At 39.6% G+C, this 71804-nt stretch overlaps 5 protein-coding genes across 5 annotated transcripts in view; 1 reads left to right on the top strand and 4 right to left on the bottom strand.

Annotated features, from left to right (window-relative positions):
• LOC306969896 (hepatic and glial cell adhesion molecule-like) overlaps positions 1 to 8572 on the top strand; it is a 10644-nt gene extending 2072 nt beyond the window's left edge. The window contains exons 2-7 of the mRNA XM_079565679.1: positions 748 to 1089; positions 2002 to 2283; positions 3408 to 3504; positions 3583 to 3659; positions 4561 to 4634; positions 8342 to 8572. Coding sequence (XP_079421805.1) covers positions 748 to 1089; positions 2002 to 2283; positions 3408 to 3504; positions 3583 to 3659; positions 4561 to 4634; positions 8342 to 8473 — 1004 coding nt within the window. The 3' untranslated portion in view covers positions 8474 to 8572. The remainder of the gene's footprint in view (positions 1 to 747; positions 1090 to 2001; positions 2284 to 3407; positions 3505 to 3582; positions 3660 to 4560; positions 4635 to 8341) is intronic.
• A 6388-nt stretch (positions 8573 to 14960) lies between these two features.
• On the bottom strand, positions 14961 to 34895 carry ap2b1 (adaptor related protein complex 2 subunit beta 1). The gene is made up of 21 exons (XM_079565708.1): positions 34793 to 34895; positions 34396 to 34501; positions 34186 to 34321; positions 32439 to 32684; positions 30888 to 31078; positions 28868 to 29089; positions 28661 to 28781; positions 27401 to 27496; positions 27202 to 27317; positions 25907 to 26072; positions 25728 to 25826; positions 25399 to 25658; positions 24235 to 24427; positions 23873 to 23914; positions 22398 to 22550; positions 22162 to 22307; positions 21152 to 21281; positions 20995 to 21079; positions 18955 to 19041; positions 16625 to 16779; positions 14961 to 15095 (listed from the first exon to the last, which is right to left on the bottom strand). Exons 1-21 carry the CDS (start codon positions 34827 to 34829, stop codon positions 15021 to 15023), a joined length of 2862 nt encoding a protein of 953 aa, XP_079421834.1. The 5' UTR covers positions 34830 to 34895; the 3' UTR covers positions 14961 to 15020.
• A 4971-nt stretch (positions 34896 to 39866) lies between these two features.
• On the bottom strand, positions 39867 to 51962 carry mks1 (MKS transition zone complex subunit 1). The gene is made up of 18 exons (XM_079565711.1): positions 51884 to 51962; positions 49364 to 49503; positions 48634 to 48686; positions 48367 to 48552; positions 48188 to 48288; positions 44107 to 44235; positions 43913 to 44017; positions 43654 to 43762; positions 42811 to 42867; positions 42633 to 42675; positions 42487 to 42549; positions 42336 to 42406; positions 42198 to 42267; positions 40737 to 40844; positions 40526 to 40659; positions 40357 to 40439; positions 40106 to 40203; positions 39867 to 40028 (listed from the first exon to the last, which is right to left on the bottom strand). The coding sequence occupies exons 1-18, from the start codon at positions 51958 to 51960 to the stop codon at positions 39925 to 39927; spliced, it is 1731 nt and encodes a 576-aa protein (XP_079421837.1). The 5' UTR covers positions 51961 to 51962; the 3' UTR covers positions 39867 to 39924.
• A 7944-nt stretch (positions 51963 to 59906) lies between these two features.
• On the bottom strand, positions 59907 to 62192 carry orai2 (ORAI calcium release-activated calcium modulator 2). Its single transcript, XM_079566201.1, has 2 exons — positions 61954 to 62192; positions 59907 to 60503 (listed from the first exon to the last, which is right to left on the bottom strand). Exons 1-2 carry the CDS (start codon positions 62188 to 62190, stop codon positions 59964 to 59966), a joined length of 777 nt encoding a protein of 258 aa, XP_079422327.1. The 5' UTR covers positions 62191 to 62192; the 3' UTR covers positions 59907 to 59963.
• A 9192-nt stretch (positions 62193 to 71384) lies between these two features.
• usp28 (ubiquitin specific peptidase 28) overlaps positions 71385 to 71804 on the bottom strand; it is a gene marked incomplete at its 5' end in the record, with an annotated part of 17555 nt that continues 17135 nt past the window's right edge. Inside the window, one exon of the mRNA XM_079566683.1 lies at positions 71385 to 71612. Coding sequence (XP_079422809.1) covers positions 71437 to 71612 — 176 coding nt within the window. The 3' untranslated portion in view covers positions 71385 to 71436. The remainder of the gene's footprint in view (positions 71613 to 71804) is intronic.

The following is a 71804-nucleotide window of genomic DNA, read 5'->3' as shown; positions in this document are numbered from 1 at the left end:
CGTTTCATTGCAGTTTTCAGCCTTCAGAATGTGATCTACACCAGCCCGTATAAAAGCCACAGATCCTCTAACTGTGTCATGTGTAACTCGTCGACCCTCGCGCCGTCGGTCGGCCGCTGTTACCATGGTTATGTCATTCTTACAGTCAGCGCTCAGAGCAGGAGGAATGCGAGTCCCACGCGCCGCCAACTTCAGCCTGGCAGACGATTATTCATATCTCAAGTGTTTGTCTTTGCTGTGGTTTGTAGGAGGAGGTTCAATTCTAGATTCTAGCTTTAACCAGTCGCCAGCTTTGGCAAGACACTTCACACACTTTGCCTTTGTTTAACTGTGGCATGTGAGAGAGAAAGTTTGATTTATATTATTGACATAATAGTTAGTAAGATTTGTTCAAAGGGAATTTAAGAGCTCCTGTTTAGTTTTTTGTAAATGATAAATAATCAGAATCCCCCGGTGCCATCACTTTGACCAATAGGACGAGCGTTCCTGTGAGCCGTCAGGTCCAATCAGGAGAGAAGGGGGTTCGGAGTTTGATCTTTTACTTTTGAAAGCTTGTTCTCAATCTCCACATTTTGCTGGGAGTGGCCTTCTGGTCCAATCAGGAGAGAACGGACTTGAATGTTTACTTTCATATTTCTCTCTCCTCACTTTGCATTCTTACAGACTGTCACTTTAAGAATAAAACATTTGAACTTCAACACATTCACCTAGATTAAGCGAGAGTTGTAAATACTGTGTGTCCCTCAGGCGGCGTCTGGTCCGTCAACATGACCATCCCGTCGGCTCTGATCAAGTCCACGGTGGGCAGCGAGGCGCTGCTGTCCGTGCGCTACGTGAGCTTCAGCCTGGACCTGCCCGTCATCAAGTGGACCCTGAAGAAGGAGAAGTCCATCACGGTGGTGCAGTCCATCGGCACGGACATCATCGGCACGCCCCGGCCGGAGTACAGGGACCGCATCCTGGTGTTCGAGAACGGGACGCTGCTGCTCCACAACCTGCGGCTGTCGGACGAGGGGACGTACGACGTGGAGATCTCCATCACAGACGACACCTTCACGGGCGAGGGCAGCATCGCGCTCACGGTGGACGGTGAGTGGAGACAACACATTTATCTAATCGTTAAGTTTGTTGGGATGAAAAAAAATGTGCTCCACATACTTTTCACATACCCAAGTGAAGTAAAATATGGGAAGAAGAGTTTTCTTGAAACTCTTATCCTAAAGTTATGTCATTGTGGAAGGTTTGTTAAAGTCCTAAGAAATTAAACATCATTGGGCCTCATTCAGGAATGTCTTCATTCAAACCTTTATTAAAGGGCCGATCTCACCGGCCTGGAGACTAGTTGGAGACTTGAGTTGCTGCTGGTCACAGAGATGTCTCCGAGATGTCCCCTGGAGAGAGGGCCAGTCTCCAGGTCGTCTCTGTGAAAAAGAACAGGTTTGATTTCAGAGGAGATCAGATGGAGACTTGAAAAAGTCTCCATGTGGGACCTCTTGGATACCAAGGAGATCTCAGAGAGATTCTCTGAGATCTCCATGGTATCCGACCGGTCTCAGAGCCATTGCTGCGACGTCACAGAAGCGCTTTACAGGTTGAGGACAACAAATACTGTTCGCAACATTGCCTCAACTGCTTGAGGCAATGTTGTAGAGATTCATGAAGCTCAATCCCTTCTTTAAGAGAGATGGCCCAAATTCACAAACTAAGAAACACTCTCCCTCATTTCTAAGGCATTTACGTCATATACGAGTGATCGCAATGGCGTCACATCCGGGGCTGTGGTCGGCAATTTAATGCATGAAGTAAATGATACCCTGGACTGAATTATGGTCTCTCGCTCTTTTGGTTGAGGTTGACATATAAATGCTGATTCAGTGTTTTATTACAGTAAACCTGTTTCCTGCTATTTTAGTGGCAGGTAACAGGTTAGAATTATCTCTTTGATTGTAATAGTTTTTCTCTGTGGCAAATAAAGCCTCTCATTCCTCTTGTCTTCCACAGAGGTCATATCGAAGCCGTTCGTCTACACCGAGTCGTCTTCGGTGCTGGAGCTCACCGAGAACGTGCTGCTGAACTGTTCCCACAACAACGGCACCAAAACCAACTACACCTGGCTCAAGGGCGGGAAGCGTCTGACCAACGAGACCAGGTTCATCCTGTCGCCGGACCAGAAGTACCTGACCATCAAGCGCGTGCTGATGAGCGACGACGACCTGTACAGCTGCGTGGTGGAGAACCCCGTGGGCCGCGAGACCAGCCTGCCCTTCAGACTCTCCGTGTACCGTAAGACGCTGCGTTTTCACTGTCAGTATTACAACATGTGGATCAACATCAGAGGGGGAAGAGAAGCCAAGTTATTTACTCATGTAGAAGCCATGAAATGAATTGCGTTAATATGGCCCATTTAGACTGAGTGTGATGTTGATGTCACACTCTTTATGCCGTTATAGGGCTGGGCGATATGTCGATATTTAAGATATATTGATATATTTTTAAATGAGACATGGAATTTGACCACATCGCATATATCGGGATATTTCAAATTCAGATAAGCTATATAAAAAGAAACAGGTCATCTCAAACTGATATTTAAAAAAGTTAATCTTAAACTGAGCACTTTATTTTGTTATCTCTTAATAAATAAATGCTGCACATTTCCCAACCAGGGGTACGGGGACCCCGGGGGTACTTGAGCACGTAGCAGGGGGTACTTGGAATTATTTCAGATAAAAAAAAGGTGAAACTGAGTAGAATTTCAATATGAATTTCAAAGGAAATTTTGTTTTAATTATGTTTTTCAGTTTGATTTTGAGAGTATTTTTGCTTAGTTTTGAACACAACACACTGTTAAATACTGTATAATATTAATTTAGTTGGTCACTTTGTAATAATATTGGCAAAATCCTCAAGGTAGGGGGTACTCCGAGGAAACCACTGACTTACGGTAACAGCTGAAGTGTGGTGCGCCTTTGCTGACTTTTTAAATTTTTTCTTTCTCATATGATTCCGCTATAAATACAGCCGACAAGTCCAGCATTATGACCCACAATGCAATGCTTTAACACCTATGATAATTCCTCTCAATAGGTGTGCACAGTATGTCACTGCAGACAAAGCCTCAGCATTGTCCTGTTATTGTGGAAAAACTACAGGACCCGTCAGAATGCAGATGTTATTGGTCTTGGTTTATGGGTAAAGTCTTACTTGGACTATCTACTTGAAACAAAATGTGACAATGTATGCACAGCGAGCGTGTTCAGGCGTGCGAGCACTAACTTTCTCCTTTCCCATCGCTTCCTGTAGCTTCTTTGTTACCATTTTTGTACTTACTACTCACTGTGCTTTCTGTTTTCATATTTACTTGTTATTGTCTCCATTGCATTCCACAGTCTTTGTCTGTTTTCCAGGAAGGAGCTCTCTTTACATCATTCTCTCCACTGGAGGGCTGTTCCTCCTCATTACTCTGGTCACGGTGTGCGCCTGCTGGACGCCGCCGCAGAAAAAGTACGACCATAAACTGCACAAAGAACAAGAAACATTTGGATATTTTTAAGATGTTGCCTCTACCTCCTCCCTGTGCAGGTCGAAGAAGCCGTCCAGAAAGCCTTTGGAGAAGTCATACGACTACTCCGACTGTCCAATAAACCACACAGCTGCAAGTAAGGAATGCACATTATGTCACCAAACTATGATTACTGCAATATGAGAATGATTTAATTCTTTAGCCCCTTTCCCTGTAATGACTTTATAAGCTTTTTCATAAATACTACTTTCTGCTGCTCCAAATTTGACATGTCTCTGGAGTGACTCTTCTGTGTTTCTGTCTTACTAATTGATTCTGTGCATAACTTAAAATCATAACAACTCCGCCCAAGAAGTGACTTCCTGTTTCGATCCAGTGCACCAAAATAAAAGCACTATCTTCTTCATTAGTTAACTTTCTTTCTCCCTAACTATTAACTAACAAAACACTTGAAATGTGTGTATTTAATTATATTCTTGTAATGTTGCAAGTACCTGCTGAACCTATCAATGAGACGAGCTGTGTGCTTTTATTTTGGCGCACTGGATCGAAACAGGAAGTCACTTCTCGGGCGGTGTTGTTATGATTTGAAGTTATGCACAGAGTCCAGTGTGATGTTTACTGTCACCTTTTAGCATGTCCTCGCTGGGTGACGCTCCAGTGCCCGTTTAATGCATTGACATTCCATCGCAAGAAAACATTTTGTTGATGTTACATCAGGCCGTTTATGGTTTTCAATAATCCAGCTTCCCCCGGTGACCTTTGACCCTGCACGGTCAGGCCGTGTGCGTTCGATTCTCCGGGCTGGAGCTGGTGTGGCTTTTGCTGAGACCTCAACTGTAAAGATGCTTTAAAATAATAAGTAAAAGTAAGAAATAAGTACATGCACTTGAAATCTGATAAACAAAACATAAAACATCGCCTTAAGCTCGTTTTGATTACCAAATAATCAGAAGATTCAACTGTTGAATTTCTAATTTTTCCCTCTAATCTTGTACTGCCTTTTCTTGTTTTCATTTCCTCTCTGTTGTGCTCAGGTGAACTGTCTCCTAAACGGTCTGAGGCCGGTCGGAAACCCGCAGTGACGTCGCTCTACGTGCTGCAACAGAAGGTATTAATATTAGAGCCGTTTGTCACTCGAACATTCACTTTGTTTACTGTTTGTTTGTCGGCGTCTGGTTTAAAGCTGAGAACTCAAACTTATATAAAGTTCACTGGTGGCCGAGGGCTTCATTACTGGATTTTCTACAGAAGTGAAATTACCTACTCTTACCTCCTGGCCTGAACCGAGAGAATTTTCTCCAGGTCAGTTTTACCCAAATCTGAAAGCTTCTCGACTGGAGAGCAACACTGTAATGCTTCATTTGAAAGCTAAGCTCTACAAAAGTGATCGTAATTTTTTTTGTCAGAACGTCACCGCGTTTTTGTCCCATTTTAGTGGCCATACCGCCTTTGCGATGCCCAATCCCGTCAGACCTTGGAAGCTAAGCAGGGAAGGGCCTGGTCAGTACTTGGATGGGAGACCGTTTGGTAACACCAGGAAACCTAACGAATGTAGTGAGTGAGTGAGTGGTTGGTGGTGGTCGGAGGGGCCGATGGCGCAGACTGGTTGCCTCGCTTCCGTCAGTCTACCCCAGGGCAGCTGTGGCTACAATAGTAGCTTATCACCACCGGGTATGGAGTGAATGAATAATGCAATGTAAAGCGTCTTTGAGTGTCCAAAAAAGCGCTATATAAAACCGATGCATTATTATTATTATTATTATTATTATTATTATTATTATTATTATTATTGATTGACTGCGGAATTCTTCCGCAGTCAATTATTGGTTTTCATGTTCTTTATTATTATTCCTCTTCCATCTTTTTCCTGATTTTCTAGAGCTTTCAGCACCTTCATGCTTTGTGCAATTTATGCAAGTTATGCATCAAAATGTTCCGCATGTTGAGGAGAAGGTGCTATTACTTTTGGGACTTCTGCAACTTACGGTTTTTCTGCAATCGGCCAAAATGTCGGAGATTTTTCCCATTGACTTATAATGGGGCTGCCGCAAATCCATGCTTTTCTGCACTTTTTTCTGCATTTTATGCAATTTCTGCACTTTGTGCATGTTCAGCTTCTGCAACTTGTGGGTTTTGAGATAAAATTGTCCTGCAGTTTTCCAGTTTTTTTATACGGGAGTTTGACATTTTTGCATTGGTGTGTATGGGGGAATCCAGCCAATGGGGAGACTCCAGGACTTTCAGCCATTTGTGCAGCTTCTGCCAATCAAGCACTTTCAACAGTTTGACCAGTTTATGGAATATAAAAGTTTATGCAATATTAACAATTTATGCAAAGTAACCACTTTATGGGATTTAACCAGTTTATGCATTTTAAAGCGTTTATGCAACTGACGAGTTTATGCCATTTAGGATTTATGAATTTTAAAGAGTTTATGCAATTTACATAATTTATGCAAATTAACCCATTCATGCATTTTACCACTTTATGCAGTTTATACAGTTTATGCAACATGACATTTGATGCATTTTACCAGTTTATGCAAATTAGATTATGCAAATTAAGAAATTAATGCAATTTTAAAAGTTTATGCAATTTCTGCATTCGCTTCCCGCAATTCCGCAGTCAATCGCAATGGCGCAGCCATTGCATTTCTAGTTTTTGTTGCGTTTCCATCCTTGTTTTCTTTATATTGAAATATACTATTTTGATGCTTTTTTGGGAGGTAAAGCTGAACTGGAGAAAATGTGCTCGGTTCAGGTGGGGGTTAAGAGGTTAAAATAAGTGGTACTTGGTGCAGCAGGTCCCACAGCACCAACCCTGTATAAGAAGGGCCAAAGTGGCCTCCACCTTCTGAGGAGACTCTGCTCAGGACTCTTTATGACTCTGTGGTGGCCTCTGCTCTCCGTGTGCTGGGCCCGGGGCACAGAGCGGGACAAGACCAGACTGAACAAGCTGGTCAGGAGGGCCAGCTCTGGACTCTGTGGAGGAGGTGAGGGACAGGAGGGTGTTAGCCAAGCTCACCTCCATCATGGACAACACCTCCCACCCACTGCACGGGACTGTAGAGGAGCTGAGCAGCTCTTTCAGTGGCAGACTGAGACACCCTCAGGTCCTTCATCCCCACTGCTGTCAGACTGAACAACAAGACTGTAAAGCAACATGTGCAATAACCCTAGCCTGGCATCCAGACTAATCTCCGATGTTTATTAATTAATAAACAGGAGACTAGTCTGGCGACCCTGTCGTAGAAAAGCTACGGCTTGAGGCGGGACTAATGTGGGACAACCGAAGCGCATAGCAGCCAATGAGAACATAGCGGATGTGACGACAGAAACAGCGACAAGAAAGTTGTATCATTCGGACATTAACAATGGCGCTCCTGCCACACGGAGTTCAGTAAATGACTTCCGTCGTTTATGTCAGAAAAACGTAAGAATACAAACATACCGGAGCATTACGTGAAGTGGTTGCTTGTGTTGAAAAACTACAAAACAAAGGCGCAACAACGTGACGCCCGTTCAGGGAGCTGCTCTGATTGGTCGGTAGGCTCCATATCGCTGCGTCACTTCCTTTGAAAGCGCGCAATGGAGTGTTGCCAGACCCTCTTCTGTAAAGAAGCGGAGTCTGGTAGGCGAGACTACAATAACCCCCCTTTGCAAAACTACGTACAATAATCTCTGTATCAGCGTCACTTATTAACAGCCTGCACTAGGACTGTGACTTTGCACTGCCAATGCTGACCTTAAAATTAGAACAGAATAGACTATGAAAAGCAGATCCAAACTTATTGTTATATTGTTTATCTGTTTTGCACACTCTGAGATCTTAAGAGCCGAATGTAACAAGTGAAGTTCTCCATTGTGAGATCAATAAAGGATTATCTTAAAACTAAATTTACTTCCTAAATTCCCAAATTCACCTTGTTCCTTGTAGTGAGTCAAAGGCACTGACAGTAGATCTGCACATCGCCCCCTACTGTTCTGGTGTGTGAACTGCAGCTTTTAAAACGAACAAATGGCCAAATGTACTTTTTACTCTGGATTCTTAGGATATAAATGTTATGATGTAAGGGAGGGCCAAGGCCGTGGGAACCCAGGGTGCTGAGGGGGCTTTACCCCAATCCAAAAGCTTCTGTAAAAAAGGTGTGAAAATAGCAACAAAACTGAGACGAAAACAATGATGGAAATGTGACAAAAAAGTGAGAAAACACTGACAAAATAATGACGAAAAATTGATGAAAAATGACAAAAAATTGATAAAAAAATTGACGAAAAAATGAAAGAAAGTGACAAAAAAGTGACGAAAAATGGATGAAAAAATGACAAAAAATGTGACCAAAAATTGAAAAATGTGACAAAATGTGACAAAAAAATTACTACAAAAATGTGATACAAATGTGACAAAAAAATGACAAAAATGTGATACAAATTTAACAAAAAATGACAAATATTTGATAAAAAATGTACGAAAAAATGACAAAAATGTGACAAAATGTGACAAAAAAATGACAAAAAATGTGACAAAAATGGACGAAAAAATGTGACAAAAAATGACAAAAAAGTTACAAAAATGAGTTGAATACCCAACAAAAAAATGATGGAAAAACAATCAGATGACGTGAGGAAAAAGATCTCTCGGTTCAAGCGGGAGTTAAGAGGTTAATAAATAGGAAACACGCGCAGAAAAAGCGTTTTGGGGGTACATTTTGTCCCTCAGCACCCCCCAACTAAAATATCTTCCCACGGCTCTGGGGAGGGCAGTCTGTACTTGTATGTTTACTTCCAGATAATACATTTTTCTTACTTGTGCAGGTTCCCTCGGACGACTCTCGCTCTGAAAACGGCGACCCTCCTCACTACAGCCCGTACCCGCTCCGACAAACCACGGTCCACCTGGGTCCGGTCACGCCGCCGCCGCTGCGCTCCATCCTCAAGTGCAGCTAACTCCGCACACGCCTCCTGTTCGCCTCCAGTCAACACAACTACGGGAAATACGCTGCACGGAAAGGGCCGGACCGGGGTATAGGCAAACCAGGCGGCCACCTCGGGGCAACGCCGACTTTCGCACGTAACTTTGGATCAGGAAAGCGATGGACACGTAACATTGCCGTAAATATTCACATCAAGTGGGCCCCCTCTCTAATATGATTGCACATACGTTTGGATTTAAAAATAATAACAAAAAAAACAACAACACTTTGTCCAAATAAAGAGTGGTAGCCAAAAAATAGTAATACCATTTGGGTCGAAAGTTTTCCGAAAAATCTTTACTACATGCATTTTCTCAATGATTACCGTATTTTCTGGACTATAAGTTGCACTTTTTTCATAGTTTGTCTGGGGGTGTGACTTATACTCAGGTGCGACTTATATATCAAAATATATAATCCCACAGTGTTTGTATTTGTACACTGGTAGCCGCTAGAGGGCGCTCCAGGCCTGTGTACCAGTATCTGCTAAGACCATATTTTGCAGATTACAAGCTGCAAGTAGTGAACTATGCGGCCGAAAAGCAGTGGTTACTAGTGATGGGCGAGTGAAGCCTTGTAACAGTTTGAGGCTTTCCCGGCAAAAAAAAAGTGTTGTACGCGTCGAAGTCTCTGAGCTGTTTCATTCTGTCTGAACACTGACCTCTTGTGGACAAACTTTGTTATTGTGACCTCTCATAAACACGACTGAACCAACACGATCATGTGGAAGAGAAGTTTCAAACGGACGTGTGGCGGTTTTATTATAACAGCCTGATATTGATGTTTGATCAAATCAATCATAGGTCGATGAATAAGAGTCATTTTCTTTGTAACGTGGGTCTGAGGGCGGAGCTCCAGTGGGCGGGGCCTCAGTCAACTGTGGCTCTGCTGCTCAAAGGCAGGACATCAATGTGCGATCTTTACTTCATTCAGTCAGTGCTCATTTTGGCACTATTGGCTGTAGATGGAGCTCCTTACGTTTCCCTCGCCTGATCAGCTCCACGCCTGCTTTATCTGTTCAAAAGCAGGACTTTGTAAAGGATAAGAAAATGCAAAATGTATACGAGCGATCGCGATGTCGTCACATCCGTTGGCCGTGGTAGGCATTTTACATTTTCATATTTGATAAACATTTTATTAAAATCCTATAATCAGCAAAAACAATGTCCATAAACAGGGCATTGCTTCTCTTGCGCTGTAACAGATCTATCATTTTATAAAACCGAGATAGAGGCCTGGATGCATCAGCTGCCTACCAAACATCCGGCGAAAATTGCGGAAGTAAACAATAACAGCGATCGCTCGTATTCTGGCCCACAGCCACTTTCGCCAATGGGAAATGGGGGAAATACAGCACATTTATCTATGACTAATGAATAACATCATTACATGGACGTAGTTTAGCGCCTCGCCGCTAAAGGCAGCTCAGTGAGACGCTCTGAGCCGATGACCCGATTTAAGACACGATACACAACTCACAGATTGAAGCAGTTTTCGAGACAGTCACGTGACCAGGTGTTACTGAAAGAGGCTCCGACGCAGTGATTCGAAGCATCTGCTTAAGGGAAAAGCAAGACAAGCTCCGGAGCACCGAGTTTTTTGGCCATCACTAGTGGTTACTGTTAATGCAATGAGGAAAACACAAAGCTAATCGCGTGCTAAAAGCTAGATTGCCACAGCTAGAGGACCGAGAGCAACGTGCTGCCGGGAGAGGCTTGTCAACGGTGCGACTTATACTCAGGAGCGATTTATAGTCCGGAAAATACGGTACCTTGTTTTCTATTTCTATTTATTTATCCTTTAGAGCAGACAAATCCTTATCTTGCTTTGGTCGCCAAGATGGCTGGCGCCGGCCCTGTGCACCCAGATACATTAACTTTACTCTGGATGAAAGTGTGCTTTTGATGAGAAGTTTTGCACTTTTATTACAATAGCAAATTATATATCTACGTCTGTAAGTCAAAGGAACAGCCCACCGTTTTTACATACTGAGATATGTTGTTACCCTCAGTCACGCACGACGACCAAAGATGTTGTTAGCATTTGGCCTCTCCCAGTATATTCCTATAGCTCCAAACGGGGGTGAAGTTGGAAGCGACCAAAGCTCTTCCAGGGGGAAACACACAAAGACCAGACAGGTACATATCAACTCGTCTCAGCTCAGGTAAGAACATATCTCAGTGTGGAAAAACGGTGGCCTGTTCCTTTAAGAGTTACAACAGTAAGACACATTTTCCCCCATTGATTTTAGGACAATCACCATCTGTGTTTTGTCCCTTTCCGCAAAAGTCGACCACATACACAAATGTGATGTATTCAGCAACATTTTACTGTGAACATGTTAACGATTATGCGACTAACTTGATTTCATTATTTACCGTGAAAGATAAAACATGTACAGTATGTAAATGCAGTTAAAGGATAATGGAAACTTCAGCTTACTCCTTTTGAGCCTTTCCGTGTCATTTATTTAATTAAATGACTGCTTTTTTCTGCCATTCCCCCCTAGAATTGGTCAAAGAAACAAAATGAGAAATCCCTGTATATATTGTACATACAGTATTAAAGTTTCTGTGAATTGTAGAGAAAAGTATGGCGTGTATCAGAGGTGGGAGAGTCGCACTTTTCGGGACTTGAACTTACTTGACCAAAAGCTCCAAAAAGACTTGACTTGGGACTTGCTGTTTGTGACTTGAGACTTAACTTGGACTTGAGTTGAAAAAAACATGATTCATTGAGTAAAAGTCGGATTTCCAACTGAGAGCGTCTAATCAACACAGCGCAAAAAGGCTGGAGGAAATACTAAGCGTTTCTTTGGATACATTAAAAGTTTTTTTTACAGTGAGTGAAGAGGTGAAGATTCATTTATTAAGGACAGGAAACATTTGAAACAATGACTGAAGCTATAGCGCAGACAGGAGCCTCCAGAACCACGATGCGAAAGAGCTGGATTAATAACAGAAATGTTTGGGCTTTTCGGCGTTTTAAGGCGTTCTCACGAAGTTATAGCATTTAGAGGCTATTTTCCACAGCCACACAGAGCCCAGTGACAGCGGGACTGAAGGCAGCTTTGAGCAGGGGCGAATCCGAGTATACAGGGGCTGGGGCGTTACAGGGGAACCACTGACAGAAAAACTGCCAGAAAAGAACTAAAATAAAAATATTATTTTAAATCTATATTACAGGAATAAGCAGCTCATGTTAGAAAAAATGGAAACAGAGTCTTTTAAAGTAGGCCCCCGGGGCCCCTTCCTTAAAATGCAGTCCCAGTAATTTTGTATACAGCAATTTGAATATTAATTACACCTTAAATCCATAAGAGTTCTGTGTGATTTTAGCCTAGAGAAAGCACTTTATATTTTACATTTTAAAGTAGATTAAACACATTTTGAAAAGAATTAGGCTTAACACTGACATTTGCGACTTGACTTGTCGGCTAAAGAAAGACTTGACCCGACCCCATGACCATGACTTCACGACTTGGACTTGACTGGAGACTTGCTCCCACCTCTGGCCTGTAGTGAACTAACTTTTTAGAATGGGATTATGGAATGTACACGAATATTGTCACACTTTAGGTTTATTTAATAAAGAAAAACACGTAAAATATTGTCATTTCTAACCTTTTACTAAACCGTTTTACCCGCTCGATGTACAATTTTTGGTTGACAATTTTCAGGATTTGTTTTGGGGGAAGAAAAAAGAGAAAACGTGGCGATGCATTTCGACAAATTGGGGTTTTATTAATAATGCACAATGTGACATAGTGACGTGAAGTACTATTTACCACAGGAGTGATGCACACTGATATTTTTTGAGGTGACTTCCATCCATACTTTTGGCAATAAAACACTATGCTGTGTAGGACATGGCTGTTTAACAAAAATATAGCATTTATTATAGGGATCATTTACGGAGGCGGAGAAGAACTTAGTGTGAGCGTTAGTGCAGATGACAACACGGATATAGATATTTGATTATAGTACACGGTCACTACTGGGGCTATATATTCCTAAGGTGGTCTACGCAACAGCACCAAAAACGACAATCATTTGACAGGTTTCTATTCTTTTAAAGTGGCATTGTTTGAGTGGTTACATGGAATAGTTGAGTGAAACAAGAAAAACACAGTATGGCAGCATAAAAAGGGAAAAACAAAAGAGGTAGATGCACAAATAAATAGGAATGATTTTTTTGTTTTTTTTTGTTTTTAAAGCTAGTGGGAGTGAATAGGCATAAACGGTTTGCCTTGATTTGCTAAACATGAGCTCGTCAAAACAATCGCGAGTAGTAGCTAGGAATGTCTACGGATTTAAGGAAGCACATGAAGGAAAATGTTCGGAAATGAAGCTCCTCTGCACAATGACGCCGAGTTTCCAGTGGCGTTGTTCGTCCAAGGTTGAAGATTAAATAAATCAATATTTAAACGAGGTGGACAGCGACGTACCGAGGGCTGGGTGCCGTTAAAGGATATAAAGTGTTTAGGTACCGACAAAATATATCTTTAGAGACCAAGTTTTGATGCCTGTTGGTTTCAGCATTCAAGAAAGTGACTTGTTTCAGCTCAAATATATGATAGAAACTTAAAAGAAATAGTCTTTAACGCATTGACTGTCAGCCATTTTCAAATCAGAGAGCTCTTTCAGGATTTTGACTGCTTTTTCAAGACCCACAGAAAATGTATGTCTAGGTCTATGTCAACACAAAACCCACCAAAAGAACAGATTAGACTCTCTTTTTTGATCTAATCTATTGATCCATTCAGAAAATAGGTAAAATCACCCAAAATGCCGGTTTCTGACCAAAAAAGCTGAGAAAACTAGCTTCTTGTAATCAAGCAAAACAGTGACTGATCGCAACCAAAGAGCAATGCTGCCACCTAGTGACTCAATAAAAGAACTACAACAAAGATTTTAACACCAGACATGCTCAAGGCTTCGCTGCAGCTGTTCCCATTGAAAAAACAAATTGACGTCTATAGATGTCATTGGCAGTCAATGAGTTAATGGAACAAATTAACATTGTTCCCTGTTTTCTGGTTCTGGATGACAAATATTTAAGCATAGGTATCGAAAAAAAAGTATCGTACCGGTATCAGGGATGAAATGTAACGGTACCCAGTCCTAGACGTACCAACGGATAGTCAAAGGCAACATGTTAAACCTTACGCCTTTATGGAAGTAAATATCACAACAACAGCCTGCAATAAAAATAAAAAGCCTAAACTATTTGCATACCCTTTACAGCAGAGGGGCCAAAACCTTTCAGGTCAAGACTTCCCAAACATCACTGCAGACCCTCACAGTGGAATATAGATACAGACGGCATCGCATCAAAGAAAGGGGCGTGGCTTCGCCGAGGGGGAAAATAGAATCTTTTGGGAAACACAATTCACTCTTTTTTAGCCATTTTCTGGTGGAATATGAACTTATTTATCCCATACAAATAAAGTCAAGTGTAAATCGGGTCCGTATGGATATTTTCTCACAGCAGATTGTTCAGTAGAAGTGAAAAAACATTAGCATTAGCATTAGCATTAGCACGTTCTCCGATTTTTCTCAAAATTGCTTTTCCTCTTAACTGTTTTCAAACATGACCATATATGGGCGAGCCCAGAGATGCCGTCTGTATCTATATTTGACTCTGTGCATAACTTCAAATCACAACAACGCCGTCCAAGAAGTGACTTCCTGTTTCGATCCAGCACGCCAAAATAAAAGCACACAGCTCGTCTCATTGATTAGTTCAGCAGGAACTTACGACATTACAATAATATAATTATATACACACATTTTAAGTGTTTTATATGTTAATAGAACTGCTGAACTAATGAATAAGATGGTGCTTTTATTTTGGCGTGCTGGATCGAAACAGGAAGTCACTTCTTGGGCGGCGTTGTTCTGATTTGAAGTTATGCACAGACTCAATTAGGACTTTTAAAATGTGATTTGCTTATTTTTTGCTTTGATATGTTTTCGATATGTATCACACTTTATATTCTTATATCTTATATCTTAGAAATAATGTCACCTCTCCCGTCTCAGAGCTCGGCGACCTCCCTGTGGGCCCCGATCCCCGCTTTGGGAATACCTGGAATAGAGGACACTTCCAGAGGCTGACTGCCAACATGAATTAAAAACTTTAACAAGAACCAACCAAGAATAAGCAAGTCGATATCGTTATCCAGATTAACACTAGCCAATAGTTTGAAGACAAAAACTGAGAATTATCCTCTGGTCAAGTTTTTCCATTTACCACAAAGTTTTTAACATGTTGTCAGTGATTATCTTTAAATAACGATTTATTCGAGTGAAATCTGGCCAATTCTGTGCGGTAAAAACGACAGGACTATGGTGGCGTTGTCGGGCATGGAGCTGATTACATATGAAGAGGACACTAAACCAGCACTCGTTACATCCACAACATTAAGACTTATTGATCCATGGAACAGGGGAGTGTTTATATACGAATCAATGCCATTATTGACTTTAAGATCGTGACAGAATACTGCGCTCGCCGCCTTAGGTCTTGAGGATCGAGTCGTACGTCTGGTAGATGTACTGCGACACCTCCGGGGCGCGGCACTTCAGGGACAACTGTGGAGGAAACAAGACACACAATCTGGTTTAGGAAATGTGGATTCTGATTGTTAAATACACAAACTATTTATTGCAGCTTTTTCCAAACCTGTGCAAAAGCTACAATTTAGGTTAAAACTTGAGTTCAGTAAAGAGTTGAATCCAATTGACTCTGCAGTAGGGATGTCACCATTCTGAAATTTTTAATCACGATTATTGTGAGGAAAAATATAGCTTTATTCACGATTATTATACTGCCAGAATCTTCACAAAATGAAAAAGGATAATTATATGTAAATACAAATATTTATTTTAATTGCAAACCTACTGAACTGAAGTTATATTTTAACTTTACGCTTAGGCTATACCCTAAAAAATAAAAAAAATAAAAGTATTACCAAGATAAATAACATTACAATTTTAAATGAATTAACAGGTAAAGTATTTTGATATTTGCTCCCTCTAAACAAAGCAAGTTGTTGTGAATGTTTTCAAAAGATATTCCTCAGAAGTTTTTATTAATGTTCTGAATGTGAGGCCACAGTTTCAGACCCTGCACTTTGTCCAACAGTCGCCTTCGAGGGTCACAAATGTTTTTCTCACATAGATTTTCCAACTATGTGAACAAGGACTGGACGTCACTTTTGAAGCATCTCTACATAAGAACGGTCGTTCAGTTCTTTCAGTTTCTGTCTCCGTTCGCAGCCCTGATTGTAAAAATAGACTTTATGCTAATATCGTAACGAGCTCCACGGTGACGACAAAAACGCTTTAAATCATCAACTTTCCAGCGGTTAAAACGGTCCAAATCAGAGCTTTCTTCGTTGCTTTAGGCTAATTATCAATACTGTTTGGTAGCCAAAAGAAATTCCATTACCCATAATGCAACGGGCGACCCGAGATGGGCATTCGGCTTATATTACACTAAGGCCATGACTGCAGGGAAATATCTTGCAAACCTATTTAGAGAAAAGATTTTTATCTGTTAATTTTTTTTATTTTGGGCCGATATTAAACAGCATTAAACATTAACAGTGTTAATTTTCGTTGATATTTTGATATTTTTTAATCAAACCGTCATATTTTTACTGACTAAAATTAGACTAAAACTAAATGAAATGAATCTGAGACTAAATCATGAAAAAAACTAAACTAAATAAAACTAAATAAAAATGAAAAGAAAGGATTAAAAACTTCTGAACTTCAGTGAATGATATGAAAGAGCATCATATACATATAATTCAAATTTACTTCCAAAGGCACCGGTCTGGACTTTTATATGTGGGAAAAGCTCCATGAAGCAGAGAATAGAATTAAATATGTTTGAATGCAATAATATGAATGTAAAGTCGACCAAGATTTAGTCAAAATTAACACTGACAATGAGTATTTTGAACCCAATGTACTCTATTTCTGCAGTAAAAGTAAATGATCTTCCTCATGGCCAACACTGAACCCTCTTCAGAGTACAATACTTTGAAAGAGCGAACGACATCCTCATAAAAGTTGATTTAGCCTGATCATTTGAGCCCGGCTGGATAAGGTACCGTGTAGTTGGGGTTGCCAGGTTGGATGCGCAGCTCGGCCAGGATCCAGATGCCGTTGGTGAGCTTCAGCGACTGGTAGAGCATGTCCTGGCCCTCCACGTTCCTCTTGGCGATGGTGTAGATGTTGTTGTTCTGGAGTTTGCCCGAAACCGTGTCTGCCAAAGCAAAGGTAAGTCAGACAGAGAGAACAGAGAGAACAGAGAGAAGGGAGTCTCTAAAGTCACTGCTGCTACAGAGAAAAGCCGTCCACGGGTTTCATGAACTTCTGACGCAAAAGATCAAGCAATGGTTAAACTATTCTAATGATTATTGAATGAATATGATAACTAAGATTTCATGCCTACTGGAAATCTTGCCATACTTATTAATAAATAACAGGAGAAGTCATGTTTCTGAAACCCATGAATAGCTATACATTAAAAATAGTAGGGCTGGGACAAAATATCGTTTTGCAATACACTGAAGTTAGTCAAATGTTTGGGGTCACCCAGGCCAGTTCTATAGCGTCTCTAATCAGCAGTTTTCAGCAGTAAAGCATAATTGCGCGAGGGTTTTCTCATCGATTAATTACCTTTAAAGAGGGGGTATTATGCTTTTTTCAATCACATAGAATAACTGTCTTGTATAAAATTGCTCTCTCAAAATGGCTGTAGTGAATGTCTTGAAATAGGCCTCTGTCTCTTTAAGAACCTCTGACTCTTTCCGACACGCCCCCTCCACACGCTGTCTGTGGCATCAGTGGGGAGGGGGTTCTGCTGAGGAGCAGTGGTTGGTTACTCGGCTGGTGACGAAAGCTCGGAGGCGTCTCCAGGAGGTGGGGGCGTTCCTAGGAGGACTCAGGCAAACCTATCCCTAAAATGGCCGCCATCAGAGTTTTTACAGATTACTCAAAAATACGTGAATGTGCCAAGGCAACACTTCAGGCATGTTTTTAATGAGGGAATGACTTAAAAACATGATGTAAAGCTTGAAAAAGTCAATTTTGCATAATACCCCCCCTTTGACACGATTAGTGAACACAATGTACCATTGGAGCGATGCACCTCTGCACCTACAGGTACTTCCATTAAAAATCACCTGTTTCCAGCTAAAATAGTCCTTCACAACATTAACAATGTCGAGACCAGTGGTTCCCAAGGGGCGCCTGGGATTGCACGGGGGCCCAGAGCTTTGCCTGGTCAGAGGGTCAGGTCATAAATTATATTATTTGCGCAAAATAAATGGTCTAAAATCATCAAATATGACAAATGAGTAAGGACTACAGTTGCATTAAACACTCCAATTTCAGTTTATTTGTTTGAAAGAAATACTTATTAGCAAATATTTTCATGTTTTGATACATTCGAGTGGGCCAATAGTATCACATGTATCACAATAGTTGAGATACTCTACTCAGTTATGGAAAAATAAATATACAAATGTTTTTGACTTAAAGATAGTTTTGTTCAGACCAGATTTGGGGCTGATTGGTTTGGGAAAAAAAAAAAAAAAAGGAGCCAAACTTTTCAAAATGCTTCTGCCATTTGCGCTTTTCAAAATGTTTTAATGAATGTCAGACTGATTTATATTTAATTTATAACAAACTGAACTTGTGCTTTCTCTTTGTCTCTTTCTCTTTTAATGAATTCAGGGTAAAAATCATTAATACGTATCGTATCGGGCCCTCGGTATCGTGATACGTATCGGATCGAAACAAACGTGTATCGTCTCAGCCCTAATAGACAGCGGTTCAGTGGGGAACATTATTCTAAATCCAAAGCTATTTCAAAAGGAATCAACACAAGCTGACACATTTCTGAATCCAGAATTAGTTCTTAAAGTATTTTAAATGAACTAAAGCAGCAGGGGATTTCTCTCTACTGTAGGAATACTTCACTTCTGGAAGGCTCTACAAAGGCGGTGAGAAAAGCAGCCACAGCACAAGGGAAAACCAACAGCTACGAGCTTTAGAAATAAATCCAAACACGGACTCATCCTTCACACACAAATGGAAAGCAGCGTTCAAAGAGAAACATGAAGAGGTTAAAGCAAAGTGTTAGAATCCAATTTCACAAGAGAGACGGGTCAGAGGAACTTGTTTTTACACTGATATTTTGACCCGTTTTGTGGTTCTCTGTAATAATTGGGTCAATCCACATGAAATAAAGCCCCAAACAGCGGTAGGTTTTATGGACCTACTCACAAACTAGGTAGGATTTTCTGTTAATCGATTACAAAAGAGCAAACACAGCATCACAGCTTCTCCCCGTCATTTACATTTTTGACTAATTCTCCCACATAAATTGAATGTGTAAGTGTTCTGTACAGACAGCTGAGTCTGTGTAACGTACCTGCGTTTAGGTGACATTCCTTTATCTGATACTGAAGCTCGTTCTCATTGGGGATGTCTTTCCAAGTGGCCAGGAACACCTGTCGCTCTGAAAAATGTACAGGGAAGAATGTCAATATCACTATTAAAGGAGAGGAAAGGGGGAGCTCGGAGTATAAATTAATGCCTCAAGGGGTGCGCAGGACATAAGAGGTTGGGAAACCACCGCTGCAAGGAACATTTTGAAAGGACTTTTCAAGAAGAATATATTTATTGAGCTTTAAACCACAAAAACGAGGAGATTTATGCTGTAATAACCAGTATCTTCAAAGTCCTGTCGGGAAATATCTTTGCATCTCCCAAGTCAACAAAATAAACCCCAGGATAAAAAGGTATCTCTACACATTAATGGTGATTTTGTCCCTTGAAATATTGGGGCAGATTTTTACATAAAATACCCGACTGAAAATACCTGGATTTTAAATAGTAGAATAAGATAAGATAAGCCTTTACTGATCTTACAATGGAGAAATTTACTTGTTACATTCAGCTCTCAGAAACACTCTTGGTGAGCAAATAGGGAGGAAACAATTAATAATAAATAGTGGTATCTTAATGTATTGCAAATACATTACTTATATTAATCATGGTTTATGCAGCAAGTCAAACCTAATGCGTTTTAATGTATATACTTATACTTATACTTAAAATTGAGACGCACTGATCCAGCTTCGTTGCTTAAGATACCGATGCTGGGGGTTTGAGTATCTGCCAATATTTGATATTAACCAAGAGACTTTCTTAAAAGTGAATGGTCCTCTTTCCTCCATTTTAACATCAATCAAGTCTTATCTTTTCTTACAAAACGCGTTGTTACCAATAATCCATGATACGCTATCTAGTAATAAACGGTAATGGAAAACAATAAACAAGAACTCACATTAAGTCAGGGGTGTCCAAAGTGCGGCCCGGGGGCCAAATGCGGCCCTCAAACCAATTTATGGTGGCCCTCGGCCTCTTGCTGTATCGGTACACATCACCAGAGATGGACCTTTTTATTTGAAATGTAATAATTCTATACAATTCTAACCTAACAACTAACATTTTACTGTGTGACTGAGCTGACATGAAGGTTTTAAGCTTAAATACAGGTATGGGGCACAATTTAAACCTCTGCTAGTCGAAGGTTTTGCGGCACTAACTACTGATCTACGGCCCTTCACCCCGTGTACACTTCAATATGCGGCCCCCCATGAAAAAAGTTTGGACACCCCTGCATTAAGTGATCAGATCATTACAACTTCTGCATTACAAATGTTATATCAGTTATTCTTTAACAGCATTTCATAATCTAAAATACAAACACATTATTTTATTAGGCTACTTTAGGCCCAATCAGTTTCTGACCCAGCCTTGATAAGTTTCCATTAGCGTTAGCATGCTGTTGCGAGTGTTAGCATGCTGTTGCTAGCCATGGCATTTTGCATGGCGATCAAAAACAACATTTTTAAAACTGCGGAGTTAAAACTAACTCGGCAATTGACTTCTCCAGGTTCGGCCCTTTAAAATAAAGGTACAGCAGACCCTTCTTCACTTAAATATAGTAGAGAAATTTGTGTTTTTAAAGCAGTGAGAGCCAAAACAGGTACTGGTTCAGTATTGAATATTTGGAGCCGATACCTGATATGTTTTTTTTTCAGTATCGGATGTATCCCTACTTTAAATGTCACAAATCCTAAAAAATCTGTGCTTGTTTAATCTCTCAAGATTCAAAAGTAATCCATCAAACAATGTAACATGTAACAAGTGAATTTCTCCTTTGTGAGATCAATAAAGGATTATCTTATCTTATCTTATCTTAAAGGAATAAACCAAATGGGACAATGGGAAACTTTTCAGGAAAATAGTGTGAACTATTCCTGCCAAAACTAAAGCTGTCTGAAACCGTCTCAGACCTAATTTTTTGTACTTTCGGCAAAGTTGTGCAGTAAAAAATGGCTGCGATGTCAGTATTCTCCATAGAAATACAGATTTTGTGCTAGTTTGATTTTGCAGAACTTGCCCATTTTTCCGTCTTCCACAAAGAATATGTTGAGCGGGATGAGGACGCTGAAGTAGAAGACGTCGATGTTGTTTTTCACGGCCACCTGGAGAGAAAAGGATGAATCATTTTAGACACGACTGGACTGGCTTTACTTTCCGCTTTGAGCCGTATGAACCTGTAAGTTGTTGAGCGGGTCCATCTTCATGACGGGGCCGATGGTGTTGAGCGGCAGCGAGAGCTCGATGTTCTGATTCGGCATCAGCGGAGTGTGGACTGGCAGAGGACTGGTGGGAATCATCCCGAAACTACAGGAAGAAAAGTCAGTCTATAAACATGACATCAAACACCAGAGTGAAGGAAAGATTGGATATATATAATATTTAAAATTTAACCTCTTAACTCCCGCCTGAACCGAGAGGATCTTTTTCCTCATCAGATTTTTTTCCATCATTTTTTTTGTTGGGTATTCAACTCATTTTTGTAACTTTTTTGTCATTTTTCTGGTCATTTTTTTTTGTAAATTTTTTTTTGTCAAATTTTAATCAAATTTGTTTAATTTTTTTTTGTAATTTGTCACATTTTTCGTAATTCTTTTTTTTTTTTTTTAGCAAATTTGGGTCAATTTTTGGTCAGATTTTTGTCATTCTTTTGTCACATTTTTGTCATTTTTTTGTCACATTTTTGTCATTTTTTTGTCACTTTTTTGTCACATTTTTGTCACATTTCCATCATTGTTGTCTGTGCATCACATTAATGACCGCATTTTGAGGGACTATTTTCTAGCAGATCACTCTGCCGCTGCGTAGCTTATATTTGCTGCTCAAATATAAGGTATTTTAAATGCAAAATGGTCAAAATTACTCTATGGACACAGACATTTATATGGTTAGTCTGGTGTTATAAGTGATTTGCCTCAGGTGCACTGTGGAGCGGGTCAGACTGTTTTTAATGCAGGCTAGCTGATACCATAGAAATGCGCTAGCCTTGTGCTAACCTAGTGCCACGTAACTCTTCAAACATAAGAACTGCATGAATTACAAAAAAAATATCTCCAGAAATCAGCGACACTCTGGACAACTAGGAAATGAGGCCCTATGTCAAAAATCCTGAAACATCCCTTTAAGTAATAAACCATGTCTCCTCTTTACGATGGGTGTAAAGCAGTGAGGGCGACGAGGAGCCGACCTGTTCTTGTTGAACTGGACGGCGAAGTCGGTCATGTGCTGCAGGGCCTTGTTGGTGAACGTCATGTCCATGTACATCTGGCCCTGGCGGCGAGTGAAGGTGCCTGCGATCTCCAGCCCTTTGGCTTTGACGGCGGGCAGCCACACCTGCAGGAGCGACACGGAAGTACACGCTATTAACGTGTTTGAAAATGTGAAATTAAAGCACATTTATATCTGCGCGGGGACGGCACTGACCGATTTAGGCGCCACGTGTCCCCCGGTGGTGATGGCCATGCTGGAGGAGAGCTCGAACAGGTCGTTGAGGCCGCTGGAGGTGGCGGGCGGGGCAGGGGTCGGAGAGGGGGCGAATGTGCTCGGGACGGACGACGGGATGAAGTTCTGACCGACCTGGACAAGAACACGGTTAAACTCAAGATATTCATGGTTCAATCAAAACGCACAAATACAACGAAATCAGTCGCGATCTGAACAGTTTTCATTTTAATTTGTATTTATTTAGTAGAGCTAAAATAATAATTTGCAATTAGAAGAGTAGGCAAGCAGCAATAAGACTGAACAATTTGTGGATATTTGTGACAAGTTGTGTGATTATGATTGGATTTGTTATGGATTGGATTTGTTATTATGGGTTGTAGCACAGAGATGGAGAAACTTTTTGATGCAAAGCCAATGTAGGAACCGATAATGTAATAACGTAAAATCGATAACGATTTACTGCCTGATTACTGTCTGATAATGTAATTATTACATTATTGGCCTTGACAAGATGATAATCTTTCACAAATGTGATAAATTCAGCCAATAATGTCATAAAACACACATCAAAAATAGTTTTTGTACTGTTTTTTCATTAGCTTTTGTATTTTTCTGTATTTTTCTTTGTTTGTTTTTATCAAAATCCTTTTTCCCTTGATGTAATTTATCACAGCTCATGTGAATCTGACCACAACAGCCCTGAAGTTAAAGCGTGTCATTTTACGACCGAAAGTTTGTCAGTTCCAATCCCTGCTCCCACAAGTGCGTGACCTCGCTGTGACCTCGGACAAGGCACTCACCCCCTCGCCTGTGTATGAATGTGAGGCATGTGAGAGAGAGTTGTTGTTGGTGGAGGTTGGAGTGTCCGATGGGACTAATAGTAAATTCCCTGCTCTTGTATCTGAGGACTTCTTCCACCGTTGACTAAAACAATGATAATAATGATAAAAAAACATTCTTATATTCTCTTGATAAAATCTTTCCCTTTCTGCAACAGACGACTATTGTAGCCACGGCCAAACAGCGCCATCTACATTATTGGCCGGTAAATCGTTATTACGTTGTTGGCTTAAAAGAGTTATTACGTTATCGGTTCCTACAGCCCACTTTGAGTTAATAATGAGGTGCCAGGAGGGGACGGACCAATCATTTGGGTGTAACGTTTGCATCAACCATAAAAGTATAATAATGGATTCGGTGACTCTTCTCACCAAGATGAGTTACACAGTCAATGCATTTTCTTTCTTTATGCCATTGAACACACCGGTGTTCACCCTTTTTTCAATTCATTCAATCAAACAGGGGAATGGAATTAGTAACAAATAAAGCCTTTGTAAAAGTGTAAAAAGCGTTTGAGGAGCAACTTGTAAACAGCTGCAGGTTGAAGAGCGTCCAGATGAGGCGAGTGTAAAGTCATGAAATGGTTACGCAGAAAGAGAGAAAGAGAAACTTACGGCTGGACTTCCCCCAACACCTCCGCCCAGGTCTCCCCCCAGCTTCCAGCAGACACCAGCAGCACCATGAGAAACAGCAGGGAGAGAGAGGAGAGGCTTAGAGACCGACCCGACCACAGGCCCCAGACAAACAAACACTGCAGTTCCTTATTAAGACCACTTTGTTGCAACAGTAGAACTTCACATCAACGATCTGATCAGAGGATGATTTCCCGATCGAGCCCAGCGAAGGAGGAAGCGGAAGTGTAGGTTTTCAGAAACACATCTTACAGATTATTATGATTAAATATGACATTATTCTTAATATTGTCTGTAAACTGACAAACACTACTGATTGATCAACTGTGAACTCTGTCTCTCACCAGACTGTCCAGGCCTCCCCCGAGCAGGTCCACAGCCCCCATCTGCATGGAGGACACCTGGGGCACGTTGACCGGGGGGCCCAGGTCCAGGTTGAGCAGGTCCCCCAGGAGGTCGCCCTGGCTGGGGATGACGTGAGTCTGCTCGATGCCCGGCGCCGGCCCGCTGCTCACGGGGCTCTCTCCGGTGTCAATGCTGCAGGACAGAGGCACAAAAACACTGGTGGGACTTTGGCTTTTGTCCTTAAATTGTCTCTGGTAAAGAAGCAGTTTGTGACTTCCTTCCTTCGAAAATATGATGCAAAAATTAGCAAAAATTAAGACAAAACGAGGATGAAAATGCAACAAAAGAGCAACAAAACTGTGACAAAAAAGGCTGTGAAAAAAGTGACAGAAATCTGATGAAAAAGTGACAAAAAAGTGATGAAAAAATGACAAAAATCTGATGAAAAAATGAAAAAAAAATAAAATAAAATAAGATGAAAATGTGACAAAAAATTTGATGAAAAAGTAACAAATAATGTGATGAAAAAGTGACAAAAATTAGATTAAAAAAGCGACAAAAAAGTTATTAAAAAGAGACAAAAATGTGACAGAAATCTGATGAAAAAGTGACAAAAAAGTGATGAAAAAATGACAAAAATCTGATGAAAAAGTGACAAAAATTTGATGAAAAAGCGACAAAAAAGTTATTAAAAAGAGACAAAAATGTGACAAAAATATGAAGAAAAAATGACAAAAATGTGACAAATAAGTGACGAAAATGTGATGAAAAAGTGACAAAAATAAGATGAAAATGTGACCAAAAAAATTATGAAAAAGTGACAAAAATGTGATGAAAAAATGACAAAAATGTGACAAATAAGTGACAAAAATGTGATGAAAAAGTGACAAAAATGTGACAAAAATTAAATGAAAAAGTAATAAAAAGTGATGAAAAAGTGACAATAATGTGACAAAAATGTGATAAAAATGTGATAAAAACAATGCAAGGAAAATGATCTGTTTCAATGAGTTTTGTAGATCAAATGAGGTGTTGCTGCTGTAACCTTTTAGATTTGGGTGAAGCTGAACTGTAGCATTACACACCGGCCCTTTACAGACCAGGAGACCGCGTGTTTCTTTTGCTTGTTTTTAACCATGAGGCGTGTTGCACTTGTGCCTGACCTGCTGTGCTGCACGGGCAGGTGTTTGCGGTGGATGCCGTGGCTGCCCTCCACGAAGGCGTTGGGCGGTTTGTGGTAGACGGAGGCGAGCGAGCCGATGTGGCAGATGAGCTCGTCCAGCAGCGTGGGCTCGATCAGGTCCGTCTCCTCTGAGATCAGCGGCTTCTCCGACAGCACCACCTCCTTGGCCGTCACCGGGTCCGTGGACAGCAGGCGCCAGTAGATGTAGCCGCGGTCACGCAGGTCCGGGTTGTCAGAGTCCTGCGCAGGAAGATTGCTTTTTTAAACCTTGTAGTTCACAAACTGACCACATGTGGAGTTTTTCCTCACCTGAGTGGCCAGACTGAGCACCTGCTGCACCAGCTCCTGAGTCTCCGACGGCTTCTTGAGGAACAGCTTCACGATGGCCGTCAGCAGAGTCAGCTGGACCTGGAAGATAAATGGAACCGTAAGAACCCGGCTCCAGGTTCAAGTGCATCAGGCCGTGATCATTACGATGTCCCTCTGACCTGGGTGCTCTCGTCGTGGAATCCCTCGAGGAAGCTCTCCAGCAGCTCGTCAGCGTTGTCGATCCTCTCGGCGTATTCCCCCACGATCCAGATCATGGCGGCGCGAGCGTCAGGCTCATCCAGAGAGTCCAGGTTCTCACACAGAGTGGCTATGATGCTCTCGTACCTGACACACAGATAGACATTCGGTTAAAGAGACTAGATGCAAGTTGGTCATTTTATGCTCACTACTGCCACCTCAGGTCTTACGCCTAACTGCAGCTTCTATATGAAGCTCGTGCATGACGGCACTTTGGAGTAACACCTTTGTGGGTGACAGTGCAGGATTTTAGAGGCAGTTGTGATGAACAGGTCATTCTACACATTAGGAAATACTTAGTTTTAACACTTTTAAACTCCATATAGTCGCTTTAAAGGAGATAGATGCTCGATAATAACAGTGTGCAAATTTGTGACGATATTATTGCGATATTTTAGTTTAAAGTGAGGCACTGCAGGTGAACAGGGAAATACACTTAGAGATATGAATTTGAAACCTTTTTTTTTTTATTTTAAGGCCAAAATTGCCTATATTTTCATAAATAATATCTAAATAATGAATTGAGCCAGGTTTAAATGTATGGTTTTATTTTGATGATATTGCTTTGTTGCAGGTTCTAGTATGTGATGATGTCACATATCTATTCTATCTAAAGAAAATGTATGAATCACAAAAATGATCATTGGGTCCATGATCTACAAGATCAAAAATGTCCTAAAAACAAAATAATTTTACCTCTATATAATATTATAGGCCTTTAGAACGCTGTGATGTCACCTGCAACCCAGCATTATATATATATATATATATATATATATATATATATATATATAAAATAATAATATCAGTATAGATTCAAATTTTGTCTTGTTTTTTGCAGTTCAAAGCTTAATAAATCAGGCAAGGAAGTAGATATTTCAAAATCTGACTGGAAAATGTGGAGTCTACAGTGGAGATGAAACGGTCTAAACTTCTGTAACATCTGCAAATGCGCCCTGTGTATATTTCTCCCGTCTTGAGCCACATCTGACAAAATTTGGATTACAGCGTCATCTCACGTGGATACTAAACATGTCAGTATTGTCTTGTTTTAACATCAAATTGTGTCAAAACAAGACTTCAAAAAATACAAAATCGGGACCAAAACGAGGCTAAAATAAAATGCATGCATTACAGATTTTTTTTGTGATGTTGTGCAGCCCTGGCAGACGACCCAGGAGCATGAAATAGAACTACAGTGCTGTGCTGTACTCACTTGTTGGGATACTTGCGGAAGATGTCCCTGATGACCACGATGGCCTCCTGAACCACGTAGTTGACCTTGGTCTGGATCAGGTCCAGCAGAGTGGAGACGCAGCGCTCGGCCGATTGCTGAACGACACGAAGGACCAGGCGTGAAGTCAAAACCAAGACACAGGACAGAGACCGTTCGAACGAATGAATGAACTCCTCACCTCGACTTTGATGGCACAGCGGCCGATGGCTCGTACGGCTTTACGTACGAAGTCCACGTCCACCTCTGTGGCGTATTCTTTCAGCTCAGCCAGAACCTACAACACACAGATAATAATATGCAACATTTACACACAATATATAACTCTAGATGTCATTAAGTTCAGTTGGAGTAAGAGCCGACGCAACATAATGGGAGAGTTTTGGAAAGAAATCTCCAAATGTTTTCCCTGATCATTAATGGGAAGTGAACACATCATTTTGAATATTGTCTCTACTAGCCTGGTTTTACCATAACCTCGTACTCATTTCGTTTCGTACAAGGGTCTGGCTCTTCACAATTGAGCTCTGTTATCAGGTGGGAGGTGAACTCCTTGATTAGAATGATTAGATCTGATTTTTGCTAGCGTTTGGTCGTTTGGTCGTATGTAATGAGCCCGAGTGAGTGAAGCAGCTATCATTGCTCTACCATAACTCTGTCATAACTCTGTCATAACTCTGTCATAACTCTGTCATAACTCTGTCATAACTCGGTCATAACTCGGGTCAAAACTCGGTCATAACTCGGTCATAACTCGATCAGAACTCGATCAGAACTCGGTCTGAACTCGGTCTGAACTCGGTCTGAACTCGGTCTGAACTCGGTCTGAACTCGGTCTGAACTCGGTCAGAACTCGGTCAGAACTCGGTCATAAATCGGTCAGAAATCGGTCAGAAATCGGTCAGAAATCGGTCAGAACTCGGTCAGAACTCGGTCAGAACTCGGTCAGAACTCATGTTAGAATTCCTTGCACATTCGAAGGCTTCAATTTTCATTTCTGGATATTTGTGAGCGGAGCCAGAACAGATTGAAGAGCTTCCATTACTTTCATATCCACCGTCATTGCCAAACTACAACAAGCTACAAGCCCCGCCTCCCCCGCTCGCTGAATGGTAGGTTGAAATTCAACCAATGCAACGGGCCCACTGAGATCAGACCCTGACGTACATGTAGGGAAATTATAATTGACAGGAGATTAAGAATGGCTAAGGCCAGGCTGTTTAGTTTAGCTCCATTCATCCTGCCTCTAAGCTGGTTTCCTAGCATAAATAATAGGTATATATAGCCATCTTCAAACACCTAAAAAATGCATATTATAAGATTAATTAATGACAGATAGAAATAGCTCATGATGGATTTTTGATGTCCGACAGAACGACGGAGAGAAATGACTTACACTTCTTCCCTTGTCATTTACTACATTATGTAACTTATAAATTACCTGAGCGATGTTGGCCTGTGAAGCCAAGCGGATCATGATGTCCAGTTTCTCCAGCTTCACGTAGATGGGGTCGTTGTACTTGACGAAGAACACCTTGATCTCCTGCTTCAGGATCTCCGGCCTGGACACGACACACAAAACAATTTCCATTCAGGGTTTGTTTTCGGCAGTGTTTTCCCCATGTTTTTAAGAAGAAGAACCTCTGACCTTTTCTGTACGATGAGGTTGATGTTCCTCAGCGCCACGTACTGCACCTCCGGCTCCCCGGACAGCAGCGTGACCAGCGGGGGAGACAGCTTCTTCAGCAGAGTGTTGTAATAGTCAGAGTCTTTGGGCAGGAGCTCCAGGAACTTCATGAGCACTTTGACGGCGGACAGGACCACGGCAGAGTTAGCGTGGGACAGTCTGGGAGTGACGCGCTCGCAGATACTGGAGGAGGAGGAGATAAGGGAGAGGAAAGGTTAGGTTTGGATAAAAATACTAACTGCAGCAAATATTACTGTATGTATTGCACAGTTTCTGTAATTAAACTAAGGTTATGCAGGAAAAATGGCTAAAATAGTCTATATTTATATTTTCAATGACGAAATGTAAGTAATGGATCAAGCAAGGTTTAAATGTATCGTATTATTTTGTCGATAAAGTGCTGTAGTTACAAAGAGGTTTTCAGAAGGATTTTGGACCTTGTTTAGATCCTCTTAACCCTCGCCTAAACCGAGCACGTTTTCTCCAGTTTGGCTTTACCCAAACGTAAAAGCTTAAGAAACCCCATCAAAACAGTGACGAAATCGAGGATAAAAACACAACAAAACTGTGACGAAAACAGCCACAAAAACATGACAAAAAAGTGACTTAAGAGCGGCAAAAACGTGCCGGAAAAGCCATAAAAAAGTAATGGGGGGGAAAAAAGCCTCAAAAAGTGACAAAAAAGAGACAAAAATGCTTCAACAATGAGGCAAAATCTCAACAACATGAGAAAAAAAAAAGTGTTTTGTAGGCCTTAGCTTTCAAATGAGTTATTACACTGTTGGTCTCCAGTTGAGAAGCTTTTAGGTTTGGGTAAAGCCGAACTGGAGAAAATGTGCTCTGTTCAGGTGGGGGTAAAGAGTTTCGTTTTTAGATGAGCTAATTGAAAGTGAGAAAAAAACCCTGTAAAAATTCAAATTTCACCCCTTGTTTTGTTTGTGGTTCAAAGTTTTATAAATCAGGCAGCAATAAGGTATTAAAAAAATCTCTGGGAAAAAAAATATATGAAATATTTCCTGGAAAATTTGGAATCTGTAGGAGCTACGGACTTAAAGACATTGTTGCAAAGAAAACCAAATTGTGAGAAAAAGCTGTAAAAAGTGGTTCTAAATACAGGGGAGGGAACTTAGGAATGCATTAGGGAAGCTAGAAATGAGTGGTGGAGAGTTTAAACTCAACTTGTTCCCTCAGCCGCCATTTGAAAACCTCTAACCGAGCACATTTTGTCCAGTTCAACTTTACCCAAATCTAAAAGTTTCTTGGAAAAATACCCACAAAAATAAAGACAAAAATGAGATGAAAATGAGGACGAAAACACAGCAAAACAAAGCAACAAAAGTGATGAAAAAAGTGATGAAAAAAAACAAAAGGCAAAAAAACAACAACCAAAAAGTGACGGAAAAACAAAAAAATGAGCAAAAAAAGATTAAAAAGTGACGAAAAATAAATAAAAAAGTGACAAAAAAACAACAACAAAATGGGCAAAAAACAATAAAAAAGTGACGAAAAAAATGATAAAAAGGAAACAGAAAAACAACAAAGAAATGGACAAAAAACAATAAAAAAGTGACAAAAAAATAATAATAATAATTTGTTAAAAAACTATAAAAAAAAGTGACAAAAAACAACAACAAAATGGGCAAAAAACAATAAAAAAGTGACAAAAAAAATGATAAAAAAGTAACAGAAAAACAACAAAGAAATGGGCAAAAAACTATAAAAAAGTGATGAAAAAACAACAAAAGTGAAACAAAAATGTGACAAAAACATAACAAAAAAGCTATTAAACAAAGTGATGAAAAACAACAACACAGCAACAAAAAAGTGGCGACAACACGAGGAAAAATGTTAGATCAGTTTAGTAGGTCGAACTGGAGAAAATGTGCCTGGTTAAGACAGAGGTTAAGGGGTTAAACACAGACGTCCACTAAAGTAATGATCTGCAGCCCTGACTGACAGAAACATGAGCAGATCCGGTCACCTCTGAGCCTCGCGCTCGTCCTTGGGGTTGTAGTTGGAGAGACAGTCCAGGATGAAGATCTGGCCCCACTCGGTGCACTCGTTCAGGGCCGTCAGCAGCTTGTTGATGTTCTGGGGGTTCAGGTCCAGCAGGTTACTGTTGGGGTGGGACTCGCTGATCTCCGACAGAGCCGCCACGGCGTTCGCCACAACCTGGACAAACAAATACAGTTCACTTTCTGTTTCATTCTGGAGGTGTTGTGTGTCGAGGATGCACTGCAGTTTAGCCCTGGTTTAGACTTGATTTAGATCTGATTCAGTATTTACATGATTTGTTTGTTGTATGTCAATGGCAATACAAAGTAATAAAATGTCTGGCCTTCAGGAACATCTGGTCTACTGATCCCAACTGTCATACATCCCCGAAAAATTGCACAGATTTACTCCAGTGATGTGACGTTCATGACTGGCTTTTTACGGTGTCGAACCAGATCTCAATTGTTATTTTTTTTTTTCAGTCATTCTTACCCATGACCGAAAACAAGAATCAGCTCAACAACGGAGCAGGCGACCCTAGGTGAAAGCTTTTTGCACTAAAGTCAAAGCTAAATGCACTAAAAATTATTTGTCAGACAGTCGTAGCCTCTTTTTATTAGTTGTGGAGAGATTTTAAGTGTAAATTTCAGTCCAATTCTAATTTTAGATTAAAAAACAAACAAACAAACAGCCTTTTATTGGTCACATCTTAGATATTGTGAGCTTTCTGGCAGGCAATATTCAAATTTTATATTAAAAAGAGCCAGTCTTTTGAACCGCTCTTTGAAATGAACGGATCCCAAAGACTCGGCTCTCCGTAAAGAGCCGCAAATCCCATCACGAGTTACCCTCGGTCATTACCACACTTGGTCTTAAGATCAACACTGTTTTATAGAAGAGCTAGATTATATAAAACATAATATCCATTTAGCAAGAAACTAAAACTATTGCCACACAGGTCTGGTTTTAGGCTGGATTTATTCCATTAACATCCTAATTGCATTATCGAAGACATCCTAGACAAAGGCTCTTGAACGGTCATCTGTACTCTGTAGTTTAGTCAGATGACGGCTCAAGAATCTTTGTCATGACGGAGAACTCCTGTACGACTGAGAGCTTAGACCAGTGGTTCTCAACCTGCTTTTGACCCGTGTACCCTTTAAATCGTTTATTTAACCTCTCTAACCTTGTCTCCAGTTTGGCTTTACCCAAATCTAAAAGCTTCTTCACTGGACAGCAACAGTGTGATGCCTCATTTGAAAGAAAACTGACTTTTTTCACTTTTTTGTCGCTGCTTTGTTTAGTCACTTTTTCAAGAAGGTTTTAAATTTGGGTCAAGTCAAACTGGAGAAAATGTGCTTGGTTGAGGTGGGGGTTAAGAGGTTAAATTCCGAGGACCCCATACTGTGAGGATCTTGCCACTATTTTTTACAGAGTGGTCAAGTAAACTAATTTTTTCAGTATTTAATGGAGCAAAATGGAGCTAAAATGAAGCTGAAATTCAAAACCCTACACTGAGTTGTGTATGGTTTTGTACCATGGGGTTGGAGTCGGCGATGAGGTCCCTCAGAGAGTCGAGGAAGCCCTGGTCCTCCACCATCTGCGCGTTGATGTCGTGGAGCTTGGCCACGCACACGGCCGCCGTCTTCCTCACGTACGGGTCCTCGTCCTTCAGACACTTCCGGAGCGGCTCGCACAGATACTCCGTGATCTTGTCCACTCGAATGCAGCCCATGGTGCGCACGGCCAGGGCGCGGATCAGAGGGTTCGGGTCCTCACAGTCCTGCAGGAGAGATGAAGATCATGATGTTACAGACCAATTATAAATATATCTATTATTAAACTAATGGGAAACGTTTAACAAGGATCACTGGACGTTTTATAATTATATCCTTGGCTACAGGACAGGCTTCTAGTTTGCATTAATATAAACAACTCACATGAGATGATCTGATAATTACAACCTGTGTATTAAAGCAGTACTAAGTAGCTCTTGCCCCTACAGGCCATAAGCGCCACTGCAGGTGTCGTAGCAAAGAGTAAATACTACGCTGACAGAAAAGACAAAGGGACAGAGGGATATTGTTCATCCAGTTACAATTTTTTTCATTCAAACTTGGCTGTAAATACTGTTTAAGTGACTCTAGCCCGCAGTTAGCTTTGCCCGTTAGCCTGTTAGCTTCTTCTTCATGATTCCATTAGTGTGTATTGGTGACTCCGGTCCGGTGGCAGCCAAGTTGCAATTGTGGTTTTTCTGGCCAGAGACACCAGGGGGAGATGAAAGACTCCCCGATCATCCCATTAACACTTGTACTACACCCAGAGGGACTACGGAAAGGATTTATTAAAGGTAAAAAAAGTTACCTCCGGCTGTGGCTATTTTATATGATTAGGCTCTTTAGGTATTTCTATCTTAGCTTCTGATTCAGCCTTGATTAGTTTTTGTTGATTTAGCATCCTGCAATACATTCACGGAGGTTTAAAACTAACTCAGTGATTGAATTCTCCAGCTCTACCTTTAAAACGACACTTAGATTTATTTGGTGAAACTTGTGTTTTAAGGGGTGAGAGCCAAAGCAGGTATCGGTTCAGTATCGGATATTTAAAGCCGATACCCAGTATTATATTTTTTCCAGTATCCGATCAGTGCATCTCTAGAATAAATCCATGCATTTTTATTCATCATTTAAAGGGACTATGAGGAGTTTAAAAATGTTAAAATTAAGTATTTTCCTCCCCCTATATGTTCCAGCCATGTCTTAATGTGTAGAATGAGCCCAGACCTGTTCACCACAACTGCCTCTAAAATCCTGCACTGTCACTCAAAAATGTGTCACTTCGGCCCGAATTGCCGTCATGCACGAGCTTAATATAGAAGGTGCAGTTACACATATGGCCTGAGGTGGCAGTAGTGAGTATAAAATGGCGAACTTGCTTCCAGCCCCTTTAAAGTGATTTGCAAACATGATGTTAAGCAGAGGAATATTATAAATTAAATTAAACAAATAGGGCAACTTTTGAGCAAAAACTGGTGTAAAATAGACAAATGGAGAAAAGATTGTAATTTGAATGGGTGGAAGTGAAGCTACCGGTTTGGCAATGACACTAAAAACAAATCTGGCTTGTCCAATGCTCCTACTGTTATGTCCATATCAAATAAATAATAATGTGAAAATGTATAAGCTTGTGCAACTTTGTTTGGACTGAATAATATAACTGAAAGTCCTAAAAAGTGCGATAGCAAAGTGTGATATCTCTAAGGAGGAGAAAAATGAGTTCCTTGCCTTGACAAAGCTGTTGACCGCCATGATGGCCATGTCGGGCTGGCTCTTGGCGTAGTTCATCAGGTAAAGGTAGACCAGCTTCTTCAGCTCCAGGTTATCCGTCTGCATGCAGTTCACCACGTCTGGAAACAACGAACTGGACACAGAGACAAGAGCGTTAAAAAAGATCTTACTTTTGCCTGTTGTAAGTTACATTTCCAAACACCGTACCTGACATCCTTGCCCACCGTCATGGCAGCGATGACCTTCTTCACGGCCTCTTTTCTCTTCTCCTTCTTTTCATTGTTCAGCTCGGCCTTCAGTTCAAATATCTCCCCTGAAAGAAAAAGAAAGACCAACAGACTGTGAGCTACGCAGGAAAAGTGCTATTACAAACTGATCCAATATTATTATTAAGCTACAAACAAGATTATAGAGGATTTTACACATTATGAAACAACAGTAGTAAATTGCATCAGTAAATGTTACCGTTAATGAGGAAGTTGAGGCAGAATATTGTTGTATATCGATCATATCATTGTTGAAATACGTATATTTAGCACATTGTATATATCATACGCTTTCCAGTAAATGAAGTCACAAAAACCGCAGTTTCCTCTGAACTCACCTTTTTTGTTTGTTGTAAAATACTTGGAGTCTGTCATGGCTGCAGTTGATCAGTAATCTACGGAAAGAAAGAGGAAAATCAAACAAATGAAAGATAACATTTTCGTAAACCACTAATATTATAATCACAACTAATAAATTGACAAGGCACCCGTCATCAAAGGGATGTTAAAGGGATATTTCAGGATTATTGACATAATGCCTCATTTCCTTGTTATCCAGAGTGTTGCTGATTTCTGGAGATATGTTTTTTTGTAATTCATGCAGTTCTTATATTTGAAGAGTGTCGTGGTGCTAGGCTAGTGCTAGGCTAGTGCTAGGCTAGCTCATTTCTATGGTATCAGCTAGCCTGCATTAAAAACAGTCTGACCCAAGCACAGTGCACCTGAGGCAAATCACTTATAACACCAGACTAACCATATAAATGTCTTTCGATAGAATAGTTTTTGGAAGCCTAGCGCCACGAAACTCTTCAAATACAGGTCCTTCTCAAAAAATTAGCATATTGTGATAAAGTTCATTCTTTTCCATAATGTAATGATAAAAATTGAAAAACTTTCATGTATTTTAGATTCATTGCACACCAACTGAAATATTTCAGGTCTTTTATTGTTTTAAAACTGATGATTTTGGCATACAGCTCATGAAAACCCAAAATTCCTATCTAAAAAAAAAAAAAATATCATGAAAAAGTTCTCAAAACAAGCTATTAACCTAATCATCTGAATCAACTCATTAACTGGAAACACCTGCAAAAGATTCCTAAGGCTTTTAAAAACTCCCAGCCTGGTTCATTACTCAAAACCGCAATCATGGGTAAGACTGCCGACCTTACTGCTGTCCAGAAGGCCATCTTTGACACCCTCAAGCCTAACCCCATAGAGAATCTGTGGGATATTGTGAAGAGAAAGTTGAGAGACCCAACACTCTGGATGAGCTTAAGGCCGCTATCGAAGCATCCTGGGCCTCCATAACACCTCAGCAGTGCCACAGGCTGATTACCTCCATGCCACGCCGCATTGAAGCAGTTATTTCTGCAAAAGGATTCCCGACCAAGTATTGAGTGCATAACTGAACATAATTATTTGAAGGTTGACTTTTTTTGGATTAAAAACACTTTTCTTTTATTGGTCGGATGAAATATGCAAATTTTTTTAGATAGAAATTTTGGGTTTTCATGAGCTGTATGCCAAAATCATCAGTTTTAAAACAATAAAAGACCAGAAATATTTCAGTTGGTGTGCAATGAATCTAAAATATATGAAAGTTTATTTTTTATCATTACATTATGGAAAAGAATGAACTTTATCACAATATGCACATTTTTTGAGAAGGACCTGTATAAGAACTGAATGAACTACCAAAAAAAATATCTCCAGAAATCAGCAACACTCTGGATAACTGGGAAATGAGGCCCTATGTCAAAAATCCTGAAAAATCCCTTTAATCGTCATTTTGAGCTTAATCGATTAAAACACATATTAACAATTAATCCTTTTGCTGTATGTTATGGGGAAACACGGAATAATCAAAGTGCAAAAGGCACAAAATGTGGCATCTGAAGCCATTTGTGTTTATAATTAACACAATTATAACGAGGTTTCGTGATTATTACTGGGGAAGTTTTTTTTTTTTACAATCTTGATGATATAAAATGTGCAACGACACTAAGCCGGTGGTTATCAGTTAATCGATAATCGTTTTATAAAGTTTCCAATTGATCGATTAATGAAAATGTCCCTCATCAAAATGTGATGTCATTGTTCAAAATACTTGGTCTAAAATGTAAATGATCTCGCATATTTGCATACGAAACGACAAGAGTCAGGAGGAGTATTTATTTTTATGCTACATCAAAGACTCACTGATCCCTCGTGTCTAATAATCCAGAAAAAGATGACAAGGTTTCTGTGCGAGACTCTCATCCCTGCTGCACCACAGGCGACACTAACGCTTGCTGCTAAATTAATCACCATTTAATCACATTATCGGTTACTCAAGTCGTCATATACACATCGGTAACACAAGCGACGTAATTAAAGGCTTGAGCATTAAACATGCAGCTCTTGAACATGAAGCTTCTTCCTCGTTATGATTGTCCTTTTTGTTTTCGTCACGTTTCTGTTGCTTTTTTTTGGACATGTCTTGGTCACATTTATGTGGCTGGACCGGTTAATTTTCACACAAACAACGAAATGCAGCAAAAAAAAAACAATGTAAACATGATAAAAAGGCAAGAAAAACGACTAAAATGTGATAACAAAAACAAGGAAGAAGCGGAGATCAGTTCTGTAGGTCTTAGCTTTCACAATCAGAATCAGACCCAGAATAGTTTTTATTGCCATTGTTTGTAAACAGGTTCACCAACTAGGATTTTTGCACATATGACAGAGTTTAGATAAAGATAAGCTATAAAAACTTTAAACTATAAGGCTTTAGGGGCATGCAAAAAGAATATTAAAATAAATAAGATAATACAATAAGGAGTAAAATATGGTAAGACGACAACAATTGACACAGAACAACGGGATTGGACTTACATTGGTGTATAATATAAAGTGATATAAAGTGATAAGTGATGCAGTGGATCTTAGTGTGGACAAACCACATAGTGCAATAGAGCAGATTACAGTCTATCCTGAGTTATTAGGTCTTTATCGTTCATGAGTCTGACGGCTGTGGGGGAAAAACTGTTCAAGTGGCGGGATCTATGGGTCTTGATGGACCGTAGCCTCCTGCCTGAGGGGAGGGGGTGAATAGTCCGTGTCCAGGGTGAGAAGGGTCAGCAGTGATCCGACCCACACGCCTCCGGGTCCTGGAGGTGAACAGGACTTAGCGCTCAGCCAATCACCCGCTCAACAGCAGCACAATTGAGGCATTTCACTGGCCTATAGACTCCAGTTGAGAAACTTAAGATTTGAATGAAACTGGAGAAAATGTGCTCGGTTAAGGTGGGGGTTAAGAGGTTGATAAAACATAAATTGCCATTGGATATATTTCTCTATGGGGACGTAAAGCTTTACACTTCAACCTCAAAATCATTCAGCCCAATAGAGTTCGGGAATGTGACGTCATATCGCTAAGCATTATGGGATTAGCAGCAATTGTAAACTAATGGAGATTTTAAAAGTTAAAATACTGGAGTTTTTGTTCACATTAAAACACTTAGAGACCACAGTGTGTTAGATGTATTTACCAGCAGTTACTCAGCAGCTAACGGAGTCGTTCCACAGCTTTTTTCCTCCACTTTTTATACTGTTTTTAGCTAATGTTAGTCTATGGAAATGTATGCTAACAGCTGCAAAGATGGCGGATTTCCATGGTAACTGTGGACATTCCCGAACTCTATAGACTCCAGTTGAGAAGCTTAAGATTTGAATAAAACTGGAGAAAATGTGCTCGGTTAAGGTGGGGGTTAAGAGGTTAATAAAACATAAATTGCCAGTGGATATATTTCTCTATGGGGACGTAAAGCTTTACACTTCAACCTCAAAATCATTCAGCCCAATACTAGTATTACTCAGTGCTGCTGCAGTTATTCTGTTCTTACTCGCGTTTAAAACACATTTTTTAAAGCAAAGGGCTTGTCAGAAAAAGCCCCCACCCTTCACGAATACATTCACTATGTTTGAAATGTGCAAATATAACCTCATTATGTGGCACAGTTTAACCGGAAGATTTTATTTACTCTGCTGTAATGTAAGTGACGCTGCATCATCGAGGCGAAACCTTTGAAAACACCAAGCTCGCTCGGATCATCTATTCAATTCGTGTCCAGATCAATTACTACACAAACCATGAGTTAAATCGTGACAAAGCGCAGTAAAATTATGTACTAATGCGTTTTGTTTATCAACTGAATCCGCACATCACTTTCTGCTGTACAGATGTTGTTAGCTAGCTAGCATTAGCTGACAGCATCATTCGCAGATCAACCAAAAGGCACAAAACCCGTCACTTACAGCAAATAATAACGCGAATACGTCTGATCAAATCCAAAAGCAAAGGGTACATGCACATAAATGATAAATGCGCATAAAATGGGATTTACTGGACGATGCTAGCGGCCCAGTTTCATTCTAAACAGCGGCAGTGCAAACACATCCGCGGTGAAAGCCCACAAGAAAAGCAAAACAAAAGCCATAGAGCGAAGCTAATGAGGCAATATAAAAGGTTAAGAACAATAATCTTACTTGTGAGAACCTGGAAAGCAGAATGTCGGTGAATGATTGTGGATAAAGGGCAAGGCGCGATTGATTTTTGCGGCCGAGGTTTCGCTGGAGGAACGATGGAGAAGGTGGATACTGGTGACGCGCTGGAGAACCTGGGAAACCGGAAAACTTACGGTCAAAATCACTCCTAAAACATAAAAATTGTAGCGTTTTCCGATATTTAAGCTCAAAATGCTTGTAAATAGTGTGGATCAAAGGAAAAAGAGGCATTAAGAATTTATGCATTGGTTTTTGAGGTAAAAGGGTTTGTAATGCAATAATGTTTTATCTAACTGTTGTTGCCGCTTTAAAAGACAGATTTATTTTTGTAAATTACAACGCATGAGATACCGCTTCAAATATATGCCTTATTCAATTCAACAATCGCAAATAAAGAGAACAAATGCGTCCTTAAATAAAATAAAACAACACAAGCGAAAATAAATTTTGAAATAATGCAAGATGACAGATTCTCGTGATGTCCGCAAACTAAACGGAAGTTGTCAAAAACTGCAGCTGTGGCGCGCACTTTCACAATAAAAAAATAAAAAATAATTAAATTTAAAAAATGAATAATAAAATAATAATAATAAATAAATAGATAAATAATAATAATAATAATAATAATAGTAATAATAATAATAATAAACACTTTCACAATAAATTAATAAAAATAAAACGTTGCTGAAAGGTTTACTTTACTCCACCTTGAAACAAAAAAGTTACAAGCAAACAAAATAAAATAAAATATGTTTTATTGAAACATCTTGTAAAAAAACATGGGTGCATTAAAAATATTAAATAAAGATCATCTTTAAAAACAATATTTTTCTTTCAGCTAATTATCTACACAGTATGTACAGTACAGTTCTCGGTGCAAGTTTAAGATCAGTTAATCTACAGTAATTCCAATTAAAAATATTTATGCTGTCGATTCAATTTGGAGATTAGAAGTGGCATTTATTAAGTCTCGAGGAAGATTCTCTCTGGCTTCCTGCATTTTTCTTCTGGCTCTCTGAAAGGCCTCTGAGTGGGGAAAAATATCAGTTATAAATAAAAATATTCAATCCATAATAATAAAAAAAATAAGAATGTTTTTTTACCCAGAATGTTGCAGATAGCTCCCTGCTGACTAAACCCTCCCAGCTGGTCCACAACTTTCTGCCTTCTCTTCTTCAGCATAATGGCGTCAACAAAGGCACTGAAACACATCCGATACAAAGATAACACGTATTTCAAGGTACTAGTCGGCCACTTCCACATTGTAACTGAAAATACACTTATTAGGCTACACAATATGGGGAGGAAAGAAATTAGGTTTGTGAGAATAAACTAGCTAAATAATGGCACTTACTGAGCTTGCTGAATGCAGTGTAGATTAAAGGTGACACTCCCAGATGATTCTGTGCTGAAGCCAAAGCGACTCAGTCTTTGTCCCTGCGAACACACAAAGTAAGAATGAGTCCAAACAGTTGTCAAAACACATCACAAAAATGCTACATCCCAAGACTTTTATTCCGCACCTTGAAAGTCCCTGGTATCCTCACGTAGCTCGGCTCCTCCAGCTCTGGCGATCCCCCGATGAAGAAGCGCCTCAGAGCAGAGACTGTGCCCGTCTGAAGAGGCCTCCACGTGTGACACTTCACCGTGTGTTTACCTGCAAAGTCATTCAGCTTTTCAACACATTATCCTGATTAACGAAGGCTTTGTGAACTCCAAGGATCGAGGACGTACCAGGAACAGCCGGGAAAAGCAGATAGCCGTAACCTTCGGTCCGATAACGCTGCCAGAAATCCAACGACAGAACTTTGAAGTACAAGACGGGCCACTGTGGGATTCCTTCTAAGATACAAAAGATACAAACAATGAATGAGGGTAAAATACTAGTTTGGAAAATTAGAGTAAAGGCGAAAATGGTCCACACTTTGAACCAACCTTTCCTGCACAGATTTGTCCTAAAAACTTCCACTCCTAAAGATTGTAAAGTGTGTATTCGAAATTCCAAGACTCACAATGGAGCAAGTCCCTTTGCAATTCAGAATGTAACAAAAGAGACCCGGCCAAGGCAGCACCCAGTTCAGTCTTAACAAAGTAGAGCAGCTTTAGTCCCAAAATATTCAAAACAAAGGCAGAACAACATAGTTTACTGTCGAGTCACTACATATAAATACTTCTCATATGTACCATAATAGTGTTTGATATTTTTAAATCTCCATAGACGACTGTAACGGCCTGCTCACTGGCCTCTAAACGAGTACTGACATCAGCAGAACATCCAGAATGCTGCTGCTCGAGTCCTGACAAGAACCAGGAAATACGACCATATTAGTCCAGTGCTCTGGTCTCTGCACTGGCTTCCTGTGACTCAGAGAATAGAATTCAAAACAGCTCTGCTTGTTACAAGTCTTCAGGAAGGGTCACTTGGTGGTTCCCAGAGTCAGGACTAAACACACTGAGGCTAAAGCTAAAATCTGGAACAGTCTTCATGATGATGTGAGACAGGCCTCAACTCTGAAAAAGTTATTTTTACCTGTGCATATGAAAACTGAAAGTATTTTAACTGCACTTTTGCCTTTTACTGTAATTGATTATTTTTATGTTGATGTTTTATTGATTTGATCTGTTTTCTTGTAATTTTATGCAACTGTGAAGCACTTTGACTTGCCTTGTGTATGAATTGAGCTCTACAAATAAACTTGCCTCCATTGATTTAACATTACATTGATTGTGAATCAAATGTGGTTATGACAACACAATTCCGATCTTTATCAGTGTTGGGGGTAGCACAACAAGTTACAGAAATACATTACTTTTTTCAGTAACCAAGGAATATATCATATTAATTAAACAAAATACAGTAATATATTAGTCATTACAATTTAAGTAATTGGAGTTACAAGTGCATTTTTACAAACTCCCCCAAATGTAATGCAGCATACCAGATCAAGGTAGACACTGATGTATAAGATGTGTAGCTTACGTTGTGAAAAACATGAGAGAACGGGGAAAGCGTCTGAGAGGAAATTATTTTTTTTAGGAACAATAAATGGTTCTGAACCCTTTGGCAGTGGCAAAAGCTCATCACAGGCTTGAATTGGACATAAACATCTCATTAATAATAATAATAATAATACATTTCATTTGTAACGTACTTTACATTTTACATTTTAAGTCATTCTGTCTGTGTATAGTTACCTTCGCTCTCTCGTTCACTCATGTAAAAGGCCTCAAAGTTAAAGGGGAAGCTGAAGAACGCCACGTCGTCCTGTCAACAAACACAGTTATATAGTGTCTTTCAGTTTGATGTAATATTTGTATTCATTCTGTACATACTTTCCCAACTGCTTTGGTCCGGCAGGTCTGCGTTACGCCGGACAGTGGATGAAACGGTAAACTGGACCAATCTGAAGAACGAGATAAAAATCAGACAGCATTTAGATGTGACCGGTTTTGGAAATGCCACTAAATGTGTTGGATGACTCACTGTTGGGAAGCTCCATGAAGAAATGGATGTACAGGTTATCGTACTCAAAACCCTCGGCCGACACTGAGGAGAGAACGCAACCATTTCAGTTCACAGACCTTCATTAAAACTAAATAAATAAAACAAATAGTGCATTTCCTTCTTACCAATCTCTCCGTTCATCACGTAGCGCAACGTCCCAGGAGGAGGCTGCGGCAAAACACAAAATATTGTCAGATAAACAAGATGGTGGTTATAATATTATACTACGATTTACTACTGTACAAATGAATGAGAGATGATACAATTTAAAATACACATTTAATATACAAAATAAACACTTACCATTTCAAAATCTTGACCAACGAGACTGTTGAGGTAATCTTTGTGTCGCACGTAAAGCTGAAAAAAAAAAACAACAACTTTTTTTTAAGTTAAGTTTCTGGTGTTTAAGTGGTGAGAAGTCCAGATAAACCATTGTAAGATCAGATGAACAAACTACTTAATTAAATCATACAATAGTTTTGTTTTTTTTAAGTACTGGGCATTATTTTGCCTCTTTCAAGTAGGGTTGGGCGACAAATCAAATGAATTCATGCTTTTAATAACAGACGATATGGAAAGTGGCTAATTCGTAAAATTGAGTCCATGTTCCTACAACGTGTGGCCATTTTATCAGCGTTTTAGACGCTCCGTAGTGAAATGACACTGGCGGAGAAGCAGCGACTTTCTGAGGATCTGCTGCTTCACAGAGGTGTTGTGTTTTAAAAGGACGTGGTGGAGTTTTCTTTCCCACTTTCCTCCGGTCTGCTCCTGTGCCTTTCTCTCACCCTGCTCTGCTCCGCCCCTTTCCCTTGAGTCTCCATGGAGACGGTTGTCAATCACAGCAGAGGCATGAAGACGATAAAACTAAAACACTTTTGTAAACTCCATGGCTTATTTAGAGGTTTTACTTTTGAGAGCAGACGAGGAATATCTAAAACAGAAATAACATTTTTTTAAAATAAAGGGTTATGTTTTCTTAATGGGCCTACTTGTCGCTACATTATGAAATATTAATGAGCAGGACCCTGAGCAGTTCGTCCAAACTGAATAAAAAAATAGAGATTTAATTGTTTGGCCATATCACCCAGCCCTACTTTCAAGATGCTGTAAAACTTATGCAGAACTCCTGTGTGCTCCACTCACATCTTTGTACATGTGCTGCTCCTTGTCTTTGTCCTCGGTCTTCATGGATTCAGACACATCCTCCACTCGCAGACACCACACCTCCTTCTTCTCTCCCTCCGTCACAATCCTGCATCAACAACACACGATAGTTAAAAGAGGACATATAATTCAGCTTCAGTATGGTTATAACGTATCATGCGTGTTATTGACACAAAAACATACAGTCGATGCTTTATAAGAGATGACGTATTAAGAGCACAGATTCACTGGAACTCACCTGTAGGGCTCCTTCCCCTTGTTAAAGTCTGGCTTTACAACCACGGTTCCACTTCCATCCGTTTTTATGGTCAACAGCAAACATTCATTACTTTTTTCACCAAGTCTAAAACAAACCAAAACAGTTCTGTAATTAATGACACCGAACACTGTAGCGGGAGACAAGCTGGAACATCGTAAAGAAGTGGGCGGTACCTTCCGGGGGGGCCGAGGTCTCCCATTATGTGCATGGTCTGCATGGCGTTGTTGATCACGTGGCTGTTCCGGATGAAGTCGTCCGTCGGCTCCCAGTTGATCATTTTGGACTTGGGAACACCCATATCTCTGCGAGCAGCATATTAGATTCATATTCGACAATTAAACTTAATATTAAAAGTCCTATATCATGAAAAATGGACTTTTGAGCTTTTAGTCATGTTGTTATGCTATTTCCTTATCAAAAACACCCCCAGAGTGATTTTTGGCTTCGTTTTTGACGTCAGTGTCAAACGGGAAGAGCCCGACATCTGTAATGTAATGCCTTACAGCCTGATTTTAATTTAAAAAACTGCTTTTTCATTACTTCTGTTGTAAGAAAGAAATGAAAAAAAAAAAAAAAAAAAAAATTTAAAAAAAGGAAGTGCCTGAGGCGTCCGTGCTGTCCCTGCGGAGAAAACAAACACACCCCCTGAGCGTCTGAACAGATTGTTTGCACTGAAAGCTGTGAAGAAGGAGCTCTTTCTAACCTACTCTGGACACGCCTGTTCATTTTTCTTACCTTCCGGGTTTGCAAAATACCCCCGGAAAATACTTCTACTACTTTTTTCTTACAAAAAATAGTACTTCATAGTGGTAGAGGTAGAATATATCATATAAATTCCTATACTTTATTTTGGGTTGGCTAAAATAGCATGATACAGATCCTTTAGTTTAAGAATGTAATGGTGTCCAAATGCAAAATCTTAAATATGGTTTTGACGAAACAATACTAGGGTAATATGGAAGATTGGAGTATTGAGAGCACAGATAAAGGTTTTAGTTGTGCACTATTGACGTTTTCATGTTGTCAAAGCTATTTTAAACAAATATTCAATTTACATAATGCTTTTCCACCCACAACAGGCACTCCAAACGCTTACACTCAACTTAACAGCCCTTTATTTGCTTATTTTTATCATACAAACTTGTGCAATCAAATCCAAACTGCAATTTGCAAATATTTGGACAGCGCCATCATCTCTACAGGGGCTTTTTATGTTCAGTATGAAACATTATAATTGATGGATGAAGAAATTAATATTTTCTTATTATACTTAACAGGGCAATTACAAAATTACAGATTTCCATACATTGAACTTCTTTCGTTTTGTCTGTGACACCAGGCTAATGTGAAAGTTCCTCATTTTAGTGCAGTTGTTGTCATGTATTAGCATTAATAAACCATAAAGTCTCTATTGTTAGCAGCACATAAACATAGCAAAGGATCATGGCAGTTTTTAGAAGAAGAAGAAGAATGAATGTTTATTCGGTTACAAAAATATAAAACAAAAAGTACAGTATGTACTGCAAATTCGTCACAGACAAGGCGGGTAACCGAAAAGGTGTAGGCTGAAGCCGTGGCTTATTTTTCCTACCCTGTTTACAAAACAACAAAACAACATCTACCCATCAAAGACGTTACAAAAAAAAACAAATGTATACAATATATTATATATATATACATTCACACATATACAGTACACATTTTTTTTTTTCTTTACTAAAATAATAATATGGTAAATTGTAAATACAAATGCTTGTTTGTTTCTCTATTCCAATTTATGCACAACAGTAATGCATGAGCTTAACTTAACCACATTTTCTTAGGCATTTTTTGTATATTTCTCAAAAATTAAGGTTTTAAACTTTTTTTTGAAATAATGAATGGAATTGCTCCTTTTAAGATCATTGTTGAGATTGTTCCACAAGTCGACCCCTTTGACCGAAATAGTATTCATTTTAAAGTTTGTTTGGACCATTTGTTTTTTAAACATGTTTTCTCCTCTCAGGTTGTATTTCTGGTCCCTGTTTGCAAACAGACAAAGTATATTTTCTGGCAGTATTTTCCTATGGACTTTGTACATAAAGACAGCGGTGTTCAGGCTGACTAGATCACAGAATTTAATTGCTTTAAATTTGCAGAATAGTTCGTTTGTTGGTTCATTATACGGAGAATGATTGACTATCCTTATGGCTTTTTTTTGTAAAATAAAAATAGGTTTTGTGTTTGTAGCATAGGCATGCCCCCATATTTCAACACAATAGGTAATGTGTGGAACAATAAGAGAGCAATACAGAATATACAGAGAGGGTGTATTTAGAAAATATTTGGCTTTATGTAATATAGCTATTGTTTTGGACAGTTTTGATTGAACATGAGCGATGTGTGGTTTCCAGGATAATTTATGATCTAATAATATACCAAGAAACTTGTTTTCATTCACCCTTTCTAGTACCACATCATCAATCTTTAGGCTCATGCTAGTTTTAATTTGTCGATTACTGAATATAATATATTTGGTTTTACTTAGATTAAAAGATAGTTTATTTTGATCAAACCATTGCTTGATTCTAGATAGTTCTCTGGTCACATCAGTAATTAGTTGGTGAAGATTGTCCCCAGATACATACAGTGTTGTGTCATCTGCGAATAAAACACATTTTAACAAATCGGATACCTTACAGATGTCATTAATGTATAAAATAAACAACTTTGGACCAATCAGGGAACCCTGGGGCACCCCACAGGTTACTTTACGCATTTCTGATTGGTGGTCATTAAAATGTACATACTGGTATCTATTGTCAAGATAACTTTCTAACCATGAGTGAGCACGTCCTCTAAAACCAAACTGCTCTAGTTTGTTCATTAACAGTTTATGATCTATGGTATCGAAGGCTTTCTTGAGGTCGACAAAAACACCCAGAGTAAAATGCTTTTTGTCTAATGCAGATGCTATATAATCAACTAATTTAATAACTGCCATTGAAGTTGATCGTCCGCTCCTAAATCCGTATTGATCATCACTTAATATCACACTTTTTTCTATGAAACTATCAAGCCTCTTCAGAAAGAGTTTTTCCAGTATTTTAGAAAATTGGGATAATAGTGAAATTGGTCTATAATTTGAATGTAGGTGACTGTCACCACTCTTATAAATGGGGATGATTTTTGCAATTTTCATCTGATCTGGGAAGACACCCGATTTAAAGGACAAATTAAAGATATAAGTTAGAGGTTCTAATATTAAGTGGATTATATTTTTTACTAGTTTCATATCGATATCCGTCCAATCGGTTGACCTTTTATTTTTAAAGTCATTCACAATTCCCAGTATTTCATTTTTGGTGATGTCAGACACATACATAGAGGAGGTGTTCCTACTGATACGTTCACAACTCTTTATGTTTTTACTTTTTGAATCAGCAATACCTTTTGCCAGATTGGGGCCAACGTTAACAAAGTAGTCATTGAATTCGTTCGCCACCTCCTTAGGATTTGTAATAAGGACTTCATTGTCGTTTTTGAAGTAACTTGGACACTCTCGTTTGTTATTTGTTTTTTTTATAATTTTGTTTAGTATTTTCCAAGTTCCTTGCATATTTTGCTTTTGTTGTTCTAAGAGAGTGTAAAAATATTGCTTTTTACTATTTCTGATAATACTTACCAATTTATTTTTATATTTTTTGTATTTTTCTTCCGACTCAATAGTCCTGTTTTTTACAAACTTTGCATATAATGTATTTTTCTTTTTGCATGCTTTTTCAATGCCTTTTGTTATCCATGGTTTTTTTGCTGATTTGTTTTCTTGGTTATGGATCTTCTTCATTGGACAGTTGATATTATACAGCTCTGTAAATCTGTACAGGAAAGTATCATATGCCATATTTGCGTCAGTAGTTGCGTAAACATCACACCAGTTTTGGTTACTGAGCTCCTTTTTGAATTCTTCAATATTTTTTGGCGTGCTGCTTCTTATGAATTTAGTAATGGTCTGAGATTGATTTTCTCGTGTAAAAAAATTTGGAAATATTGCAAACACTGGCAAATGATCACTAACATCCCTAATGAATAAGCCCCCAACGACTTTTTCCTCGAATCTGTTGGTAAAAATATGGTCTATTAGTGTTGCTGTTTCTGTTGTAATTCTGCTTGGCTTGTCAATGACTGGACATAAATTATTGCTGTACATTAGGTTTATAAACTCAGAAGTACCTTTGAGGACATGTTGGCAGTTCCCTTTAGCTTTTTACTTACATCGCGTGCCTTTCTTGGCGCCTGTGCCGAACATTCGCCATCCTCTCAGCCAGGAAGGTCGGCTCGCATCTACTTGTGATCAGAGAATCTTCTGTGTATTGCTGAGATAAAATACTAGTCTTAGTAAATCAAGAATCACGACAAAGCCAAAGCATGTTGCGTTCTGTGGAGCGACCTACCCGCCGGCTGTTTGGGAGCCTGTTGATGTAGCGGTCGTGCTCAGTGTAGCGGTCGTGGTCAGTGTAGGTGAAAATCCTGATGTTCCGTCGCCCTTTGCCTTTGATGAGAGCTTTGATTTCACGGTGGTATTGCTGCTCCAAGTGGCTCAGACAGGTGTGTTCATTTTGGAATAGTTCATATTCAGACTAGGACAAAAAAAAGAGTATGGTTAATTACAGATTATGTTTAAAAAAAAATATATTTAACGTGCATAGAATAACTTTTACCTGGCTGAAAAGTTTCTCCTGCCAACCCACCACCAGTTCTTCCTCATTGTCACCTAAACAGAAAAGCACAAAAAGTCTGATTAGTTTGTTACACAAGTTTTAGGTTGATGAAGGCTCGACGGAAACTCAACTTCAAGAAAGTTCTCACCCAAACCAAACGAACAAACCTGGGACCATAAACCCTTTTTGCCATCATTGCATTAATACCTAGGGCTGTGCAATTAATCGAAATTCGATTACAATTTTGATTATTCCACTAAACGATTAAAAAATTAGCATAATTGAAAAGTTTGTTTTTTTTCACATTTTTTTTTCTTCACTTTTTAATTTTTAATTTTATTTTTAATTTTTTGCTAAGCAGACTTGCATATTTCATGGCGCTGGGATTATTTCCCCTTTGCATTTCACGTGCCATGGCTCATGCTTTTGCCTGACTTAAAAACAAACAGTGCTGCTCAGTTTGCTTGCGCAGGTGTGAGGGCTGGCCAGCAGGGGGCAGGTGTGAAACAGAGACCTCTCCTTAATCGAGGCAAACTTGAAATCATTTGTACTTTTATGACTGTTCAGAAAACAGAGAATATTCAGCATAGTTTTATTTATTAATAAATATATAAATAAAGACCTTCTTTTTTATAGGGAACAAATAATCGTTTGAATAATCGTGATTTCAATTATGACAAAAATAATCGTGATTATTATTTTTTCAATAATCTAGCAGCCCTACTAATACCTTTTTGTCCCGGAGCAGCGAGGGGCTCGAGCTCCAGGTCTCCCTTCTTCTTCTTCTTCTTGTCCGGCTGCTGGGACAGTACCTGCTGCTGGAGGTGCTGGGACAGAGAGGCGGCGGACGTCAGCCGCTCAATCCGCACCCTCAAAGGAGAAAACCATACACACAAAATGTTCAGATGTCAGGACTTCACAATACACAAGCCAACAGGTGACATTTACTGATGATACATTTTGAAACTCTCATTAATAACAACAACATTACATTTGTTTTATATTGCAGATGCTCAAAGTGTTTTTTCATTTGATGCGCTGCGGTGGTTAAGCTACGTACAGTATGTAGCCACAGCTTCCCTGGGGTAGATAAACAGAAGCAAGGCTGCCAATCTGATAAAAAGTGCTCCAGATCCAAGACCTGAAGGGGCCTGAGGTTGGAGAAACTTTGGACCCAGAGCAGTTCACTTTTGACAGTGGAAACACCCGCCTGGTCCGCTCCAGTCGAAATGTGACTTTCACCAAAACTACCGTCTATCCTTACACTATATTCACCAGTGTTGGGGACAATGCTTTGATACGTATTTCGTTACTTTCAATCACAGCACTGTATTCTCAATAATTAGAATACTTTCATGTTGATTTGCATAACATTGAAGTATAAAAATGGCATAAAAACATGCAGCTATGCTACACCCCCTGTTATAGACTTATTAGTAAACCCACAGCCCAGTATGATGTAGGGCTAAACCTTTCCCTTTACCCGGCTGTTTTGACCTTCTCTTTCTTATTGTTATAAATGTGGCACTGAATTTAAAGAGGGGGTATTATGCTTTTTTAAATCCCATAGGACCAGTCTATAGCACACTACAATGATGACGAAACCTTCTGTTGGTCTGTAACTGCAGGAAATTAGAATAACTGCCTTGTATAAAATTGCTCTCTCAAAATGGCTGTAGTGAATGTCTTGAAATAGGCCTCTGTCTCTTTAAGAACCTCTGACCCTTTTAGACATGCCCCCTCCACATGCTGGCTGTTTCCCAATTGCCAGGATCCTCGGCGTCTCGACCACTTCGGACGTCACTCGTGTCCTCACTGCGCCGCCAAGTGGTGTTCCATTTCACCTGGACCACTCGCCCCCTCGCAGCTCGACTCCTCCGTTTGGCTCATTTACGAAGGATACAGCAGTGGATCCTCCGCTGCCTCGGAGAGCTGAAATTACCCATGATGCACTGCAACATAGTTTCTTTTTTCTTTTCTCGCAAAACTTTATTAGTTTGAACTCACTTTAAAAAAAATTTTGTTCCACATAAACAGTTTCCTGGCCTCTGTTATTTATAATGAGCATAGATTGACACGTGACCTGACGCAGCCGCTCGCTCCGGAGGCCGTTCCATTTGAGCTCAAATGCGGCGGAGAGAGGACACTCCGCTCCGTTTTGGAGGAGCCGCCACCGAGGACGTCAACGAAGTGGCCAAACGGAGGACGGATCCTCGCAATTGAGAAACAGCCAGTGTCTGTGGCATCAGTGGGGAGGGGGTTCTGCTGAGGAGCAGTGGTTGGTTACTCGGCTGGTGACGAAAGCTCGGAGGCGTCTCCAGGAGGTGGGGGCGTTCCTAGGAGGACTCAGGCAAACCTATCCCTAAAATGGCCGCCATCAGAGTGTTTACAGATTACTCAAAAATACGTGAATGTGCCAAGGCAACACTTCAGGCATGTTTTTAATGAGGGAATGACATAATAACATGATGTAAAGCTTGAAAAAGTCGATTTTGCATAATACCCCACCTTTAATGATTGACTACTTCAATGTATTCCTTTGATATTTAGAAAGTAACTGTATTCTAAATGCCCTCAAATGAATGAGTAACTTTACCATAATACAGCTACTCAAAATGAGTATTCTAATGACGTATTCTGAATACATACTCAGGTACTACCCAACACTGTTATTCACACAGGCTAGGTGAGTGAAGTGTCTTGCAAAGGGACACAACAACAGGCTGCAGCTGCACACATTTCTATATTCTGAGCCACTCTCAACTCCAAACAATTTTGACCAAACAAGACTTGAATGCATGAATCTAAAATGATGAAGTTGACATTGTTCTGCTTGAATGTACCGCTTATGTATTTAAAATTAAAATGAAGGAGAATACAAGTAAAAGGTTTTGTTTTTCTACCGTATTTATGACCATCTGATTATGTGTTTGATCATTCAGAGGCTTTCAGGACATCAAAATTGAACTCCAACACTACAATTGTAGAAAGGACAGCCACAGTGATCCGTCTTATATTTTTGATACTTCTTATTTACTGTATTACTTATTTATCTCCAACTCATCACCGCAAATTTGGGCATGGATTTGGTGATGAATGTTTGAATACACCACGTATACGTAAATCAACTAGTCTAACACATCCCTGAAATGATCAATTCGCTCTCACGCGGTAAACAGAGGTCTAAACTCATAACTGTAGCATTTCCGCTCGCAGTATTTATATAATGGGTTGTAGTTCAGGAGCTTACTTGATCTTCATGTTCTTGATAGCGTCTCGTGTCCTGTAAATCGCTTCTCCCGTGTCCGAGTTCCACGTTTCCGCCATGATGGTCAGCGGTTTGTTTCCTGAGATCAAACACAGACGATTCCTCTGACAAAAAGGAAAATTACACTCGGATAAAATCGGAATTTGGCGCTATGCTAACAGCTCGCCGTTAGCATAGTTAGCATCTGTTGAGGGTTGCGATGGTAACGACTTCTTCTGCGGGTGAGGGCGAGGGGTCGAGGTGAACGGGAGGTGCGCACCGCCATCTAGTGTCCAGGAGCGGTACATCGTGAGAATGTATAGAGAATATCAGTAAATCAGGCTTTATCCAGGCAGAAGTTAGTCAAATGTAATGTTTTTAAAGCCATTTTCAAATATTTTAATGCTACAGAGTAAAACAAAAATCAGCAAATATCTAATATCTGAAGATGTGCAAACATTTAATCAAAGGACTGAGAATTGGAAAAAAGGGCAACTTTTGGGCAAAAAAAAAGTGGTCAATTTCAGACAAAACGGCAACTGAATGTAATCAGTGTTGGGGGGAACGCATCACAAAAGTAAAAATATATGACTTTTTCTGTAGCTAAGGAATATAACATATTACTTACACAAAATGCGGGAATATATTAGTCATTACATTTCAAGCAACTCGAGTTACAAGAGCATTTAAATGTATGAACAATAAAACGCAAAATTTCCTCTAAATAAAATGCAGCACCAAATCATAAAAGATCTGCAGTTGTGTGTATTTAATGTTCTCAAAACAAAACACAAGAGAATGGGGAAAGTGACAGCCCTTTTGCTTGTCGGCATTATTACTATATTTAGCTTATATTTTGCCAAAAGGAACTCAAAAGGAACTCAAAGTAGTATAACTCAGCTACATTTGCGAAACAGTAATATGTAATACAAACATATATTTTAGAGCTGTAATCACTAATATAGAATATATTATAATTGTCAAGTAACTTGCCCAACACTGAACGTAATTTAGATCACAATTTTGGTATTTTAAAAATTGTTGAGCGACATCATAATTTACCAAGAAATGTATATTTCATACCAGTTTGAATCCAATTTAATGCAAGAACTATGTATAGATAAAGGAAGTAAAGATAAGCTTAATAAACAACATCAACATAACATAACAAATCTAGAGTTCCAGCATCAATTAAAATACTGGTATATATAAATAATCTACCAAATACAATATTCTGCAGAAATAACATAACTGACCCCAATAAAAATAGTCAGTAGAGCAATTTGACTCAGTATTTGACTCAGTATTTTGTTGTTGTGATCCTCAGTAAGATGTTAAACCCTGGTGACCAAACCCAAAAAAGCAATAACCTATAACCTACAGTAAGCCACATAGCAATACACTGTTTACTGAATGTTCATAATAACACAACAAACACAGACGATTTTTTTGTAAATAGTTTATTATATGTGCATTGTTTCAGAGTATAACTTTGTGTCAGTAACAAAACAGAAAGCGCGGCGAGGCTTTGGTCAGTTTTTTTTCTTTTTTTTTTTGGAATGTTATACAAAAGATGGCACATATTTCATGCTTCACCCCCCTCCACCGCATTCCTTCTTCATCCAAATAAGTAGTTTTTGGCACCATTTCCTGTATATTCAGCAACAGAAGGTCAGAAAGCCATGCTCAGTAACCCCCCCTCCCCCCTCCACAGTGATAAACAAAAAGGAAATAACCAGATCTTTAAGAAACATCAGTAACATTCACAGTGAAGCACCAGAGACTTGTGCAGTAGAAGCTTATATAAAACAGTAACAGTATAAAAATGTCATCAAAATTAAGACGTTAGGAGAGCGGAGAGCTGAGCCGTGTGCTCTGCTCCCGTGTGTAAAGAGCTTGAAGTTACGGAACAGCTGAGAGGCCTTGAAAGCACCGCCGCCGTTAAGCTTTCAGCGTTCAATGTGTTACATCCAAATGCCACAGTGGAGCAAATATTTATGAAAGGCGAGGCTGTATTTTAGTAAAGCTTCAAAGCAAATGGAAATCATTATATTTTACGCCATTTGCGCCGTGCAGACCCCAAAAATGGCCACGCAAACAACCCAGAACCCAGACTGTAAAAAAGTCACAGCCAAAACTCAAGTTTGTGACATCTTTTTTGACTGGATTTCCTTAAAGTGATAGTCCTCGCAAAGTGAGGAGAGATGGAGTTAAATTTGAAAGGAAACAATCAAATTCCTCCCCTCTTTAAGCAGAAAGCCCCTCTCGGTTTGCAAAATAAGGAAAGCAGGAACAGAATTTTCCAAAGTAAACAATCAAGCTCCTCCCCCTCGCTCCTGATTGGACCCGACATGCTGGTTTACAGGAAAAGCTCGTCTCATTGGTCAATGCGGGAGGACACTAGACTCTGATTAGTCGCTGAGATCCGGGAATGAGGGACTTCACAAAAGTAATATATACACTATAACTTACTTAACATGAAACTGCAAGACTAGGTAGTCGTTTTTGCAGATTTTATAAAATTTGTAAAACATTAAGACTTCCAGATTATCACTTTAACTATATGCCGTTTTACACTGAAAATTATCCAATTTTTTTTTTTATTTTGCGAGCACAGGGGGGTCCCGAAGATAAAAAATAATATAGAAAAAATACTTTATGTATAATTCTTAATGTAAAACAGCATAGATCTGGAAATAAATCCAGAATAATCCAAATATCTTTTGCTTAATATTATCAATATTATAGTTTTATGTTCGTCTTTTACAGAGGGGTCCCAGTATTGTTTGCGTGGTCATTTTGGGGTCTGATAAGTTTGGGAACCCACGACTTAGTGGGAAATTTGGCATAATTTAGTCGAATTTACAATAAACAAACTATACAGAGGAAGTAGCAGGAAACGTAATATATACCAGGTGTACCATGTAAACACCTTTTCTTTTTTTGCTTAAATGTTAACGCTCCTGAAAAGAAGTGTGATTTTAACGTATTAATTGCAAATCTATCAAATGTTTTTTTGTTTTTTTTGCTGATCATGAACCGTATCCCTGCCTTTGAGCTAATTTTGCAAGACGCTCGAGGTATGAGAATATATGTAGCAGCAGCAAACAAAGTATACATAAAGAAGTCTTGTGCTTAAACAGTTCTTTGCCCTTGAGGGAACTTTACACGAAGCCCTTATTTACAAAGAAGAACATCAGCGACTGGGCGGCTTCCTGGAGCAGTAAAACGACACATTTGGTTTGCACAGTCAGACCTGTTGGATGGAAAGCTCCGGTAAAGTCGCCTGATAAAAGCCGAAATCAAAAAAGCTAAGACAGCCAAAGACAGCAACACACACAGATGCGGTTTCCTGCTCCGCTTGAAACTCAATCTGTTAAGACTACACAAATAAGAGGCTAGGCACTTGCTAAACCTTGCAACATTTGGCAGCTCGTCTTCTCAAGCGTAGGATGTTGCAATTTCACAAGACGTGTTGGTTCAGACAGTAGAAGGCGTGTGCTGTTGTAGCTTTTGTAAACAACATACTGGAGTTTAAAGATAGTCTGATAATTGATGGTCCTTGGATAGAAAATATAAGATTAAGGCCAAAAGTAAGAACATACGTACATATCTCAGTGTCCCAGGGTTAACTGAGGTGTTCAGTATCCTCAGTTTAAAGTGATAGTCTGTCAGTTTGCAAAGTGAGGAGAAATTCCTTCCCTCTTTAAGCAGATAACCTTCTTAATTTGCAAAATGAGGAGAGCAGGAACAGAATTTTCAAAAGTAAACGATCCAGCTCCTCCCCCTCGCTTCTGATTGGACCGGGCATGCTGGTTCACGGGAAACGCTCATCCCATTGGTCGACGTGGGAGGATACTAGACTCTGAGGCTGAGATCCGGGAAGGAGGGACTTCCACACTATGACTTTAAGTTTAGGATCTTGGGCCACCTCAATAATGATAATAAAAGAAAGTCTGAACATCCATGATCCTGACCTATGTCTACTTTGAAATCCAGTTATAGACTTGCTACATACGTGCGCAAAACATACACACTGCCTGACCAAAAAATAAAGAGTCCGTCTGGATTAGGGCTGGTACCGTTAAACGATACCAGTATGGCATCAGAAAAAAAGTTTTGGTACTACGGGTATCGAAAAAATATAAGCAGGGACAGCATTAAAGGAAGTGACTTGGTTATTTTAGCTCCTATGAATGATTTTCCCCCCCATTTATTTCTGAATGTTTGCCCCAATTTTTTCTTACGAATATTTTCCCCATTTTCTCCACATTTGTTGCTTTTTATTTATTTATTTGTTGTCACAATTTCCCCCATTTTCCCCAAAAATTATTCCTCACTTTCACACATTTCTTGACATTGCAGATGAACCCGATACAGTAAACATCCTCCAAATATCATTGTTCTGTTTTCTGTTTATATTTTATATTATAGTATTAACCTGGCTAACACCAGGCTGCTGTGTGCGCTCGAATTATTGCACAACAGCCTGGGGACCATGGCCAAATCTCCGGTGGATTTGGGAACCAATCACAGAGCGAGGAGGGACGGCAAGACGATGACGCACTATTCGATATATGGAAGCTTGTAGTTTATTTACGGATAATTTAAAAAAAAGTTTATTTACGGATCCAACATGACAGCAGCAGACACGATGGTATTTTTTGATCAAGCTTTAGACCTTGTTCTAAATAATTTAGCTCAAAAGTTTACAGCGGGTACGTCATACGTCATCTCATACGATGATATGATTGGCTGGGGCTACGTGCAGACGCATGAGACTTTTTTTTTTTTTTTGTTTGTATCGCCCAATAAACGAGTATGGACGATCGTAAACCACACCTCTCCTACGAGAAAATGAATTGGTGGTCCCCAGACTAAATATCACTTGTGATTTTAGTCTGGTGTTAGCCAGGCTATTATAGTATAGTATCAGTATCAGAAAGTATTGTTAAAGTACTGGTAACAATACCCAGCCCTAATCTGGATTGAACAAACAGTTTTGATCTGGAGTTGCTGCAGTTGGTCAGGTCTAGGTTCAGCAACACTATGAGCCTAAAGAATGAGATCAGCTGACGAGCTGAATGACAATGCCAGGATTCACGGGGCTAACGTTGTTAAAAGAGGAGCATGACACATCATTTTCACACGTGGATTGGCCACGACAGAGTCCAGATCTTAACCCCGTTGAGAATCTTTGGGATGTGTTGGAGAAGGCTTTGCACCGTGGTCACACTCTCCCATCATCAATACAAAGAAAGATCCTGGTGAAAAATGAAAGTTACACCGGATCTTTGAACATTGCAGAAGCTAATGGAAACAAAGCCTCAGCGAATGTGCTGTAATCGAAGCTAAAGGCGCTTCAACGAAGTATTGCAGCGTCTGAACTAGGGACGCACCGATACCGGTACCAGTATTAGGCCGATACCGCATGCATGTTCTTATTAATGAGGTCCCGATACCAGAAACTGACGCCACTTGACCTGTGGCCTCCGCTCCTACAGGACGCCCCTCTTCACTGAGGAGAGAAAATACCAACAAACTGGAGAATTCTTTAGTGGAAATATAATATTCAGAGTCTGAGCTGGATTTAACCAGAGCAAAATGTTGTTAGTGCTGCAGCGTCTGCAGTGTTTACAACATACAGGCTAATGTTGCTAACTAGCCGCTAACTCGTAGCTAACAGTTCTGGCGATTCTTACGCCGTTTTATGCCCAGGGGCTTATTCATCTGATAAACTAACCCAGTGACTAAAAAGTCCTCAGAAAATCCAAATTAAAGAGATACAGCATGTTTATATAGAGCCAAAATGAGCTGCTGCAAAATGATCAAAATGCTGAAGCTACTGGATAAGTTTCTATAAACACACGAGAAAATCTACACAGAGCTGTAGGTGAAAATAGACCATTTATCTGCAGTAACAAGTAACATCTCAATACTATTGTTAAATAAAAATAGATAAATGAATAAAGCACAAGCATTGAAGAGCTTTTGGACATGGCTGTTCTGTCTATGATGGACAATAAAACTTTTAAATAAAATGGCATCTGGTAACTTCTCTAAAAAGTGTCGCCGACTTTACTCAAGGAAATGTAAATGAGTAAATTAACTAATTACAAACCAATCTGCTGTGAAAAACTCAGTCTATAAACCGTCATTCACTTCAAAAAGTTTGTAGAAGAAAATGCCTCGTACTCGTATCGGTATTCGGTATCGGCAAGTACTTCAAAGTACTCGTATCGGTTTTAGAAAAAGTGGTATCGGTGCATCCCTAGTGTGAACTTTACTGTTTGTTCAGGCAGTGTGTAATTGTTTTAAACTGTGAGGTGGAAAAAATACCAACAAGATTTCTTCCCTTGTAAAAGTTCCAAAATAACCAAGTCGAGATGACTATTATTTTGAAAACCTTTGCTACGACCGAACACTCTGGATAAACTTCAGACTTTATAGAAGGAAAAGCCAGGGAAAAACACCAACTACACTTTTGCTGCTACGTCAGGTTTAAAACGTGGGCAAGTTGAAACACATTTTCTAAATTCTTTTGACTCTTTTCCAAGTTTCAAGTGAGCAGCAAATCACTGGTTAGTCTAGATCAGGGGTAGGTGTTCTTGGCGGACGATTTTCTTTATTGTAAATAGATCGAGGATTATAAACTGATTATTAGCCCAAAGTAAAGCACAACATTGGAAACATGACCATCTTAAATGAGATATATTACTGAAAATTGCTTGAATAAAAGTTCTTCTATGTTGAATTTGAGTCGGTTTGAACTAATCCAAGATACAAATGCTATAAATGGAACAAGAATAAAACCCACTTAAAATCAGACAATTGTTTTTCACTTGAAATGACACAAAATTATCTGAATTAAGAGAATAACTACTATTAGAGGATTTATCTCATCTAAGGCCAGACCAAATCAACTCAAACCTTAGATTTAATCTCTTAATTCAAATAGATTTCTTCCTTAAAAGGGCTAGATGCAAGTTAGCCATTTTATACTCACTACTGCCGCCTCAGGTCATACGTGTAACTGCAGCTTCTATATTAAGCTCGTGCGACCCGAATTAACACCTTTTTGAGTGACGGTGCAGGAATTTAGAGGCAGTTGTGGTGAACAGGTCTGGGCTCATTCTACAGATTAGGACAGTGTTTCCCAACCAGGGGTGCGGGGACCCCTGGGGGTATTTGAGCACTTAGCAGGGGGTACTTGGAATTATTCAAGAATAATTTCAATATGAATTTCAAAGGAAAGTTAGTTTTAATTATGCTTTTCAGTAAATGGTTTGATTTTAAGAGTGTTGTAGCTTAATTTTAAACACAACAAACTGTTAAATACTGTATAATATTAATTTAGTTGGTCACTTTGTAATAATATTGGCAAAATCTTCAAGGTATGGGGTACTCAGAGTATAAATCCACGACTCAAGGGGTACGCGAGGCAAAAAGGGTTGGAAACCACTGCCTTAGGACATTGTTGGAACATGTAGGGGGAGGAAAATACATAATTTTATTTAAAACGATTATTCTTTTTCCAGAGCACTTCCTTCAAATGCCAGTGTTGTACATAATATATGACCTACGTGGGTGCATTGACAGTATTTCTACCTTTTTTCCTCCCATTTAACTCTAATAATGTTCAAAGTACTCTCTGATTTGTGTGATAATGTTTCTCAAAATCATCTTGAGGGCCAGAGGTGCTGTGCTGAAGGGCTGGATTTGGCCCTCAGGCCTGACGTTGTCTACCCCTGGTCTAGATCCACGGGTTTCTTTAAACGTGTTCAAATGAAAGAATATTTTGTAAAAGCTAAATTGGCAACAGGGATTGATAAACATAACTTGTCACATTTGAGTTGAGCTCTCTCGTCTGCTCTTTCACTCTTTGTCCCTTTTTTTTTTTTGCATAGAGAAAAAAACAAATGCAACACCTCTTCAAATGATTGGCATCTTCTCATATGGTGTGTCCAAATAGTTTCCCGCTTAGAGGAGTCCGTAAAGATAAAACAAACCCGACATAAATAGCCCTTTGTGTGTAACCGTTGGCTCCTGTGCACAAAGCAATAAATAAGGATGAGTTTGAACCTTAAACGTGGTGCAGCCCTCGTTCGTGACCGTCCAGCTGGATTTTGATCTTGTGCAGCTCCTCGATCTCCTGGTGGTGGCGCTCCGTCTTGTGGCGCACCAGCGAGCGGTAAAAATGAATGGTAAAGAGCACGAAAATCACCCCGACCGGCACCATGATGATGGTGGACGCCAGCGCCGCCTGCCAGCCGCTGTCGGACGGCGCCGGCGTGGGCTGCGTCTTCTTGAGGCTGGAGTCCACGGGTAAGAACTTGATCCAGCACAGGAGCACGACTTCGGCGAGGAACAGGAGGATGCCCAGCGCCGTGGAGAAGCCCCAGGCCAGCTCGATGTAGTGGTGCATGCGCTCGTGCGGCGACTCGCTCACCGAGTTGAGGTTGTGGATGTTGCTGACGGCCTCCACGTTGGGCAGGATGCAGGTGCTGATGAGGAGCGCGAAGAGGTGCACGGCCACGAGGACCGTGGTGCAGACGCTGAAGGCGATGAGCAGGACGCGCGGGTAACTGTACTGCATCTCCAGCTGCACCTCCACCATCGCCACCTGCGGCAGAGGCACACTCAGGTCAGTCACGCTGGCAAAGGTCACAGTGTGTCAGCAGTTTCGGGGAGTAACTGTATTGCGGTACAGCACTCTACAAAAAGTAAGCATCAAGCATTAAAGAGGGGGTATTATGCTTTTTTCAATCACATAGCACCAGTCTAAATCACACTACATTGATGACCAAACCTTCTGTTGGTCTGTAAATGCAGTAAATTAGAATAACTGCCTTGTATAAAATTGCTCTCTCAAAATGGCTGTAGTGAATGTCTTGAAATAGGTTCTGTCTCTTTAAGAACCTCTGACCCTTTCCGACACGCCCCCTCCACACACTGTCTGTGGCATCAGTGGGGAGGGGGTTCTGCTGAGGAGCAGTGGTTGGTTACTCGGCTGGTGACGAAAGCTCGGAGGCGTCTCCAGGAGGTGGGGCGTTCCTAGGAGGACTCAGGCAAACCTATCCCTAAAATGGCCGCCATCAGAGTTTTTACAGATTACTCAAAAATACGTGAATGTGCCAAGGCAACACTTCAGGCATGTTTTTAATAAGGGAGTGACATAATAACATGATGTAAAGCTTGAAAAAGTCGATTTTGCATAATACCCCCCCTTTAAAGTGATAGTCTGGAGGTCTAAATGTTTTACAAATTTTATAAAATGTGCAAAAACGACCACCTCGTCTTACATTCTGCAAAGTAAGTAATCACATACAGTAACAATATACAGCAGGGGGAGGCAAGTTTGTAGATATTTGTGTGTATTTGACCTTGTAGTGACCCGGCGGCTGTATAAGAGGTCAGCATGGTGCCTTTACTTTCAATCACAGTGATCTCTACAATGCAAATATCAACTCTTTTTTTTCCCACATAAAAAGTTGCATAATGCACCTTCAAACTAACAAGGACAGAGAAACGATAAACACCACAGCATTAATTTTACCCAAAGGCTTCTCACAACCTTTGTGCCTTTATGCTCTGGATATTCAAACTTTTAGAAAAGTCTATGGAAAAAAATGTAGTTTAGTAAAAATGTACATCATTATTTTAATGTTAGACTCACGGGGAGATGAATTCTCAAAAGATGAAGTTAACAAAGCTATGTTTATCTTGTTAACTGCTCCAACCAGCCCCAGATAAACAGTTGTGTAGTTACAGTGTAACTTACATAACATTTGGCTGTATGTACATGAAGGTCTACTGTAAACTGGAGCGTATGATATTAATTTATATTCACAAGGAACATGAAAGTCATCAACTTATGTGATTATGAAAAACACTTTATCATAAAATAACGTACAATACACACACTGAAATATTCTGTAAATGATAAATGCTAATAATTCTCTATAATAATTAGCATGTTGTATGTGATGGGACCCTCCTGACGGCCCCAGGCTATTCCCTGATGTCTTGTTGAGCCTGGTACAGACTCTCAGGTGAATGTGTGTGTGACTGACCATAGCGAACCCTGAGAGCAGAGCCGAGGTGCGGCTGGAGGCTTTGAGTTTGGCGCGGCTCAGGTAGAGCTTCCTCCAGGACAGCGCCTGGACCGAGTGGTGGTTAGAGCTGACCAGCTCCAGGTAACTGCGCCTCACCCAGTCCCTGTAGTCCATGCCCCCATCGTCAGGAGACCGCTGTCCCACCCCCGGGGAGGGCGGCCCCATCGGGACGTTCAGCTCGTTCAGCTCACTCATGGCACCTGCAACAGACAGAGATTATGGAAGTAAGTCAGTGCTTTATTATAGTATATAATAGTGTTTTGTCTCTTTGAGCACAGCACTGCGTTTATTACATTCATTCTTCTGCCTCTTCTAGCTCATTATATAAGCTCCTTTGGCAAAAAAAATCCTCTGGGATTAATGAAGTTATATCTTATCCCTCATATCATGACCATAGACTGTATATAAATAGACAGCTCCTCCTCACTCCTCCCCGTTTACCACAATGACCACGTTCGAGGGGGAAATCATGGCAGATTCACAGACTCCTCCTCCCCAGCTCTGGGGAAGCATGTTCCTAAAAAGGGCATAAGGGCGGGATCTTGTGTGACGTGTAGTTCGCGTAACAGTCCGGCCCTCATTAAGTACGACATTTCTGAAATGTTTAATACGAAAACCAGCCTGGTGCCTTTTATTGCTACAAACGCAGCGTTATCACAGGAGGAATATCTAGCTGCATCAAGTTCCCGAAAATTAGGCACCAGGCTCTAAAGTTGTTTTTAACGTGTCTATAGTGCAATGCTTTCCATTGGGAGACTAGTGGCTATATGGCGGTACTACAGCAATGGTGGAGCAACAGCAGCCTCTAGTGTCGTCGTCACAAAGCAGAGCGGCCATTGATCATGACGCCATTACGGCTGCACAATATATTGCGAAAAATATGGTATTGTGATATTAGGTGATGCAATATCCGTATCGCGAGAAGAACAATATATCGCAACATCACTGGACGGTCACACGACTTAAGTATTTTTTTTGTATTGAATTGGAATTGATTCAGTTCATTCATTTAAATTGTTACAGAGTGAAATCTGCACCTTAGAGATCTAATTATTATTATTAATTATTATTTTATTGGGATTTTATTATCTTGCCTGATAGAAACGTCAGGCCATATTTTACATACAACTGTTGTGTCAGTTATGTATTTTGGATCATTTTTGTGTAATTGTATATTTTGTATTTTTCTATGGACCCCAGGAAGAATAGCAGCAGCTAGTGGCTGATGGGGAACCTAATAAATAAAAAAATAAAAAATAAAATAATCAATACAGCACCCATTCCATTTTCCTGCCATAACTTCCCTCACCTCAAACCTGCAGTTTTGCCTTTTACCCATTTAGCGCGTCTCTCATTTTGGCCTCTGTACTTAGAAATAGTGATTTGTGAATGTCTGAACAATTCTGTACAAATAAAGTGCATTTATTATAAATGACATGCTTCTCTTCTTTATTACAACCGTTTAAGATCTTTGTTACTTCCCTTTAACCGAGCAGAGTCTGTAACAAGATGCAGTGTGGAGGATGAGGAGCGACTCTACTCCGAGCTCCCCTTGTTTAAAGGACTCAATCCTCCATTTTTAGACCAGTTGGACGGAGCACAGATGAACGCTCTCCACTCCAGCATAATTTAACATAAAACAATTTCCATTTTTATTCCTCCAAAGTCCAAACTCCACTCTAAAAGCCGGCATAGCATTGACTTTAGACGCGTCCATTAAACAGACCGAGGCTGATTATGGAACGGAAACATTATTTCATCTTCAAAAAGTCAAAACATGAAGAATCCCCGCAGGCCACTTTTAGACCCGGTCCCAAAACCTTTCAGATAAAACTGAAAAGCAAGAGTAAACAATCTCATCATTATCTTCATGAAAAAATCTGCAATATAATCTGCAATAAATATTTAGTTTCAACAGAATCCAAAACAATAATTCAGTTCCCGGACATTTAAGTTTTGTGTCAAATGTGGACTGAAGGCATGTGGAAGCTCTTGGGAGTTCCTGTCTAAAATGTTGATTTATTACGGCGCGATAACAAGCTGCAGTTTATTTAAGGCTTTCCCATAACAGAATGAATCCCAGTCGAGGCGCAGAGTCCACTTTATGAGGAATTCCATTATCTATAAAAACATCACTCAAATTAAACACATGTGTAAGCTGCGTCAAAAGCGTTTTTAAAAGGAGAAATGGAAGGTTTTCAAAGCAGCGTTTTGAACTTTCTATATTATATGATGCCAATCCCGAGTCTGTGTTGTAGATGCTGCCTAAATACTCGGTTAGGTGGCCCGATGCATGTCCGCGGCTTGGAGAGCAACACTGGGGTTCAAGCATAATTCTACATGATAGATAAAGCATCGATACTTGGTATTGCGGCAAAAAGTATTGCGATCTTAGTCCATCCATCCATTTTCTTCCACTTGTCCGTTGCCGGGTCGCGGGGGCAGCTGTTGGAGCTGCTCACATGGCACCAGCCCCTTATGGCTCCTCCTGCAGGTGGTGGGTCCACAGAAGGACGGCCTCATGGTTCTGACCGGGCTTGTTGGTCTCTCATAAGGAGCTTCTGAACCGCTCTATGTCTGACCCGTCACCTAGGACTTGTTTACCCTGGGAGACCCTACCAGGGGCATGAAGCTCCCGACAACAGAGCTCCAGGATCATTCGGGCTCAAACCCCTCCACCATGTTAAAGTGGCGGTTCCAGGAGGGGTGCGATCCAAGTCCGATCCGATATTTTGTCCCAGCCCTAATATGTATAGTCATTTGATCTTTCCAAAGAAAAATGTAAACCCGAGGCCTTACCCTTTGGTTTCAAATGTATCACAATACTTTTGATTCTCAGCTCCATTATATAGAATATATAGAACTGCCTTGTACAGGCAGGAGAAAGTCTAGTTTAACACTTTGCAAAGCAGATTTGGCACTGATTGGTTTAAACAAGACAAAATGCTTCTGTCATTACATTTTGTAAAGTTTGTTACAATTAGGCCTGTCACGATAACTATTTGAAGTTCGATACATTGAGGCAGGAAAGAATCGAGATAAACGAGATTATTGATTAACGATACTAGATGCTTTGGTCTAAAAGTGCATCATCACATCCTAAAATACCACACAAGCTGCAATGATCATGATGAAATATAATGAAAATCTATTTGCTTCAGTTAAAAATCAAAGTTTTACAAAGAAATAAGTGGGAGAAACGCTAATAAATAACAGACGATAAATATCGAGCCCAAAAATATATTGTTTATCTGTTATTTATTGATAAGTTGATATAGCAATTATCGTGGCAGCCCAAGTTACAATGAAAAATCATAAATTCTTCGAACATGGAATATATTGTATCACAATACGTATCAGGCCCCCAGTATCGTGACAAATGCGTATCGTCCCAGCCCTAAAAACTACTATAAGTGTGTTTAAACTTGTCTCGACAGCTGCTCTGTTTAAAAACAGGCAAAACAAAGTGACTGCACTGTTTTTGCCTCTGCTCAGTTGTTAAAGCACCGCTTCACCAGAGCACGTCAGATCTAAACCACCACAAACTGAGATGGAAACTTGTATCTTGTTCTTACCCCACAGATGCCCTACTTTACTGATAAAAAAAAGGCATACATTTTGGCCTTAAGTGATCCTTTGCTTCACAAAGGTTTTTATTATTACTACTGACTTACATTTGTAATTCAAATTTGCAAGTATTTGACCATAACGCAGACAGTTAATCGTTATCCTCCTTCTGTAACCTCCATAATCCTTGTAGTATATTGTAATTCAGACATTTATCACATCTAAGGAGGGAGGCGCATTAAGATATTGTTGTTGCTTTAATTATCACGACTGATGTTAAATTAGTATTTAACTATTAAAAGATACATTATGCAACTTCTTATGTGGAAAAAAATATTTACTAATATTTGTATTGTATTGGTGTTTAGCAGCGGTGGTTCACTTGGCGCCTTTGCTTTCCATTCCAGTGGCCTCTCGAAAAAATAATAATCACGACTGTATTAGTAATAACTGAAATCACGATTATTCAAAATTTGTTGCTGTAAGAAAAAAAAAATCTTTATTTTATTCATTCATTTCTTTTAATTAAAAAAAACAACTATGCACAACATTTTCTTTGGACAATAAAAAAATATATATATACATTTTATTTCAGATTTTTTTCTACTGTTTTTTGGGGTAGAATATACATGTAACTGCAGTTACAGGTCCATGAGCAGTGGAAAAAACTGTATTTTCTTAATATCGTAATTTTGTGGACACACAATATCATTTTTATTTTTATAAATATATTTCTTAATTAAGTACAAACGGGTACAATAAAACTAAGATACAAATTGATGCTACATGGTCATAAGACCGTTGGAAGCTCAGTTCAATTCTGAAATTGCCTGCTAGGAACCCCTTAAAAGGAACAGGCCGTTTTTACATACTGTGATGTGTTCTTACCTGAGCTTAGACGAGTTGATGTGTACCTGTCTGGTCTTTCTGCGTGCCCTCAGTCACGCAGAACGACCAAAGATGTTGTTAGCATTTAGTCTCTCCCAGTATATTCCTATAGCTCCAAACGGGTGTGAATTGGAAGTGACCACGCTCTTCCACGAGCACACACACAGACCAGACACACAAAAACACTGGCCTGTTCCTTTAAGTTCCCCATAGTCTGAGTGACACAGCCATAATCCGGGATGTTAAGCACTTGTTTAGCCAAAACAAAACACGACCTCTGCACTACACCAGCCACAGGCAGCGTCCCATCAGGAAACACATAACACACACGTAAGGCAGGACCTTCTCTGTGGGACAGTACTCGCATGATACATTTTCTAAGCAAAGCTACGTCTCGTTTAAAGTGTGGTCAAACCCAGCCTTCTGTAATACTCAGGTGCTATTTCTGCACGGCAGCTGGGCAATTATGCGCATACATCTCCACTCTAGGCTTTCAAAGCAGTTCACCAATGACTTAAATGACTCAATTGCAAACACAATCCATCTGATTTTGACTTTAAAGGGACTATAAGGAGTTTAAAAATGTTAAAATTATGTAATTTCCTCCCCCCTACATGTTCCAGTCCTACTGTGTAGAATGAGCTCAGACCTGTTCACCACAACTGCCTCTAAAATCCTGCAGTTAATATAGAAGCTGCAGTTACACATATGACCTGAGGTGGCAGTATTGAGTATAAAATGGCCATTGCATCTGGCCCCTTTAAGTCACGACCGCCTCAAAAAGTCAAATGAAATGAAAGATTTCAACTGCTCGAGTAGATCATATTTGCTGAGAAATGGCGCTTTGATTTAATCTTCCCAATAAGTGCATGGCTGGGATTTTGAATTCCATTATCAAATATATCGACACCGTGATATTTATTTTTAGGGCCATATCTCGCTGCCCTAGTCCTGGAGCCACTGGGATGGAAAGTAAATGGACCGTGCCCCGTTACAGCCACTGGGTTACTAATATTAACTTTTTTTTCCTGCATAAAAAGTTACACAGTGCGCCTTTAATCTGCAATCGCTCCTCCAACGATAATAAGGCAAGTAGGGAGTAGAATGATAAACATAACATGACTTGAGCACTTTGGCTCGGAGGAAATGCTGAGCAAATATTATGTAAAAGTAGGGCTGTGCAATTAATCGAAATTCGATTACGATTTCGATTACAACAGTAAACGATTACAAAATTAGCATAATCGCAAAAAATCGATTATAATGTTTTTTTTCAATGTTTTTTTTTTTGTTTTTTTTCAATGTTTTTTTTCTATTTTTTTTTTTCTAATTTCTAATTTTTGGATTTTTGTCGCTTTTTTGCTGGATTTTTGTCTTTTTTTCTGCTGGATTTTTGTCACTTTTTTGATGGATTTTTGTCTTTTTCTGCTGGATTTTTGTAATTTTTTTGATGGAATTTTGTCACTTTTTTGATGGATTTTTGTCACTTTTTTGATGGATTTTTGTCTTTTTTTTAATGGATTTTTGTCATTTTTTTGCTGGATTTTTGTCTTTTTTTTGCTGGATTTTTGTCTTTTTTTTGCTGGATTTTTGTCTTTTTTAATGGATTTTTGTCTTTTTTTTAATGGATTTTTGTCTTTTTTTTGCTGGATTTTTGTCTTTTTTTTGCTGGATTTTTGTCATTTTTTTTGCTGGATTTTTGTCTTTTTTTTTGCTGGATTTTTTTTCACTTTTGCTGGATTTTTGTCACTTTTTTGAGGTTTTTTTTAAAGGCAACAAATAATCGTTTGAATAATCGTGATTTCAATTATGACAAAAATAATCGTGATTATTATTTTTTCAATAATCGAGCAGCCCTATGTAAAAGCACAGCCATGTTTGTATTAATTAGCTTCATGTCCCGTCAGCAGTGAGTGAGAACCACCGAAGTCTGTGCATATATTTAGATCAACGCTCAACAGGATCCCTTTACCAAGTTTAGCTGAGCCGGTGCAATCGCTTCTTTCCTCCAAACGTGTTCTGAGACAACTTCAACCAAACAGGAGCACAAAACAGCACTTAATTTAGTTCATTTCTTAACATTTTTTGACCCATTCAAAGCAGTAGCAGCCCACTGGATTTGAATGTGGCTAGCAAAGTTAGCTAACGCTTCCTGATTAGTATAAATACGCCGTGATTACATGTGATCGTGTATGAAATGAACAGGAAAATAAAAGGAAAATGCGCCTTACCTGAGGAGAAAGGTGCTATTCGGGACTTTAAATCGCTCGCCCACGTTGAAGACGCCGCACTGGTGATGATCGCGACACTGACAGATGAGGAATAGATTAAATCACACTTTTGCAAACCGCACTTGTGTTATTTCCCTTTCAGACTTCGTCCAGGAAGCGTCTGCGGCATGTTGTGCACATCACAGAGCACTTTCTGTCATCGTGGTCGCTTCTGATTCTCACGCTTTGGTGCAGTTAAGAGGGAGAGCTGTAAACCGAGTCCGAAATTCAACATCTCTCACACACACCGCCCCAGACCGGAAAAACAAAAGGCGAGGACTTCCGGTTTGGAGCGCTTTCTTAACAAAATAAAAGCACACGATTTGTAGTTTAAAACTGTTAACCCCCGCCTGAACCGAGCGCGGTTTCTCCATGGATCTATTATATTAGGGTTTCTCCATTTTGGCTTTACCCCCCCCCAAAAAAACAACAACAACAACAACAACAACAACAACAACAACAACAACAACAACAACAACAACAACAACAACAACAACAACAACAACAACAACAACAACAACTGTGACCAAAAAAAGCGACGAAAGTGTAGCTAAGACGAGCCGATCTTTTTTTTTTTTTTTTAGGCTTTTATTGAACAGTTATATTATTGTTGCAAACATTTATTTCAGGGGTTATAATAATAATAATAATAATAATAATAATAATAATAATAATAATAATAATAATAATAATAATAATAATAATAATAATAATAATACTAAAGAAAGAAAGAAAGTGACAAAAAAGCAAGGAAAATGAGCCAGCAAAGCAAAAAAATGAAAAAAATTAAATAAAAATACAACAAAAAAGTGACAAAAACGAGACAAAAAAACTACAAAAACACAACACAAAAGCGACAAAAGAACAAAAACATGCTGGAAAAACAGCAAAAGTGCAACAAAAGTATGACAAAATGTGACAAAATGAGACAAAATGTGACAAAAACGTGGCGACAACGAGACACAAAAGTTATGAGGCGCTACACTGTTGCTCTCCAGCTTTTAGCTTTTACGTTTGGGTAAAGCCGAACTGGAGAAAATGCGGTTCATGCTTTGGTAAGAGGTTATTATGAGAAATGCAGAAAAAAATGTCTTCGTACAATAATACACCTTAACCCTTAAGCTTGATACTTTATATTTTATTTATGTACATCTTTAAACTGTATATTGATGTATGTTTTATGTACATTTATTTAAAGGACTGGGGCGATACACTTTTCTCACCATCTGATACATATCACGATACTCAGGGGACGATACAGTAAGTAATTATGATAAGCAATAGGTTTACCTTGAACCGTCATGTGTCCAAAGTTAATGAACCAAATGCCTTTTGACATTTATTGAAGTGTTAAGATTGAAAAGTGCATAAAGTGCTGTGTAACTTTTACTGAAAAACAAAGGAGTGCTTGATAAAAATGCCTCCAAACACAAGCACTTGATAAAGTATTAAAACTTGGTATTGCAGCAAAAAGTATTGCGATACAATATTTTGTCCCAGTCTTATTTAATTATGACCAAACATTTTAATTATGAGCTATATATGGCCATTTCCCAAATAAAGGGCCGATTACTGCCAGGCCCGGATGAAAAAAACATTTCAAATTTTCTCACAAACATTTTTAACATATTCATGAATGCTGCTGTGAATTTTTCTTTCTTTCTTTTTCCTCACCAATGTCTGTCTAAGCAGTAAACCCACAAAGCCACAGGCGGTAAGTTGCTCGAGGTACAGAGCCTGTGACTGAAGTTAGTAAATCAATAAACCCATGCCTGCTCTGCTCTGGACACTTTTAATGAGGCTCTGAGTGAACTGTTCTAATCCTGTCTGAGCACAGATGAATTGCTCGTATTGTGATGACAGGATTATCAAAACAATAGTGACAAAGTTAGACAACAGGGAATGGTCAGGTGGACATTTATTGGGACATTTACTCCAGGGCAGCCACATTTACAGGTGATGTAAATACTGTGATGTAAATTGTGCATCAATCCATGATGTGCTTATCCACACAGTGCTGGCCCACAGGGAACATCCCTGATGCTGTTTTTCATAATAATACTTGTACACATATCACAAATACATGTCTCTACAGCAATTATTCCACATAAAGCATATAAATTCATATAAAACATTTTAAAATGTTATTAGACAGTGTATAGTACAAATCTAAAAGTAACACTGTTGTCAAAGCAGTCAAGTAACATTCAGCTGAATGAAGCAGGTCTCCACGTGGTTCAACAGGCCGTCAGACAACAGGAGTTCTGTTTGTAAAGTAATCCATGTTTTGACAGTAAGATCCAGTTATTGACCTAAATGGCACAATGAAGTCATGAGTCGTGCCTTCCGCGGCCACAGAAACATGAGGTGTTATTTTGTGAAGAACAAAGAGCGTGCTCCTTCAGTGAACTCACTCTTCAGTGCAAAAATACCATTCCTCCTACTATGGTAAGCCTGCTGTGCAAAATAAAATGTACAGTTAAAACATAAGGAAAGAAGTTTGTAATGCTATGCTACAGAAGCTATCGATCCAACATTATCGTGTGACTGCAGCAGTAAACCTCTAAGATCAAAGGCACATTAACATAATATTGCACTGATATTGTCCTGTGGCTGGACTTTAACATTGTACAAACTGTGGGTGTTGATGTAGGTGCAGTGAAGGTGTTACAGAACAGGCAGGTGTGAAGTATCATTAGTACTGCACAGTAACATGCTACTGCACACTGACGACAGAGGTGCTGTGGATGGACTCCATGAGCGCGGCCAGGCGGCTGCACAGGTCATGTGACACGTGGATCTGGATGTCGGGAGGATCTTTGAGCACCACTCTTTCCGCAGAACAGTCCAGGACTCGGGGCAAGAACTCCCCCAGCTTCACCTGCAGAGATTCTGAAGGACAAAGAGGAACGAACATGTTAGGCTGCAGTTGTATCATTGTAACTTTTATAGTCTTTTAAAGGAACAGGCCACCGTTTTTGCATACTGAGATATGACGATTTGATGTGTACCTGTCTGGTCTTTGTGAGTGCCCTCAGTCACACAAAACGACCAAAGATGTTGTTAGCATTTGGCATCTCCCAA

This window comes from Gobius niger (assembly GCF_951799975.1).
Source record: "Gobius niger genome assembly, chromosome: 11".
Taxonomy (NCBI): domain Eukaryota; kingdom Metazoa; phylum Chordata; class Actinopteri; order Gobiiformes; family Gobiidae; genus Gobius; species Gobius niger.
This window is presented reverse-complemented; position numbering and strand designations above follow the sequence as displayed.

Excerpts from the sequence above, each read along its gene's own strand:
- mks1 (XM_079565711.1), bottom strand. The coding sequence starts at position 51,960 with ATGGCGGAAACGTGGAACTCGGACACGGGAGAAGCGATTTACAGGACA. Across the intron at positions 42,868-43,653 it reads AGCAGCACATGTACAAAGAT|CTTTACGTGCGACACAAAGA; the intron begins GTGAGTGGAGCA and ends TTTTTTTTTCAG. Across the intron at positions 42,268-42,335 it reads GGACCAAAGCAGTTGGGAAA|GACGACGTGGCGTTCTTCAG; the intron begins GTATGTACAGAA and ends GTTTGTTGACAG.
- orai2 (XM_079566201.1), bottom strand. The coding sequence starts at position 62,190 with ATGAGTGAGCTGAACGAGCTGAACGTCCCGATGGGGCCGCCCTCCCCG. Across the intron at positions 60,504-61,953 it reads TGCTCTCAGGGTTCGCTATG|GTGGCGATGGTGGAGGTGCA; the intron begins GTCAGTCACACA and ends CCTCTGCCGCAG.
- ap2b1 (XM_079565708.1), bottom strand. The coding sequence starts at position 34,829 with ATGACAGACTCCAAGTATTTTACAACAAACAAAAAAG. Across the intron at positions 27,318-27,400 it reads GCTGTGCCATCAAAGTCGAG|CAATCGGCCGAGCGCTGCGT; the intron begins GTGAGGAGTTCA and ends CGTGTCGTTCAG. Across the intron at positions 15,096-16,624 it reads CTGGCAACCCCAACTACACG|TTGTCCCTGAAGTGCCGCGC; the intron begins GTACCTTATCCA and ends TTTCCTCCACAG.